This window comes from Hypanus sabinus, chromosome 3, assembly GCF_030144855.1.
Source record: "Hypanus sabinus isolate sHypSab1 chromosome 3, sHypSab1.hap1, whole genome shotgun sequence".
Lineage (NCBI taxonomy): Eukaryota > Metazoa > Chordata > Chondrichthyes > Myliobatiformes > Dasyatidae > Hypanus > Hypanus sabinus.
Window position 1 is genome coordinate 115,589,838 of NC_082708.1, and position 72,089 is coordinate 115,661,926.

Here is a 72,089-nt window from a genome sequence, read left to right on the forward strand (position 1 = left end):
TGGTCCCCTAGGGAATGGCGCAAGTCCTGTTTCATCTTTCAATTAGACCGTTAGACCATAAAACATGGAAGCAGAATTGGGCTATTTGGCCCATTGAGTCTGTGCTGCCATTTCATCATGGCTGTTCCAATTTCCCTCTCAGCCCTAAAATTCTGCCAACCCCCAACCCCATATCCCTTCATGCCCTGACCAATCAAGAATCTATCATCATCTACCTTAAATGCACATAAAGACTTGGCCTCCACAGCTGTCCGTGGCAATAAATTCAACAGATTCACCACTCTGTGGCTAAAGAAATTTCTTCTCATCTCTCTAAAAGGATGCCCCTCTATTCTAAGGCTGTGTCCTCTGTTCTTAGACTCTCCCACCATAGGAAACATTTTCTCCACATCCACTCTATCAAGGCCTTTTCTATTTGATAGGTTTCAATTGGGCTACCCCTCGTTCTTCTGAATTCCAGTGTAAAAAAGCCCAGAGCCATCATATGACAAGCCTTTCAATCCTGGAAACATTTTCATCAATCTCCTTTGAATCCTTGCCAGTTTCAGCACATCCTTTTCAAGATAAGGGGCCTAAAACTGTTCACAATACTCTGAGTGAGGCCTCACTAGCGCTTTATAAAGTCTCAACATTACATCCCTTTGTGCCTCAGCTTTTTATATTTTGTCTATTTAGAAAACAGACAGCCCTTTCATTTCTTCTACTAAAGTGCATGATCATACTCATCCCCGATACTGTATTCCATCTGCCATTTCTTTGCCCATTCTCCTAATCTGTCTAAGTCCCTCTGAAGCATCTCTACTTCCTCAAAACTGCCTGCCTCTCCACCTATCTTTGTATTGTCTACAAACTTTGCAACAAAAGCATCAATTCAGTCATCTAAATCATTGACATATAACATAAAAAGAATTGGTCCCAACGCAGACCCTTGTGGAACACCACTAGTCACTGGCAGCCAACCAGAAAAGGCTCCATTTACTCCCACTCTTTGCCTCCTGTCAATCAGCCACTGCTTTATCCATGCTAGAATCTTTCCTGTAATACCATGGGCTCATAGCTTGTTAATCAGCCTCATGTGTGGCACCTTGTCAAAGACCTTCTGAAAATCCAAATACACAACAACAACCGATTCTCCTTTGTCTATCCCGCTTATTATTTCTTCAACAAATTCCAACAGATTTATCAGGCAAGATTTTTCCTTGAGAAAAGCATGTTGACTACAGCCTATTTTATCATGTGCCTCCATGTAACCCGAACCCTCATCCTTATCAATTGACTCCAACATCTTCCCAACCACTGAGATCTGATTAACTGGCCAATAATTTCCTTTCTTCTGCCTTTTCACTGCATATATATATACTACTGTAATATAATTTGGAATTTTTTTTGGCCAATATCAGGCTCTTACATTTGATATCTGAATTGGCATTGGTGCTACTTGGCCACTTTATTAGGTACACCTAAATTCCTGTTCATTAATACAAGTATCTAATCAGCCAATCATGTGGGTGCAACTGAATGTATAAAAACATGCAGGCAGGGTCAAGAGGTTCAGTTGCTGTTCAAACCAAACATCAGAATGGGGAAGAAGTGTGATCTAAGTGACCTTGACATGGAAAATATTGTTGGTGCCAGATGGGGTGGTTTGAGTATCTAAGAAACTGCTGATCTCCTAGGATTTTCACATACAACAGTCTCTAGAGTTTACAGAGAATGGTGGTAAAAACAAAAAAAAAGTCTAGTGAGCAGCAGGACTGTGAGTGAAAACACCTTGTTAATGACAGAGGTCAGAGAATGGCCAAATTCGTGCAAGATGACAGGAAGGCGACAGTAACTCAAACTACCATTACAACAGCGGTGTTCAAAAGAGCAACTCTGAATGCACAACATGTTGGGCCTTAAAATTGTTGGGCCACAACAGAAAAAGGTCACAAACATACACTCAGCGGCCTCATAATTAGGTACAGGAACACAAATCAAACAAAGACTGACATCAAATCACTGCGTCTTGGATTCCCAAACACAGATTCTCCATCCAAGCCATGTGGCAATGTTGCTTGCAACAAGAAGTTTTCAAACTATATAATTAGTGGTTGAGGCTTAAAGTCTGATTATGTATAAAATATGTTTTTTCATGTTGTCAGCTATACCATCATCTCGCTATAGGCTGAAAACCAAAAGCACCATGGAGGTCGCAATGCTGGTGTTTTTTTTTGGTGGGGGATGGGCATACTCAAATCATAGCTTTAGTGTCTTGCCATTCCGGGGGTACTTGTAATAGGTTTATATGATTCTGAAGCCTACAAACTAGTTTCATGCATCAAATGAAACAAAAATGTTTGTCAATTTTGTATGTATGGGATAGGTATTAAAGCTGTTTATATTGTTGCTTGCTAGGGAGCCTGACTGTGATTAGCTGAGTTTGGCAGCTAAATGATTACATACCATATTTACTCCACTGCGGTAGACCAAGTCCTTTCTGCTTGGTTGTTTTTTGCCCTCTGGGTCCTTTTTCCAACTGCTTCCAAACATATGATGCTGCTGATTATTTTGGATGGTGTGCCTTTGACACACAGATGGTTAAGTACACAGTAGTCTGTGCCGAGCAAAAGAGCATACAGTACTTGGAGACAAAAGAATAACAGATTTTGTTACTGTCACTACAAATGAGGTATTTTCATTACGTAATATATCTCACTCTCCAAAAAGTATCAGTTACCTCAGACATTTTGTCTTTATTTATTTCAACTGGAAAGGTGGACGTAATATAATCCATGAAATTGTCTGCTTTCATTAGTACAAGGACATTTAGTGACTCCTGATATATTGTTTTCTCCATCTATTGCAGCAATAATACATTTGTCTTTTCTCAAGACATTAAGAGTGACTTTGCCAATTTCACACAGTCGTCACTGGCTTCAAAGTCAATGAGGCCACAGTGCCTTTTTATGAGGCAACACACAAACTTTCAGATTGGTTTCCATTTCATGCAGTTCCTCCCTTTATTGACATGACTCTAATAAAAATAACTTGTTCTTCAGCTGTAGACAAAGCCACTGTGAGCCACCATGAGCTGTGCATGAGCACTCCAATTTTTCAGCTCCCTTGCTGCAAGATGCCCAGACCTCTACTTTGCCTTTCCAGGCCAAGGGTGGCTGAAATTGTGAGTGCAGTACAAAGGCCAATTCAGTTATTTAACTTCCAACTCTGCGAGGTGGTGCTCCAACATAAGTGCCACAGTGACACTTCGCAAACAAAGGCTATATTATTCAGATACGGTTTTCCTTTGGCTCTGTCAAATCGCTGAGCAGTGGAGAGGAAAGCTGAGTTAACTGTCTTGTACCAACCTTGAATGCACACTTTGTAGCTTGTTAGCCCATTGTGACCACATGAGCAGTCAACACCCAATGCTCCTTAAACCCTCACAATTCTCCCTGTGAAGGGACTGAAGTCCTGAATCCTGTGGTTCTTGCTTCATGTGCTTTAGGTCTTCCTTCCACCAAGTGGATTACTCCATGTACAAGTGACTCCAGGTCTTACACCTACCCTGAACTCCATATCCCCCCAGCTCTGACTCCTTCCAAGATCTAAAATTTATCTTTAATAAAACTTAATTCAATTGACTGAATTGAGGTCTCTATATTCATTCAAATTGTAATACATGCTAATCTGCCTAGTGCATGGTGAGAGTTAGAAGGCCACTTGAAAGTGTAGAAAACCCAATTGTGAATTCAAAACTGGAACTACAAATTTACAATGTTCTGGAGCTCTAGAAAAATGCTCGGCTGATGAACTGTAAGTGTGGAATTAAGTATTCTTTAACTGTGAAGAACTTCAAGAATGGTATAAACAATTATAAGACCATAAGATAAAGGAGCAGAATTAGGCCAGTTGGCCCATCGAGACTGCTCTGCCATTTCATCATGGCTGATCCAATTTTCCTCTCAGCCCCAATCTCTTGCCTTCTCCCTGTATCCCCTCAAGCCCCGACTAATCAAGAATTTATCAATGTCTGCTTTAAATATACATAAAGTCTTGGCCTCCACAGCTGCCTGTGGCAAAGAATTCCACAGATTCATCACTCTCCGGCAAAAAAAAATCCTCCTCATCTCTGTTCTAAAAGGACATCCCTCTATTCTGAGACTGTGCAGTCTGGTTTTAGAACTCTCCCAACTCAGGAACATCCTCTCCACAACCACATTATCAAGGCCCTTCACCATTTGATAGGTTTCAATTAGGTCACCCCTCATTCTTCTGAATTCTAGTGAATACAGGCCCAGAGCCATCAAATGTTCTTCATACAACAAGCCATTAAATCCTGGAATCATTTCATGAAACTTCTTTGAACCTTCAACAGTTTCAACACATCCTTTCTAAGATAAGAGGCCCAAAACTGCTCACAATACTCCAAGTGAGGCCTCACCATTACTTTATAAAGTCTCGACATTACGTCCTTGTTTTTATATTCCAGTCCTTTTGAAATGAATGTTAACTTCGCATTTGCCTTCTTCACCACAGACTCAACCTGCAAATTAACCTTTAGAGAATCCTGCACAAGGACTCCCAAGTCCCTTTGTGCCTCACTTTTTTGTATTTTCTCTCCATTTAGAAAATAATCTACCCTTTCATATCTTCTATCAAGGTGTATGATGATCCTTCTGAAAATCCAAGTACACTACATCAAGCAATTCTACTTTGTCCATCCTGCTTCCTTTTTCCTCAAAGAATTCCGATAGGTTTGTCAGGCCAGATCTTCCCTTGAGGAAACCATGCTGACTATGGTCTATTTTATCGTGTGCCTGTAAGTACCCTGTGACCTCATCCTTAATAATTGACTCCAACTTCTTCCCAGCCACTGAGGTCAAACTAACTGGCCTATAGTTTCCTTCCCTCTGTCTCTTTTTTCTTCTTGTAGAGTGACATTTGCAATTTTCCAGTCTCCTAGAAACATTCCAGAATCTAGTGGTTCTTGAAGGATCATTCCTAATGCCTCCACAATCTCTTCAGCTACTTCGTTAAGAACCCTGGGGTGTACACCATCTCGTCCAGGTGCCTTACCTAACCTCAGACCTTTACCTTTCAGTTTCCCAAGAACATTCTCTCTAGTAATGGTAACTTCATGCATTTCATGACCCGTGACACCTGGAACTTCCACCATACTGCTACTGTCTTCCACAGTGAAGACAACTTGTAGGCAATCTAGAAAACTCCCTCCTGGAATCCAGTACCAACCTGATTTTCCCAATCTACCTGCATGTTGGAATCCCCCGTGACTATAGTAACATTGCCCTTTTGGCATGTATTTTCTATCCCGCATTGTAGTTTGTCGACCACATCCTTACTACCATTTAGAGGTCTGTATACAATTCCCGTCAGGGTCTTTTTACCTAAGACAGAAATAATAGCAGGACTGATGAAGTCTGAAAGTGACTGCACATACATTGTAAAATACTAGTGACTCTCCATGCCTACCTGCCACTCTGCATTCTGGTCATTACAAAACTTCACCCTCTGAAATTCATAAATTATCCAATATCTGAGATTGTCGAATAAAATATCCTGTTGTAAAAACAACCAATTTGGTCTATTCTTATTTTTTTCAATCAGCAATTCTTGACACATTCACACGTAAATAATGCTTTTTTGCATGTTTGGTTCATATTGCTGTCTAGCAATGTTTTTTTCTTCCCCAAGAGCTCTCTGAATTATTTACTCTCAAAAAGTCTGAATCATGGCCAGCAAGTTTAAGTGTGTTGTAAATCTAAATGACCGCTGTTATTCATTGTTAGTTATATTATTAAACTATCCAACCTATAAAGGTAAGCAGTATAAATGACCGTGCACGCTGGAGGTTGAACGGTGATAAGCATCTGTAGTCACTTTGGTCTCCCAACACCGCTGCTAGCCACATAAGAGATTTACTTTGGAAACTGGCAAGGCTGCCATGAACCAGCAGTTGCATTACTATCATTACTGTTGAGAGAAAAACATCCCTTAGAACTACATACATCTTCATTTACTAAAATGGGAATCAAAGGGAAACAGGCCTTGTGTTTACAAAAAATTATGAGACGTAGGGTTTTCTAAGAATGTAGCTCCCCCCACCCCATTATGCAGGGGTTGCCTGTTGTGTGTGGGGTATACTGTTCCGGCAGTATCTTAAAAGAAATAGACAAACGGGATGCACTGGAGTGGAATAGAGTTTACCAGCTCATCAAGCATTTAACCATAACTGTTCCAGTGAAACCCATTCAGCTGTAGCAAATAATTTGGGCAAATGTTATCAGTAAATATCAGTAAATAGTATAACAATAAATATCAGTCTGTAGTCTGGATGCATTATGCACGCTCTGGCAATGTTTAAAACAAGGCTCTTGGAAGAAAGAAAAAGAGATTCTTAAAAGGAAAAATAGGAAGTATGAAACAAAATCATAAGCACTTTACAATGTTAGTAAATACAGTTAAGATGGCACCGATCTACAATGTCTGTCAGTGTTGTGTCTCGGACTTAGTTACGTTATTTTTGGGTTTATATGGAAGGTTTTGGGGACAGTGTAGGGAGTTAGGGATCATGTTTGGATTTAGAGGCAGGGTGAGGGAGAGGTAGAGGTCAGGGGCAGTAAATGAAGAATTGATCGATCCGACAACATGAAGGAATAAAAATCTTTGAGTTATGTCGCAATATACAGACATGTGAATTTATAAGTCTAATGGCTTGTAGAAAGAAGCTGTCCCATAGCCTATTGGTCCTGGTTTTAATACTGCAGTGCCGAATGCCAGACAGAAGCAGCTGAAACAGTTTATATTTGGGGTGACTGGTATCCCTGATGATTTTTCAGGCTTTCTTTTTGCACCTGCTGCTATAAACATCCTCAATGGAGGGAAGTTCACATCCACAGATGTGCTGGGCTCTCCAAACCACTCTTTGTAGTGCCCAGTGGTCAAGGTTGCTGCAGTTCCTATGCCAGGCGGTGATACAGCCAGTCAGGATGCTCTCAATGGTGCTCCTGTAGAAGGTCTTGTGGAAGGTTCATGCTGAACTTCTTCAGTCACCTGAGGTGGAAGAGACACCGTTGTGCTTTTTTTGGCCACACAGCGGTACGTATAGTCCAGGTGAGGTCTTCGGTAAGGGTCAAGAGGCATGAGACAGCGTTCAGGTCAAGATGTCACTGAGCTGTAATGTCCATAGTTGTTATAGCTCAGACAGAGTTGTTCTCTTTTAGGTAACGATGATTCGGGGGACAGAGTGGAGAGTTAGGAGTCAGATTAGAGTTTAGGGACAGGAATGAGCGTGAATGAAGAATTAGGGACAGGAACCAATTTTTGGAGTCCAAGTTCGAGTGCGCAGCAGTCAAAGTGCTGCAAACCTAGAGGTCGGTTCAGCAGGTACTAAGGAGAGCAAAAATCCTCGTGTTCATGAGGACCGAGTAAAAAGTCCAAACAGGCAGACGCCACAAAAGCCGATGACACCCCAGGTCATGGAATCAGAGGCCAGAGCGAGTCGGTAAGTCACTCTGCGGTCGAAGGCCAGCCATCCTGGATGGTGGGTCGGCAGGTGCTGAGGAGATGAGCGATGGCTAGGTCTTTGAGTCCCAGGTCAGAGATCCATATGGATGGGAGTTACAAAAGCTGTTGATCCCCCAGGTCACCAGAGTCGGAAGTCCGCACGAGTCTGGAAGTCGTGACCCAAAGTTCAAACTTGTACTTGGCGAGTCCTATGGTTGAAGCCAGAAGGTCAAATCTGTGATCGGCAAATCATGGGGTTGATACCCAGAGGTTGGCAAAGTCTGGAGGGAAAAGCCAAAGGTTGAAGTCCAGAGTGTGGTGACTCCGGAGCTAGAAAGACCAAAGATTGAAGTTGGTGTGGCTAGAGGTTGAGGCTAAAGGTCAAATCTGTGATTCTGGGTCAGAACTACAGTTGGAGGCTTTGAGTCTGAGTCTTGAGTGCCTGGGGCCAAGGACTATTAGACCAGAAGCAGCCTGTCATGCGGTTGGAGGCCTGTCTGTGTGTGTGAGGGGTTGGGATGGTGGGATAGGGCTTGCTTTCCTGTCTTGTTTTATTCTGTTGTTTTTATTCCTACTGTTTGTATTGGTCAGCTGAAGATCATGAGCATTCTATGTCCAGGCCATACTCTCTTCTCACTGCTGCCATCAGGAAGGAAGTACAAGAGACTCAGGACTCAGACCACTAGGTACAGGAACAGTTACTACCCCTCAAGCATCTGGCTTTTTAACCAAAGGGGATAACTTCACTCAACTTCACTCAAATGCCTCATCAATAAAATGTTCCTACAAATAATGGGCTCACTTTCAAATATTCTTTACCTCATGTTCTCGATATTTATTGCTTATTTATTTATTATTATTATTTCTTTTTTTATCTATTTGCACAGTTTGTTGTCTTCTGCACTCTGGTTGAACACCTTAGTTGAGTGGTCTTTCATTACTTCTATTATAGATATCATTCCATAGATTTATTGAGTATGCCCACAAGAAAATTAATCTCAAGGTTGTATATGGTGAGACAGATATTTGGATAGTAAATTTCCTTTGAACTTTGAAACTAAATGTGAAATTGTCAGATCTGTATGTAGAGAGTGACACAAATGAGAGAAAGAGAGTTGGGTCTGATAGATGGAAAAACTTGGGATGTTGAGCAAACCACAGACTGACTGTGACCATCAGTATTTAAGTAAGGAGGCTAACAAAATAAAGAGGAGGGTGGATGGAATAAAGCAGTTGACTTATAAACAAGAGGGTCAATTTGTGTTTAATTTATTGTCTGTTCTGCAGGAAGTCTACTCATTAGCAGTCTGCAAATATTAAACTGCATTTGTTGTATATGAAGTATCCTTTATTATAAAGCTTGATAGCTGAATGTTATCATATTAAAGTATCTCTTTCTGATTAAGCTACAGAATGTAAAATTAACACACCAACACTCTTACTTTCTGGCAGATGACACAATGATGGAAAAGACTTAACGTGAAATGAACTAAAAATACCAAGAAATTTGTGAATGGCTGAGAATGGTACAATCCCATTATTAAAATCAATTGCATTTTCTGATACATACTCAAACAATTTTGCCTCAGGTTGATCTCATAATCATAAACAATATAAATATATTGCAGATTCAAGGAGGAAAACTGGCTACTAACCACTCTGACAAAAATAATTTATGGAAGTAAAAATCAAAACTGTTTTGTTTGTTAATTGGAATGTTGTTCCTGCTTGCTTATCAAATGATTGTCTAAACACACAAAAGTCAAAATTTCATGTAGTCATTTTTTAATTTACATTCTCAAACTCTTGCAAGTTTGATGCTAAGGCTTCCATCAAACTACTACTCTCCAAGGACTAAGGCTGTTGAGTGTTACTTCATTATATTGTTTATTCACATGGCTAGGAAATGATCCACGGGGAAGAAGAAAAATACACAGATTTACTCTGCAATACATACTAAAATAATCCAAAAGTAAGCATACTAACACATACCATATTTCACATGTTGCTTACATTTTCAGAAAATCTAAGATAATGGCAAAGAGAGACCTTTGGGACCAGAATCTAGAGCCTTGGGGTTACTGGCAATCTATTGCTTGCAAGTAACAATAGCTCAGGTACAAACGTTTAGACCATGCAAGCTTTTGTTTTATACCCTCTCTCTTTCTGCTTCAAGTTTTTAACCATGCAGGCACTCTCGACAGAAGGAGACCTCTTTCTGCCGATCTCATTCTATCAGCTTCTGCTGGAGTACCCAAAGGTAACGTACCCCTATCATCTTCCTTCCTGTGGGATGCACTTGACCTAATTCCTTTTCAAAGGAAATTGATCAATTGTGGAAAAGTTTCAGCAACCTTCCCTCCTACCCATCCATCACAGAGCATGTGTAAGATCCAGAAACGATCTCCCTGCATGGCAGAAAGATTCTAGCGTTCAGCTTTGTCCAAACATTTTACAATGGATCTCATTTGTAGCATCTATAGAGGCAAGGTATCATTTGTTTTCTTATTTGATCATTAGAATACTGTGTTAAGAACAAAAAAAAACTCATAACACAACCTTGGTGTGGAATTTGAGATGTCACTGATTGAGTAGAAGAATATGCCCCATTGCTTGGTAATGTAATTGGTAAATAGTTAATTCTAGGAGAAGTTGATGAGGATATGGATAAAAATTGAATTAGTGTAAATAGGAGCTCGATGTTTAGCACCGGCTCAATGGGAAGACAGCCCTGTTTATATGTTGCATGTCTCTATGATTTTAATAGACTTCTCTCAGAAGGTACAGAGCAGTGAAGATGAAAGACAGGAGAGCATTGAGGTGTTTAAGGTGTGGAAGTGGACTCAGCCGTTCACTAAATATTTGGAAAGTGTAGCATTTCTGCAATCCTATAATAGTATGTTAAATGGCCAATAAATAATAAAAGATAAGTGATACTACTGCTGGCACCAGAGTTGGAGACATAAGAAAAGTTGTTGTGTCTGTTGACAGTACACATTACTACTGTGACATCATGTGAGGATGCAGTGCAGGCCTCAAAGACACCATTCAATCCAACATAGAGAGAATATTTAGGGCACCATTCCAGTATTGGTAATGGTCGGTGGCATGTATTTCTGGAGCTTAATTCTCGGGCAGGCAGACCCATTCAGCGTAGTGGTAGTGTTGTCTTCTCCATCAAGGCTGGTCATGTAGTCCTTTGTAGTGGCATTGGCAGAAATCCAGCAGGTCACGTGAGTAACAAAGGAAAGTGGCAGGGCATTACATATGTAGAAGAGGTGAGAGACCTGGCCACAGCTTCTATTGGAGCCGTCCTGTCTCAGTACACCTTCATAATCCCACTGAGACCTAGCTATCATCCTCAATGAAACAGCTAACAATTCCTAGCTCCCTCAATTAGTCATCGACTAAAGGTCTTGCTTGTCACACTAATGTCACCCATTACACACTTAAGGATTCAAACTTCAAGGAACTGGAGCTCAAAGTTTAATATTAAGTTCACTTTGCCTAGTCAATCAAATGGCATCTCAAAGTGGAATGCATCCAAATTAATAAACTCCTTGGTCTAAAAAAAGCTAGAGAACAGCATTCAGAAGAATAATATTGTGAGGATATACCGAAGTGGAAAGGCTTGATTTTCCCATTGTAAAACAGACGGAGCAGCAACCAATGAGAGAGCTTTAAAGTTGCAAAGTGATTCCTTGGCTTAGTTCTAAAGGGCATTTGCCTTTGCAAGGAAAACCATAAGCCGTTAATAAAGACAGCGAACAATAAATCAAATAGGAAATTTGGGAGTGTGCCTGAGGAATCTTTAGAAAGAAGATCTTACTACATTGAGTTGCTGAGAACAAATTGCATAGATGCCGAACCATCAGGGGTTCAAACAAGCAGATGCTGCATTGTCAGAAATTTATTAAAATCTCATTTATATAATAAACAAAGGCATAAACTGCCTTCCTGACATAGGCAGTGATTGAATCTAGGAGATACTTAAAATGGAAACTGTCATCCTATTATTTGAGGCAACAAGAAAGATATTAATCAAATTAGATCATGTTTGTGGTCAAATTTGACAAGAATCTATAATCTGGAAAAATACTGGAAAGCTGACAGACCTTGCAGTTTTAAGAATGAACGCATTGGTTTTAATAATGGAGACTTGGGAATGGGAGATGAAATACAGTGGAGCAACACAATGCCACTAATGATCACAATGCAAGACATTTTTAAAAAGCCTTGCTTTACTAGATTACAGCTGCTGAGGATGCTTGGGGAGTTACTGTGTAAGGGGACTGTTGTTGCGTACATTTGAGCCATGGGATTCGAACCCTCCCTGGGGGCATGTACACTAGACCCTGCAAGCACCACACCACGTAACCTAGGTTCACCGCCCGAGACAAATGATTGATGAAGCACAGTGCTGCTCACGCTCCATCACAGGAGGTATGCTTGAAACAGCTTACTGATCCTCTTCAGTTTTCCGTCGTATAGGTTAGCATCCGTTGAAATGCACCGATGCTATTTCTACAGGAATGTTTGCCCTTCTGGCCACCCCTTTGGACGAATTATGGCTGTGATGCATTTAAGGAAACCAGGCTGGATCCTGTCAAAGGGAATTGTGGGACACATTATATAAAATCGGAGGAAAAGTCCATCATGTTAAGAGCTGCCTAAACTCCTGTGCAGTACGGAGAAGAGCAATTGATCTATATGCTTGGAAAATGCCATCCCAACCCATTTTACTCTTAAAACTGGAGGAACTGTCAACTTACCAATTTGTTTGCAGATTACATATTCCTGTTAAATTTAACTGCAAACTGATACGAAATAATGAACTTCTTTGGTGGTGTCTCACAATGTAGGATAACAGTTTCAGTTTCAAAATTTCCCCAGATTCAATCAATGGATGGGGAATTTCATGTTGCCCCTATTGCGATGCAGGGACCAAATGATTATCTGAGAGAGGATGCAGATGAAAGAAGGTTGTATGCCACAGAAGATGGCACAGTGGTGCCAGCTGAAAGAAATGCCTAGAGAAGCTGTAAATCAGAAGAGAGGGATGGAAGTTGAAACAGCAAAGGGTAACAGGGTATTCTGGAAATTTGAAACTTAAGTTTGGGACAGCTAGCATCTAAAATTGATGAATTCACATGCTGAGTGCTGAAGACTGTCTCATGCCAAGTGAGAAGATGGGATACTTTTCCTCAAAGTTATGTGGAACAGATTTGGAGGCCGAAGAAAGAAAAGTCAGAGTGTGATGGATGGCAAATTAAAGACAAATAGAAGCCCTTTCAGAATGAACAGAGTTGTTCCACAAAACAGTCACAAAATCTACAATGTAAATATTGTTCTTAAATTATCCTCTTGGAATTTATCATTAGAGACAGCAGAATACATAGCTTAAACCACTTGGGAAATGTTGACCCTGTGCAGTATCACCCAGGATTTTGAACTGGTATGGCAGAGAATGTCATCTAAAGTGTTCAGAAATATTGCAGAGAAAAACTTGCAGATGCTTGAAATCCAAAGCAACACACACAAAATGCTGGAGGAGCTCAGCAGGCCAGTTAGTATCTATGGAAATGAGTGCAGTCGATGTTTCAGGCTGAGAAATTGATTCATTCAGCAAAGGGTTTCGTAGTCCATCATTTTCCTTCCTTGTGCTTTGGATACAGTGGAAGGGCTTTGGGAACTCAGGCCATGGACCATTCAACAGAATGTGCAACATTTACCCTGCCCTTGTAGCCTTGTGGTAGTTCCAGTTAAGTTTCAGGATATGGATGATGCTCCTACCTCTGTCCAAAACTACGATAAAGGTCAAAAGACGTGGTCACCATCTCCAAAATGCTCACTCACCAAGAAGTATGTCACCTGACCAGGTTCATTGCCTGCTCCCAGATCCAGTATGGCCTCGCCTCCAGTCGGCCAGTCCACATATTCTGTCAGAAACCTTCCCTGGACACACCTAGTGAATTACATTCCATTGAAGCCCTTTTTCACCGTGGACGTGCTAAAAAATATTAGGGAAGTTCAAGCCACCTATAACAAACCTGCAATTTTTGCACCTTTCCAAAATCTGTTTCCCAATCTGCTCCTGGATATCTCTGTTGCTTTTGGGGATCTAGAGAATACTCCCAATAAGTCCATAAGACAATAAGATATAGGAGCAGAATTAGGCCATTTGGCCCATCAAGTCTACTCTGCCATTTCATTATGGCTGACCCTTTTTCCCTCTGTTACGAAACCCCGTAACTGGGTCACTTACCAGCAAAGATAGAGAGGTCCGTTGAAGTCTGATGGTACTATTTTTAAAAGTATTTATTGATAAAGGGGCACAAAAAATAAGAGTAATGCAAACATACAGAGAACATACATTGTCAATACTAAATCTAAAGTGCGGGTATAATAATAACCAATAAGAAATAGCTCTATCGTTATCTAGAGGATAATGTATTGTCCGATGGAAATATAACAGTCACTGTTAGTTCGTTCAAGCTGCAGCGTTTTGGGTTTAAGAGAGAGACGGTTTAAAACTTGCCCAGGTCTTTTATGATGCCAATCCGTTGAATCAGGGGAGTGGGTTTCCCCGTTGTTAGCTAAAAGCAGTTTTCCGTGGTTCCAGCCACCAATTCCAGCAACGGAACTGAATGCACGTGGCCTCCTTCAGATGACTTCCTGCTGTTACTTGGTCGCTTAACGTTTCTTCTGGTGCATCTGAGGGGCTGTTCCTACAGACCCTCTTTTATCCTGACTCGCAGGGTCGTAGATGTCAATCAGGTTGGGGGTGATGCAATCTCTCCCTCAACCAGCCCACTTTGCCTGAGGGCGTTCACGTAGCCAAGTCTCCAATCCACACTTCGCCTCAGGAGACAATGGCCATGTCCCGTAGCTTTACATCGCCGGGGAAACGAGACATTCTGCACGTCCCTCTCTCATTTCCTGGGCCCCTTGACCCACCCCAACAGTGATCTTGTGATTCTCACAAAGGAGGGGGCTACGGACGTAACCCCTCTCAGTCCCAATCTCCTGCCTACAGCCCCCCCACCCCATCCGTTCATGTCCTGATCAATCAAAAACCTATCAACCTCTGCCTTAAATATACATAAAGACTAGTCCACCACAGCTGCCTGTGGCAATGAATTCCACAGATTCACTTCTCTCTGGCTAAAGAAATTCCTCCTCATCTCCTTTTTAAAAGGATGTCCCTCTATTCAGAGACAGTGTTCCATGGTCTTAGACATTCACACCATAGAAAATATCCTCTCCACATCTAGTATATCAGGGCCTTTCACCATTCAGTAGGTTTCAATTAGGTCACCCCTCATTCTTCTGAATTCCAGTGAATACAGGCCCAGAGCCATCAAACGCTCTTCATATGACAAGCCATTCAATCCTGGAATCATTTTTGTGAACCTCCTTTTAAACCTTCTCCAGCTTCAACACATCCTTTCTAAGATAAGGCCCCAAATCTGCTCACAATACTCCAAGTGAGGCCTCACCAATACTTTATGAAGTCTCAACATTACATCCTTGCTTTTATATTCCAGTCCTCTTCAAATAAATGCTAACATCACATTTACATTCCTCACCTCAGACTCGAGCTGCAAATTAACCTTTAGGGAATCCTCCTCAAGGACTCCCAAGTCCCTTTGCACCTCAGATTTTTGTATTTTCTCCCATTTAGAAAATAGTCAACTCTTTAATTTCTTCTGCCAAAGTGCATGACCATACACTTCCCAACACTCTATTCCATCTGCTACTTCATTGCCCATTCTCCTAATCTGTCTAAGTCCTTCTGGAGCCTCTTTATTTCTTCAAAGCTACCTGCCCCTCCAGCTATCTTCATATTGTCTGCAAACTTTGCAACAAAGTCATCAATTCCATCATCCAAATCACTGACTACAACATAAAAAGCATTATTGCTCCCTTTTTGTTCTTTGCCACCCACAGTGACTTAGTAGACAATCCTTCAAGGATGTCCTCCCTTTCTGCACCTGTAATCCTATTCCTGATTAGCAATGCCACCTTTTTTATCCCCTTCTCTGTCCCTTTTCAAACACTTAATCCCAGAACATTCAGCAGCTATTCCTGCCCTTGTGACAGCCACAATGTCAGAGTTCTATGTAATGACCCAAGCTCTAAGCCCTTGCTCCTGATACTTTTCCCATTCACTGACTGTAGTTATGCACAGTACATTGCCATCTCTCCACAGTCTCTCTATATAACTTGCAAGCTATATCTATCAAAATGCTCTCTCTGCCACGGAAGTTGTTGAGATGCTGATATGTGTTATTTTCACTCACCAATACACAGGCTGGAAAATCCATTTTAGTTTGCTGAAGCCATTTAGATTCAGTTCCAATGCAACAAAATAAACACTGCAGCTGCAGCTACTCGCTTGTAAATTTACCTGCCCCACCTGAAGATGAAGTTATGTAGTTGTGTAATTATTTTGCTCAATTACGTTTATCTACTATTATATCAATTGATGTGAGTTATTTAACAAGCCTTGTAAACATTTATCCACACTATGTTTATACATGTTTTTGTCTTTCTTCCAATTCCAAGGCAACAATTTATTTACCTTCCATGATTTCTTATGTGTTTGTTCTGCTTGTGTCTGCTTGTTGCCCTATTACCAATCTTGAAGGTGCTATTTGATTCTATTGTTGTTTCTCTCTGTGCCTCATGGCGCATTGGGTGGCAACCTTGCCATTTCTTTAACATTTCTCTGTTTTTTATGAGCTCTGACCACATAATTCTGTAAGACTGTGAATGTTCGGCTGTGACACTCTCCGTCACAGTTGTAGTAGAGGGGCTCCTGAAATGCTCAACCATGCCTTTAACACATTTAGACTTGGCTGTTCCTGTACTCTCCTTACCAGCTTCCCTTGGTCTATTTTCTATGGAGTTGAGTTACTCAAAGCTCGGCTGTACCCATGGTAACGTGCATTTGGACTTGCTAACCTTCATTAGGCATGATGACCAACATCGGGCTTGCTGATTTCCAGTGGCTTCCAGAAAAGTTCACCAGGCCAGGCAGCATCTACAGAGAAGAATCAACAGCCCTGATGAAGGGTCTCGGCCTGAAACTATCACTGTTCACTTTTTTCCATGGATGCCGCATGGCCTGCAGACCTTTGCTCGAAGCATTTGAAGGGCAGCAAGCCTGTTGCAGTTCATCACACCTAACGAAGGTTAGCAAGTCCATATAGAAGTTAGCTTTGAAAGCCTGGCCTGCTGACTCCCTCCAGTATTTTGTGTGTCTTGTTTTGGGTTCCCAGCAACTGCAGGTTTTCTCCTGTTTGTGAAATAAAGTTCTGGTTTTAAAATTTTAATTTCATTGAAATCCTTCCATTCTTGCCCCTCACCCATTCTACAATCTCCAGATTTATGAAACTCCAGACCTAGAGATCCTCTACGCTCATTCCATCATGGTCTATTGATCATCCATGAACATTATCATTCCATCACTGGTGACTATGCTTCTAACTCCAATGGCCCTAAATCCAGAATTCCCTGCTGAAACCTCTCTAACCTCAATCCCCTCATCTTTACAATGGTTCAGCTATGCTGATAATCCAAATGTAATCACATGTCAGATATTGTTTAATAACTGTCCTGTGAACTACTTTGAATATTTAGCTCCACCAAAGGAAAGTTGCTGTTGTAGAAATTTAACCTTGAGCTTATCTCCAAATGCCATATACTACCTGCCTTATTGTAAGCCTTATTTTCAGCTTGACTCCCTGCATTACAAAAAAAATTAAAGTCTACCATCCAGGCTTTAAGCCAGCTCATATGTTTTACATCACCCTCACACACAAGGCATTACTACAGTCTTCAGTCCCGCATATTGAAGTGCTCTTTCTCACTCTCTCTGTCTCTTTATCTCCTTCTCTCTCCCCATCTCTCTCTCACTCAGTCACTTACTCTTGCTTTCACTCTCTCTCCCCCTCCCACCTCTCTCTCTCTCTCTCTCTCTCTCTCACACACACACACACAAACTTAATTTATCAACCAAAGTAGCAATGTCACCCTAGTTAACTCATGTAATTCCCACTCTCACATTTTACTCCATCTTGTAGAAGAAGGATGCAACAAGAATGAGTGGAGGGGGCAAATGTGAGATTTATCCCCCATGGAGAAGACAGTTGTGGAAATAATAGGAAGCTCCATCACTGAGACTTTAGTCATTGGCTATGCTAGACCATTCACATTTCAAATTTTACCCAAATGTGAGAAAGTTTAAAAACACATACAATGCAACTATACAGCAGACAGAAAAGATAACCCAGCAATGAATTTGCAAGGAGTCATAATGCCACTAGTTAGCACTGCTGTGGACAGTGGGGCAGAATTGACCTTTGTTTCACTTAGAGTGGTTGCACTGAGAGCCTGGCTGAAATACAACATTGATAGGACTAGAGTCAAATCGGAATTATTACCACTGATTAATGACATGACGAGTCTGTTTGGTAAACTTCTGGAAGCCATTAGCCACTCTCCAAATTCCTTAATCATGATTCCATCTAGCACACGCTACAAGATAGGTAGATGAATTTTGAACTCTCGTTTTAATATTAAGGAGACCATGAAAGGTTTTAAATAGGCACCACTCAACAACCAATTTCCCTCAAATTGGAACATGTTTAACATGATCAATTGTGAAATAACTCTATTCTGGCTGAATCCCACTCTAAAACTTGCCTGCAGATAAGTCTGTGGAAGCACCATAACACATTGTTAGCTTACTATCACAGAAGATTGACCAATTCTCTGTTTGCTTTGCAACAAGGCTATTCTATTTTCATTGCTTCTGGCTTTGTGTTGCTATGGTGATGAGAAACACATTTGTGTGATTCTATTATTTGTTTATCCTGCTTTCAGTGGTTGAAAGACTGGCGTCATTGTTTGTGATGACGTGCCAACGTATGCATCTGTCAATTGATTCAGAGCAAAATCTTAGCATTTGGAAAGTCATGCCAATTAAAAAGGAAAGAAGTGCAAATAAACAATTAGCTTAACGTCAACCTGTGAGGTATAGGAAAAATTTATTTCTTCCAATTCACTAACAATGAAGTATTTTCTTCAAAACAGATCTTCAGTTGATATATTCCATTCCTCAACCCTTCCTCAGTTTATAACTATTTTAAGTCATCATTCCTACTGGAGCATAGGCCACCATTAGCAGCTCACCAGAGTCTTCTATCCTGGCCAATCTTTCAAGTTGTCCCCAGGTATATCTTATCATGCATCTTCTAGGTGAAGATCTTTCCTCTTCCAGGGATGAGGTCTTTGGAGCTTCTGTTAGAATTCCAGTAGCTCTGGGTTTTTATGGGATGGGGGTTGCTAGCCACAGCCAGACTTGGGACCATCCGTAGTAGAATTTAGTTTCTAAGACACTCAGAAAAAGCCAATGATGAGTCTTATTAAATCTGCCAATTTAGAAAAGGCCAATTATGTTTCTCTCTGAATTCTCCCAATTTCCCTGTGGAGATATTCTTCAGATCCCCTCTGGAGCTTGTTTCTATTGTTGGGAGAATCCTTCAAATCACTTTTTAACCTATTTGACCTCAATGTATTCAAGTCAGTACAGGTTGAAGCAACTTTTCATGCAATCCCCAAAATAATGTCTGTGTCAATGCTGAGTATGCTGCACACCCATAATGTTTTAATACACAGTTTGCAACTATTTCCTGTTCAAAACCACACATCACTGACCTGCTCCAGTGATGACTGACAAAAAGGCTTCAACTATTGAAGACTCTTCACTTAGCTACTGTGTCATGATGAAATGGATGGAAGGGTAAGTTTACAGTGGAAGTATCCGGCCTATAGACGCAGATTTGCATATCCTTGTGGATATGCTAGAGTGAAGGAGATATATCTGCCTGGTATGGGAAATGTATCTCCCTTAATCACAGGACTCTGCAGAGAGTGTTGCAGACAGCCCAGTGCATCTGTAATTGTGAACTTCCCGTGATTCAGAACATTTACAAGGACGGGTGTGTAAAATGGGCCCAAAGGATCATTGCGGACCAAAGCCATCCCAACCACAATCTATTCCAGCTGCTACCATCTGGGAAGCGGTACCGCTGTATAAAAACCAAGACCAACATGCTCCAGGACAGCTTCTTCCACCAGACCGATGTACTCGCACTGATTTGAGTGTACTCTATATTACATTGACTGTTCTATTTATTATAAATTACTATGATTGCACGTTGCACATCTAGACGGAGACGTAATGCAAAGATTTTTACTCCTCACGTATGTGAAGGAAGTCAGAAACAAAGTCAATTCAATTCAATATCCGTGCAGCAGGGATCAAGGAGAGTGCTGAAAGCCGAAATGCTGCAGTGATCCAGCCCACACCTGGGAGTAGTGCTGCATGACCTCATGAGGAAGGTCAAAGTTTGTGCTCTGACACTGAGAACTGTATCTCACAAATGCTGAACACACACAATGTAAACCCATGCATCTCACACGTCAGCTCCCAATCACACACCCTCATACACAAATATTAATAGACAAACACACACACACATACAGAGACTTTAGTAAATACACAAAAGAGTGGATATAGCTTTGTCCATTACAGGAAATGTCCTCCCCACCACTGAGCACACCTACAGTGAGCATTGCCTCAAGACTCAAGACTCTGCTGGGAAGAACAGGGCCCCAGTCCTCGGGGTCGCGTTGCCAATGGCCGTTGGCGGGGCCGTCTTAATACGCTCGGCAGAGGATGGTGCTCAGAGAAGCTGTGCCAGAAGGAATGGTCATCGGCTCGGAGTCTGCTGCGGTCAGGTTGCTTTCAGTGTGTGCTGCGTCTGCGAGGCTGAGTCAGGCGGCGCTGTGGAAGTCCATAGCGGGGGTATTCCCTTCTGCCGCCGGTGTGGGATGGCGAGTTTGTCGGGACCCTGGGGACTTGTGGAAACTGTGTGGTGATTTCTTTTGAACTTACAGTCCTTTAACATCTTTGGACTATTTTTACTGTGCCCATAGTCTGTTTTTTATCAATTGTGTTATTGTTTGCACTGTTGTAACTATGTGGTTTTGTGCAGATCTTGTAGCTTTAGTTTTTGGTCTTGTTTTATCTGGTGGATTTGGAGCTCCTTTCTGGGGAACACGCTAAGATGGTAGCGCGATATTAATAAACAGCAGCCTCTCCGGACTCTGGATTGGGGATTGCCAAATGTTATGCGGATTTTCTGGTGTAGTCTGTTTTGTCATATGCTTTTGTGATATCATTCTGGAGGAACATTGTCTCATTTTTTAACTGCATTGCATTTGTGCTTTCTAAATGACAATAAACTGAATCTGAATCTGAAGAAAGCATCATCTATCATCAAGGACACTCACCATTTATACCATTCTCCCTTCACGCTACTGCCACTGGGAAGGAGGTACAGGAGCCTTAGGTCCCACACCACTAGGTTCAAAAAGCAGTTCTTACCCTTCAACCATCAGACTCCCAAACCAGCATAACTCCACTCACCTCAGCACTGAAGTGATTTCACAACCTATTGACTCACTCTCAAGGACTTTATAGTTCATGTTCTCAGTATTATTTATTTATTTACTGCTCAATTATTATTGATTCTTTTGATTTCTTTGTTCTATTGTGAATGCCTGCAAGAAAATGAAACACACACACACACACACACAAACACACGCACGTGCACACACGCACATATGCACACACACGCGCACACACGTGCACACACACACCTACCTATGCTCCCATAAACCTTCTTAGCAAATCACACATCATATTTACATGAAAACCTATCATGACAATTGAGTTATACTAATTCTGTCATAACAGCACTTTAGCGTCTTCCCCATGTTCTTGTGGAAAAAGAGTGTCAGCAACTGTTGCCTACCCTAAAGTACAGGAGAGGACACTTTCAGCCCCTTATCACTCATTTCACAGAGCTTGCTAGAGCTGAGCCTATGACTGGAGCTAACTTGTGTCAATCTCTACAGTAGCTTTAACATGCCTTTTCTCTTACAGTTAAATAGAATCCTCTTTTGCATAAATGCATGTGTGCTGGGCACACTAGCTATCAGGGCCAACCACTCACCATTGCCATTCTGGTGTACAATCTGTGGATTTACCGGCAAGCAGCAACCCGCCAGTCCCTTCGCTCCCATGCCAGCTCATGGAGAAGCAGGGTGAGGAAGGCGAGAAATAGAAGGAGGTAATGAAGGAAGAATGCATTGTAATGCACCCAGCACCACAGAGATACCAGCTCAGGTATTGGCTTTACAAGTTTCAAGCAGATAGGTGAGAAGCACCTGTTTCATATAGAGAGGCACCTGGGCTATAGTTGGGCCAGGGGGATAGAGGGCCACTTATCAGACATACCCTGAATGACTCAGGTAGGGTCTATGAGAGGAAATATGATACACAAGAAATGCCGGAGTAACTCTGCAAGTCAGGCAGCATCTATGAAGAGAAGTACACAGTTGATGCTTTGGGCCAAGACCATTCATCAGGACTTGATGAGTTCCTCAAGTATTTTGTGTGTGTTGCTCAAGATTTCCAATGAAGCACTTGGCACATTGCCCAGTTTGCCTTACAGTGTACAGAAAATATTAAGGAGCATGAAAACATCTCATGGAAAACTTCATACATGTCACATACAGAAATCTTGGTATCACTCAGAAGAGAAATCTAGCTCATCACTTTGTAAGAGCCCAAGGGTTTTCCACTGATGCCGAGGAGCTTGACAGCTTACCCGTCCTTGTGCTGTCAACATTCCTCTGCCCTCACTAGTGGTTCTCTGGCACAGCTCACACATAGCTCCAACCAGCAGCTTCTCTGGGCTGCAGTCCTCAACACAAGACATTGTCATTACAATCAGCTCCTACTCACCCATGGTTATTCCTCACTGAAAGAAAACAACCTTCAACAGCTCGGATGCGGCCACAGAGAGGACTCACGAAAGGATCACTTTATAGAACTGATACAAAATATTAAGGCAGTAGGGCTGGCAAACTATGTTGGAAGGCCATTGCAAAAGAAAATATTTAAAGTGCACAACATTTGAAACTGCCTCCACTGATAACCCTGGTTGTTCATTACAGACCTTAAGTACTCAAAAAGCAAATAAAAATGCTGTTGTCACTTCTGATTGTTTGGCTTGTCATATTTATTCTATATCCCTGGTTCCCAAACCCTCAAGCAATGGGAACAGTTTCTCTCTGTTTAATCTGTCCATATGCTTTATAAATGTAAGCAATTTATCACATCCTCTCAAAATCCTCCTTTGCTCTAAGGAGAAGAACCCCAGCTTCTCCATTCTGTCCACATAATTAAAGTCCCTCATCTCTGGTACAATTCTAGAACATCTCCTCTGTCCCTTGTCTTTAGCCTTTATATAAATCTTAATATTTACTACATAGAATTGGACACAATACGCCAGCTATGCCCGAACAAGTGTTTTGTAAAGATTTATCATGACTTCTTTGCTCTAATGCACTTTGCTCTATAAATAAAACTCTGGATCCTAAGTACCTTATAAACCACATTCTCCACTGCCTTGCTACTTTCAACAAACTATACACGAATATATCAAAACTCTCTTATAGTATTATCCACTGATTCATATTGCCTCTTTTCATACTTTCCACAAAATGTAACTGCTGCAATTCTCTCTTTGCATGAGCTCTCTCAACAGGGTTCCACTTCCTAATTTAACTCAACTGTCCTCATCATCTACACTTTCCTCCTGAATAAAGCCTTTCAAGACATAGAGACGTAGAAAAGTCTGTCCATGCCCCTCACATCTGTGTGTACCTATCCAAACTTCTCTTAAACATTGAAATCAAAATCGCACCCACCACTTGTACTGGTAGCTCATGGCCTCTAGTTGTCATCTCACCCAACCTCAGTCGAAAAAGTCTGCTTGCATCGACCTCTCATAATTTTGCATAGTTCTACCAAGTCTCTCCTTCATCTTCTACACCCCAGAGAATAAAGTACTAACCTATTCAATCTTTCCTTATAACTCAGATCTTCCAGTCCTGGCAACATTCTTGTAAAATTTCTCTGTACGTGTTCAATCTTATTTACGTCTTTCCTGTAGGTAGGTGACCAAAAACTGCACTAAATACTCCAAGTGAGGCCTCACCAGCATTTTATACAACTTCAACATGATAGCCCAACTGCTGTACTCAGTATTTTGATCTAGGAAGACCAATGTGCCAAAAGGTTTCTTTTTGATCCTATCTACCTGTGATCCACTTTCAATGAATTATGGACCTGTATTCCCAGGTCCCTTTGTTCTACCACACTCTTCGGTGCCATACTCCCCATTGTGTAAGACCTACCCTGGTTGGTCCTACTGAAGTGTAACATGTCACACTTGTCAAGAATTAAATTCTATCTGCCATTTTTCAGCCCATTTTTCAAGTTGGTCCGGATCCCTCTGCAAGCTTTGATAGTCTTCCTTGTTGTCCACTACAACCCGAGTCTTGGTGTCATCCCTAAATTTGCTGAGCCAGTTAAACACATTATTACCCAGATCATTGATATAGATGGCTAATAACAATGAACCCAGCACTAATGGCTACAATATCATAATTCCATATGTTGATCCAAGCTCTGAGCTCATCTGCCTTTCCTACAATACTTCATGCATTGAAATGTATACAACTTAAAACATTGGTCCCTCCGTGCTCTATCTTTTGATTCCTGGCTTTGTCTGAGGTCTTAACAACATCCGTCTCCACAACCACTCAACTATCTGTTCTGTCACTCTGATTCCCATCCCCAACAACTCTAGTTTAAACCACCCCCATCCTCAAGCAATACTATCAAACCTTCCTGTTAGCATATTAGTCCGCCCTCCAGGTTAGTTGCAAACCACCTCTTGTGTACAGGTCTCACCTTCCCTGGAAGAGGCCCCAATGATGCATAGTTCAGAAGCCTTTCCAAACCCCCCCCCCCCCATCCCAGACCAACTCCTTAGCCACATTTTAAACAGTTTGAGCTTCCTATTTCTGCACGTGGCATGGGTAGCAGCCCTGAGATCACAACCCTGGAGGTCCTGTCCTTTGACTTAGCACCGAACTCACTTTGCCGAAAGTTGTCCCTATCTGAACGACAACCTCTGTCAGCTCACCCTCCCACATAAGAATGCTGAGGACTAGATCCAAGATGTCCCTGACCCTGACACCCGGAAGGCAACATATCATCCAGGAATCTCATTCTGGCCCACAGAACCTCCTTTCTGATCACATAAATAACGAATCCCCTATCAGCACCGCTCGCCTCTTCTCCCCCTTTTCCCATCTGAACCACGGAGCCAGACTCAGTGCCAGAGACCTGACCACTGTGACTCTCCTCTGCTAGGTCATCTCCCCCATCAATAGTATCTAAAGTGGTATACAGTACTGTGGTTGACGGGGTGGCCCTAGGGCTGTTCTGCACTGGCTGTTTAACCCCTTTCACCCAACTGACTGTCACCCACTTTCCTATGTCCTGCACCTTGGTGGAGCTACCTCTCTATATGGCTTGTCTATCACGCCCTCAGCCTCCCAATTGAGCCAGGGTTTAGCCAGTTCCAGCTCCATCTCCTTAGCATGGAGTGTTAGAAACTGCAGCTGAAGTCATCAAGGACACTTGAGGTCTCCTGCCTTCCCAGATCCCACAAGAGGAGCCTTCAACTATCCCCCCTGAATTCCATACTGTTCTAACTGTGCAATTATTAAGAAGAAAACAATAAATAATTTGGAGAAACATCTACCTCCAAACATCTACCTTTTGCTTTCTCTCATTCAAGCCTCTCCTCGTTGAAGAGCTAAAGCCTCAAATCCCTACCCTCATACGATCCACTCCAAAAATGGCTGCTCCAGCAAAGGTGGCTCCACTTGCACCTGCCTTATTTTTATTTGCCCTTGCTGATGAATCCCAATCTCTTATTAGCCACTATTCAAACACCAGAACACCCTGTGAAGCAATGTTTCTTAATGGGCACTCACCGACCTGTGTAAATCACCTCTTCTCTCGCTCCCAATCTCTGGTTTTCTACCATTGCCAATTTAATCACATCCATTAATATTATTATCAAGATACACTAAATTTCAACTCACTAATAACCAATAAGTAAAAAGGAAAAAAGGTGGTGCACTGGATATTGGGTGAGAAAGGTGATCATGTGAGAAGAGGGACCAACAATCAGAAGGGGATCAGTGGTCAAAGGAATCAATGGCCAAGATTTGGATGATCAATAGTTCAAGAAGTTTAGTCCTCTGAGATTCCAGGTCCTTGGGACCAGAAGATGGTTATGAATTATCAGGGATATGAAACTAGGTCTGCTAATAGATTGCAAAGACAGACTGGAGCAGAGGAGGTATCTGTTACAAGTATATATAGAATTAGAAGAATAAATATTTCAAGACAATAATAAAAAGTATTATTTTCTGTGTCATTGCATCTGACAAGTGTGGTATTCAGATACAGCAAACTTAGAGAGCAGAAAATCATAAACACAAGAGATTCAGCAGATGTTGAAAATTCAGAGTAACACACACAAAATGCTGGAGGAACTCAGCAGGTCAGACAGCATCTATGGAGAGGAATAAATAAAGTTCAAAGTTCAAAGTAAATTTAATATCAAAATACATATATGTCACCGTTTACAACCCTGAGATTCATTTTCTTGCAGGCATACTCAATAAATCCAGAATAGAGCAACACATATAATAGAATCAATGAAAGACTACAGCAACTTGGGCATTCAACCAGCATGCGAAAGACAACAACCTGTGCAAAAAAATCAAAAAATAATAATAAATTAAAAAGCAATAAATATTGAGGACATGAGATGAAGAGTCCTTGAAAGTGAGTCCATAGGTTGTGGGAACATTTCAATGATGGGGAAAGTGAAGTTGAGTGATGTTAGCCTTTTTGGTTCAAGAAGTCCAATGGTTGAGAGGTAATAACTGTTCCTGAACATGATGGTGTGAGTCCTGAGGCTCCTGTACCTTCTTCCTGATGGTAGCAGTGAGACCGGGGTGGTTGGAGTCCCTGGTGATGGATGTTGCATGACAGTAAATGTTTCAGGGCAAGACCCTTCATCAGGACTGGAAAGGAATGGGGAAGAGGCCAGACTAAGAAGGTGAGAAGGGAAGAACTACTTCAGCTCAAATAGGCAGGCCCCAATGTAAGGCAGTGAGATTTCTTCCCCAGATTATATGAGAAGATAATGTTGCAACCACAAGTACGTTTAAACAGAAAACTACACTTTGAGGCCACATGCAGATGTTCAAGAACAGCAATTTCTTCCTCAAAGGATCCACAACATTTGATTTAAAGAGATTATTTGGTAACTTTTCATATTACAAATCTGTTGGAACTTCCACTGGAAGCTTTCTACCAGACACTATTTTCACTGAGTTCTTCTCTTTCACTTGATTTATTTACCTTCATGTGAAGATTTATTATTCACAAGTTAATGATGTCCAGCAAATAAATTAAATTCTAAATTTGTGAGAAAATGCCATTAGTTTGTAAAACTACATCTATCGACCTTGAACGATATCAAGTGTTTTTCACATGTTCTCATTTAAGCTCTACATTCAAAGGATATACACAATGCTTGATAATGTTTAATTTCAGAATTATCAACCTTTCTTAAGTTTAAATGGTTTACTTAAAGAGCAAACCACCTGCCTCATATTACCTAAAGTCACATGGAGGAGTCCAGTGTGTATTCTGGAGTCCAAAAATATTTTTTTAATAAGCACAGGAACTACTTGTGAGAAAAGATAAAGGCACAAGGGAGTAAACTCAGTTTTGAGATATTTCAAACTGGGAAACTCTCTCAGCCTTGAAAAGATTGAAAAATGATTTAAAAAAAAACATGATCCAGTCTCACAGGCCAGAATGGATGGTAATTAAAGCTCAGTCAAGAAACTTTGGTGATATCGCAGGTCATTTCTAATTATCTGATTTCAGGGCTATGTCAATGCACTCATTAAAACATCTCCAGCAAATCCACACTTCAATGAATGTTCTGCCAAAGTATTGTCTATTACTACCATATGGTCAAAACCAGCATCACTCTCATCGGAATTCAGCTTGTGAGACTCCTGCTGTTTGGGGCTTCGCAGGAATGAGAATATAGTTTGACAGTCTCAGGGAGTCACTCTGTTTGGACATCGCTAAGTATCAGGTGCAATTTACTTCTGAAGGACAAGAATATTAAAGACGCCAGTGGCAAAATGTAGGAAAAGGTAGTGAAGAACATGCAAATATTAAGAGTTGAAAGGAAAAGCCATGTTCTAATAGGTGGTTTTCCAGGAGTGTCGAAGGAGAAGACTAATTCATAGAAGATGGAAAGGTATAGAAAGAAATGTAGAAACTGTGACCTAATTAAAGATGAAAGGGGGAGAGAACATTCTTCAGCTCAGAGTCAGAGAAAAGGAAATGTGGCAGTAGAGAATTGTAAGAGTTAAGGACATTCCACTAACATAGAAATTAACAAACTTGGAAACAACTAGGAATATAAAATGAAAACAAAATGCTGAAAATACTCAATACGTTAGCCAGCATCTGTGAAGAGATAAACTGGGCTAACATTTGAAGTTAATGATCTTTCATCAAAATTGGAAAAGGCTTGAAATGCAATGAGTTTCAAGTGGCAGAGGAGATGAACAAAAGGGAAGATCTATGGTAAAGTGACAACAAGAGAGAATGAATGACACAGAGTTGTACCAGTTGAAAGTGGATGATAAAGATATATAGAATATTGAGCATAGCAGCATAGTACAGGCTATTTGGCCCATGATGTTGTTCCAACCTTTTAATCTACTCTAAGATGAACCTAACCCATCCCTTCCTCATAGTCCTCCATTTTTCTTTCATTCATGTACCTAGAATCATAGAACATAGAAAACCTTCAGCACAATACAGGCCCTTTGGCTCTCGATGCGGTACTTACTTTGGAAATTACCTAGTGTTACCCATAGCCCTCTATTTTTCTACATTCCATGTACCTATCCAGGATTCTCTTAAAAGGCCCTATTGTATCCACCTCCACCACCGTAGCCAGCAGCCCATTCCACACACTCACCCCCTCTGTGTAAAAAACTTACCCCTGACATCTCCTCTGTACCTGCTTCTAAGCATCTTAAAACTGTGCCCTCTCGTGCTAGCCATTTCAGCCCTGGGGAAAAGCCTCTGACTATCCACACGATCAATGCCTCTCATTATCTTATACACCTCTATGCTGTAATCTCTGACAGCCCTCCACACTATACACAACATCTCCAACCTTTGTGTCATCAGCAAACTTACTAACCCATCCCTCCACTTCCTCATCCAGGTCATTTATAAAAATCACAAAGAGTAGGGGTCCCATAACAGATCCCTGAGGCACACCACTAGTCACCGACCTTCATGCAGAATATGATCCATCTACAACCACTCTTTGCCTTCTGTGAGCAAGCCAGTTCTGGATCCACAAAGCATGCTAAAATCTATATATACTGTACTACATCCACTGCTCTTACTTCATTATGATATCGCAATGCAGGTCAGATAGGAATATTTGGTCAAGGACTTGTAAGATATAGACAATAAAGATTTGTTAGAGACATTGTTTATGGAAATAATAGGATGAGAAGAAGACAGAAGAGTGTAATGAAATAATCATGTCTAGTGACCAGAAAATAATCAGAGAATAAAGCAAAACAAGTTAAAATTTGTAAGCTGGAAGCAGGAGTTCTCTGTGATAAGTTCATCATTAGTTCTTCGTAAAGCTCTTCTTTAAGTCAAACAGTGCAAGATGGACCTTTTGAATTTCTAATTGGCAGGTACAATTTTCATCCAAAACTGAATATTAGGGAATCAGCCTTACGGTGCAAATTCTATGGATGTTGTGCTATGGACATTCAGCAATGACATACAGATATTTTTTTCCCATTTATGTAGCAGCTTTCACAAATATTTAGTTGTGAAGTATCATCACTGTTACAGTGAAGGAAACAGAACAAAACAGCACATGCTGTTTTGACACAAAGGTTGGGGACGTTGTGAATAGTGTGGAGGGCTGTCAGAGGTTACAGCGGGACATCGATAGGATGAAAAACTGGGCTGAGAAATGGCAGATGGAGTTCAAACCAGATAAGTATGAAGTGGTTCATTTCAGTAGGTCAAATATGAGGGCAGAATTTAGTATTAATAGTAAGACTCTTGGCAGTGTAGAGAATCAGAGGAATCTTGGGGTTCGAGTCCACAGGACACTCAAAGCAGCTGCGCAGGTGGACTCTGTGGCTAAGAAGGCGTATGGTGTATTGGCCTTCATCAATTATGACAGTAAGTTTGTAGGTGACATGAAGGTCATTGGAGTTGCGGTTAGTGTAGAAGGTAGCCGTAGGAGACAACAGGACATTGATAGGATGCCGAGCTGAGTTGAGAAGTGGTAGATGGAGTTCAATCCAGAGAAGTGTGAACTGATTCACTTTGGAAGGTTAAATTTGTAGGCAGAATAATGGTATGATTATTTGCAGTGTGGAGTAACAGAAGGATCTTGGCGTTAATGCCTTTAGATCTCTCAACAATGCTGGACAAGTTTATCAGGTGGTTAAGAATGTGTATGGTGTGTTGGCCTTCATTAGGTAGGGGCTTGAGTTCAAGAGCCAAAAGGCTCTATACAGCTCTATAAACACTGGTTAGATCAACACTTAGAATATTGGGCTCAGCTCATCTGTTTATAGGAAGGATGTCAAATCTTTCGAGAAGATGAAGAAGGGATTTATCAGGATGCTGCCTGCATTAGAGAACATGTTTTATAAGAACAGGTTAAGTGAGCTAGGCCTTTTCTCTTTGGAGTGAAGGAGGATGAGAGGTGACTTGATAGAGCTGTACAAGATGATAAGAGGCATAGAGGGGACAGCCAAAGACTTCTTCCCAGAGCATAAATCACTAATGCCAGTGGGGATAATATTAAAGTGACTGGAGAAAAGTACGGGGAGGATGTCGAAGATATACTGTTAACCCTTTACACAGAGAGTAGGGATTGCACTGAAGTCCCTGCCAGGATGAGTGATGGAGGCAGATACATATATTAGAAGCATGGATGATAGAAAAATGGAGGGCTGTGTAGGAGGGAAGGGGTAGGTTGATGTTAGAGTAGTTTGAACAGTTGGAAAAAGATTGTGCATTGTAGGAACTGCACTTTGCAACCAAAATTTATTTGATGTCAGAGGCAGTGTACAATGGTTTGACATAGTTATATAGTTAGTTTAGTGCTACAGACTAAGGATGAATTTCTAAGCAGTGCAGTTTCAGTGACATTCAAAAGGCCAGGGTGATAATCCAGACATTTCTGGTTACTATTGCTGTAACTTCTAACTGTTTCTGGGATATCAGAGCCTGTCAGGACTTCTGGCATGCTTGGGAATCATTTGGTTTGTTGGGTAATTGACAAGGGTAAAAAAAAAGAAGTTAGCTTTAAGCAGAGCAGACAATCTGGGAGCGACCATTGTTGGAGTGGACAGAGTTAGAGAGGGGAGCCTGAAGATTTGGCTGAGGAGGCTTCAGTGAGAAGGGGCAGAGGCTAAGATAGGCTTCTGGTAAGTTTCTTTTTTGCTTACTTATTGTTCAGTTAGATCAGTGGGAATGATAGTAAGGACAATAGCTCCTCTTCTGCAATGTGAGACAGGGCAGGTGACAGAACTGTGTGTAGTGGAACACTTTGGATGTAGAAATCATAATTCCATTAATTTCAAGATAATTATGAAGTAAAATAGGACAGGTCCTCAGGTTGAGATCCCAAATTGGAGAAAGGCCTATTTTGATATCATCAGAAAAGATCTAGCAGGTATGGATTGTGATCGATTTCTTTCCAGCAAAGGGTTGATTCGTAAGTGGGGGCCTGCAGAAGTGAAATATCAAGAGTATAAAGTTTTTATTTCCTGTTACAATAAAAAGCAATGATAACAAGTACAAGCAACTTTGGTTTTAGAGAGCTATTGAGGCACTAGGTAAGGAGCAGAAGGGGATTCATACCCAGCTGGTATGAACAGCAAGGAACAAATCAGGGGCTTGTGGAGTATAGAAAACCATTTAAGAGGGAAGTCAGGAAGGCTAAAAGAAAGTAAGAGGTTGCTCTGCCAGACAAGGCGAAAGAGAATCTCAGGAGTTTCTACAAATACATTAAGAGCAAAATGATAGCAAGGGACAGAATTGGTATACTTAAAGACCAAAACAGTTGCATGCATGGAGCTGGAAGAGATGGGAGAGATTTTAAATGGAATTTTTCCATCTATTAACCATATAACAATCACAGCACGGAAACAGGCCATCTTGGCCCTCCTAGTCCATGCCGAACCCTTAATCTCACCTAGTCCCACCTACCCGCACTCAGCCCATAACCCTCCACTCCTTTCCTGTCCATATACCTATCCAATTTTACCTTAAATGACACAACTGAACTGGCCTCTACTACTTCTACAGGAAGCTCATTCCACACAGCTATCACTCTTTGAGTAAAGAAATACCCCCTCGTGTTTCCCTTAAACTTCTGCCCCCTAACTCTCAAATCATGTCCTCTAGTTTGAATCTCCCCTACTCTCAATGGAAACAGCCTGTTCACGTCAACTCTATCTATCCCTCTCAAAATTTTAAATACCTCGATCAAATCCCCCCCTCAACCTTCTACGCTCCAATGAATAGAGACCTAACTTGTTCAACCTTTCTCTGTAACTTAATTGCTGAAACCCAGGTAACATCCTAGTAAATCGTCTCTGCACTCTCTCTAATTTATTGATATCTTTCCTATAATTCGGTGACCAGAACTGCACACAATATTCCAAATTTGGCCTTACCAATGCCTTGTACAACTTTAGCATTACATCCCAACTTCTGTACTCAATGCTTTGATTTATAAAGGCCAGCATTCCAAAAGCCCTCTTCACCACCCTATCTACATGAGACTCCACTTTCAGGGAACTATGCATAGTTATTCCTAGATCTCTCTGTTCCTCTGCATTCCTCAATGCCCTACCATTTACTCTGTATGTTCTATTTGGATTATTCCTGCCAAAATGTAGAACCTCACACTTCTCAGCATTAAACTCCATCTGCCAACGTTCAGCCCATTCTTCTAACCGGCATAAATCTCCCTGCAAGCTTTGAAAATCCACCTCATTATCCACAACACCTCCTACCTTAGTATCATCGGCATACTTACTAATCCAATTTACCACCCCATCATCCAGATCATTTATGTATATTACAAACAACATTGGGCCCAAAACAGATCCCTGAGGCACCCCGCTAGTCACTGGCCTCCATCCCGATAAACAATTATCCACCACTACTCTCTGGCATCTCCCATCTAGCCACTGTTGAATCCATTTTATTACTCCAGCATTAATACCTAACGACTGAACCTTCTTAACTAACCTTCCATGTGGAACTTTGTCAAAGGCTTTGCTGAAGTCCATATAGACTACATCCACTGCCTTACCCTCGTCAACATTCCTCGTAACTTCTTCAAAAAATTCAATAAGGTTTGTCAAACATGACCTTCCATGCACAAATCCATGCTGGCTACTTCTAATCAGATCCCGTCTATCCAGATAATTATAAATACTATCTCTATGAATACTTTCCATTAATTTACCCACCACTGATGTCAAACTGACAGGTCTATAATTGCTAGGCTTCCTTCTAGAACCCTTTTTAAACAATGGAACCACATGAGCAATACGCCAATCCTCCGGCACAATCCCCGTTTCTAATGACATATTAAAGATCTCCGTCAGAGCTCCTGCTATTTCTACACAAACTTCCCTCAAGGTCCTGGGGAATATCCTGTCAGGATCCGGAGATTTATCCACTTTTAAATTTCTTAAAAGCACCAGTACCTCCACCTCTTTAATTGTCATAGGTTCCATAACTTCCTTACTTGTTTCCCACACCTTAGAGAATTCAATATCCTTCTCCTTAGTGAATACCGAAGAGAAGAAATCATTCAAAATCTCTCCCATCTCTTTCGGTTCTACACTTAGCTGACCACTCTGATTCTCTAAGGGGCCAATTTTATCCCTCACTATCCTCTTGCTTTTAATATAACTGTAGAAACCTTTTGGATTTACTTTCACCTTATTTGCCAAACCAACCTCGTATCTTCTTTTAGCTTTTCTAATCTCTTTCTTAAGATTCCTTTTACATTCTTTATATTCCTCAAGCAATTCCTTTACTCCATGCTGCCTATATCTATTGTAGACATCCCTCTTTTTCTGAACCAAATTTCTAATATCCCTTGAAAACCATGGTGCTCTCAAACCTTTAACCTTTCCTTTCACCCTAACAGGAACATAAAGATTCTGTACCCTCATAATTTCACCCTTAGATGACCTCCATTTCCCTATTACATCCTTCCCATAAAACAACTTGACCCAATCCACTCTCTCTAAATCCCTTCGCATCCCCTCAAAGTGAGCCTTTCTCCAATCAAAAATCTCAACTCTAGGTCCAGTCCTGTCCTTCTCCATAATTATATTGAAGCTAATGCTATTGTGATCACTGGACCCGAAGTGCTCCCCAACACATACATCTGTCAGCTGACCTATTGCATTCCCTAACAGGAGATCCAACACTGCCCCATCTCTAGTCGGTACTTCTATGTATTGTTGCAAAAAACTATCCTGCACACATTTCACAAACTCTAAACCATCCAGCCCTTTTACAGAATGAGCTTCCCAGTCTACGTGTGGAAAATTAAAATCTCCCACAATCACCACCTTGTGTTTACTACAAATATCTGCTATCTCCTTACACATTTGCTCTTCCAACTCACGCGCCCCATTAGGTGGCCTATAATACACTCCTATCAGTGTTACTGCACCTTTCCCATTCTTCAATTCCACCCAAATGGCTTCCCTAGAGGAGCTCTCTAATCTATCCTTCCAAAGCACCGCCATAAGATTTTCTCGGACAAGCAATGCAACACCTCCTCCTCTGGCCCCTCCTACTCTATCACACCTGAAGCAACTAAATCCAGGAATATTTAGTTGCCAATCACACCCTTCCTGCAACCATGTTTCACTAATAGTTACAACATCATAATTCCAGGTATCAATCCACGCTTTAAGCTCATCCACCTTTCTTACAATGCTCCTAGCATTAAAATAGATACATTTAAGATACTCTCCATCTCCTCCTCTCTTTCCATCCCTAACAATGCATTCAAATTTATTATCCTTTTTCTTTCTTCTCCCCTACATCTTCGGGCTGAGTGCATCCCTTCTCCATCACCTGCCTTTCCTCCCTCACACACTGTCTATTTACTTGCTCCACTGGTGAACTAACTTCCTCTCCCATAGTCTCCTCAAATAGTCTCCTGCCCCCCCATCTTACTAGTTTAAAGTCCGCCCTGTAGCCCTAGCAAACCTCCCCGCTAGGATATTGGTCCCCCCACGATTCAAGTGTAACCCGTCCTTCTTGAACAGGTCACTCCTGCCCCAGAAGAGGTCCCAATGATCCATTTACTTTATTTTCTATTTACTTGGAAGATGGACACAGATTCTGTAGAAATGAGGCAAAACAATTGTAACATCATGGACTGTATCTACATTACTGAAGAGGCAATACTTGCTATCTTGAGGCAAATTAGTGTGGATAAGTTGCCAAGGCCTGACAAGGTATTCCCTCGGACTTCGCACAATCACTAGCAGACTGGTGGATAGCTAATGTTGGTCTGTTCTTTAAGAATAAACCAAGAAATCATAAAGCCATGAGGCTGACATTAGTATTAGGTAAATTATCGAAAGGTTTTCAAAGGGACAGGATATATATCTTTTAGGTAAGCTGTGGCCTGATTAGGGATAATCAACATGATTTTGTGCCTGGTAGATAGTGTCTAACCAATCTTTTAGAGTCTTTCAAGGGATTACCAGGGAAGTTGATAAAGGAAAGGCAATAAACATAGTCTACATGGACTTTTGCAAGGTGTTTGACCATATGGGAGGCTGGTTAAGAAGGTTCAGTCACTTGGCATTCAAGAAGAGGTAATAAATTGGCTTTCCACAAGAAGTTAGAGTGGATGGTTACCTCTCTGAGTGGAGGTCCGTGACTAGTGATGTACCACAGGGATTGGTGCTGGGTCCATTTTTGTTTTTCATCTATATCAATGATCTGGATGATGTGGTAAACTGGGTCAGCAAATTTGTGGATGACACCAAGATTGGGGGTGTGGTGGACAGCAAGGAAGACAAACTAGGGTATGTCTTACACAGTGAATGATCGGGCACTGAGGAGTGTGGTAGAACAGGGACATCTAGGAATACAGATCCAAAATTGCTTGAGAGTGGTGTCACAGGTAGATTGGGTTGTAAAGGGAGCTATTGGCACATTGGATTTCATAAACCACAGTATTGTGTATAGGAGTTGGGATGTTATGGTGTAGTTCTATAAGACTTTAGTGAAGCCAAATTTGGGGTATTGTGTGCAGTTTTAGTCACTTATCTACAAGAAAGATATAAAAAAGTTAGAAAGAGTACAGAAAAAAATTACAAGGATGGTGCCGGGTCTGGAGGATCTGAGTTATAAGGAAAGATCGAATAGGTTAGGACTTTATTTCTTAGAAAGTAGAAGATTGAGAGGAGATTTGATATACAAAGTCATGAAGGGTATAGAAGGGGTAAATGCAAGCAAGCTTTTTCCACTGAAGTTGGATGTTAATACAACTAGAGATCATGGGTTAGAATGAAAGGTGAAATGTTTAAGGGGGACCTGAGGGGGAACTTCTTCACTCAGAGTTTGGTGCAAGTGTGGAATGCGCTGCTGGGAGAAATGGTAGGTATGTTTTCAATTGCAAAAGTTATGAGAAGTTTAGGTAAGTACATGAATGGGAGGAGTGTGGAGGGCAATGGGTCAAGGTGAGGCTCGATGGGTTTGTTTGGCATGGACTAGACGGGCCTGCTTCTGGGCTGTAGCACTCTGTGACTCTCTGTGGTACGATGAAAGCCTGATGGTGCTGATCAAAAGAAACTGGTGAATATAGCACTGAATAAGGAATTGACAGATATTGGAGAAGTTGAAATTGAGTTACCCGGTTGTTTGAAGGATTAAGCATGAGCTGTAGGCAAGGATCCAACAGCTGTGGCTTTGATCAGGAGAAGCATAGTTCCTGAGGAAAGGAAAACACTTACACCATCAATAAAGGTGATGAAGCAATGGTCTAGAAATTTTTTCGTGCAGTTCAATTTTTTGTTAATGAGCTGAGCAAAGGAATTTAAAATGTGATTGCTAAATGCAACCAGGTACACTGTATACAGTTCTCATGGGGCTCCTAATTGGCTGTGTTTAACAACCTTCCATATGGAACCACATGACAGTGTCAAATGTCACTCAATGCATATTTTAACATCACTTATTTAAAATGCTCTTGCAGATGCATGACCTATGAATCATGTGAAGCAGTCATTCAGAGCCGGGCCTTCACAGGACAGATGAGCCTTGCTTCAGCACAACGTAAGCGACAGCAGCGAGGGGAAGTGTGTGCCTATTAAAAAGAGTGTGTGGGTTCTATTTTTTCATGATTTCCCAGCTGCTCCCAATCCCTCTTTCAGGGGGTCTTCTTTGTCTCTCCCTCCACCAGACACTGGCCTAATGGTTAAACTTCCCACAGCAGTGGACGTGGAGTGAGCATTTCGTACCTTTAATTGTGCATGGGCTCAGTTCATTGCACACAAAGCTTCAGGATGCACCAGCGGCTCTTGCAAACCATCTGCACAATTACCCTACAAGCACATATCCCCTTTCTCCCAGCAGATCACTCGGTTAATATACCTGGCGGTAGATCACTGTACATGCGGGCCAAAGGAACAGAAGCTGTGTCCCACAACAGAGAAAACTTTGAGGGGCATGAAGAGAGAAACTTCTCATGAGAGAGTATAAGAGTAAGACACAGTTTCAGATCCAGCAATGGAAAATGGGGTGGTGGGGGAGGGGGAGGAGAGGATCAAAAATTAAAGGCATAAACCGTAGAGAAAGCTTCCTGGTAAGTCTCATTTTCTGTCTGAACACTTTTGATGTTATTGGAACAGACAGGAGAATGGAAGTTAGGCTGGTGGTCCAGTACTTATCCTTCCATTCCTGCTGAAAATCCAGAAATACATTGGACATGGTCCAGCTGCACCTGACGATGGATGGCAAGATTGATTCTGCATCAGTGTGCAGCCATTGGACGTGAGGGAGTGAGAAAGGAGCAGTGATACAATATGTCATGAACCCTGTGGGCCTCTGCAACGTGCTGTAGAGAGTTGGGTTTCTAGGTTCCCTGAGCACCTGTACTTAGTAGTTGTCATTTTAACAAGAGTTATTAAGCCCTTGGGCTTTCTGTTTACTCTACTCAAGTTAATTGTGACAGGTATGGGATTTCCGTTTTCTACGATTATTTAATGCGGACTCATATTCAGTGTTCATCGCGGAGTCCTTATGTGGACAATGATTGGTCTCGCAGCGTTGCTCGGTCATTGCACTGATGTTCCATTGGAATTCCTATGCATAGCTTCTTGCTTCCATCCCTACATAGGAGTCTGTTGTTTCACCTACACCGGGGTTCAGTTATTACCAGAGTTCTCCCTGCTACCATTCCACCCGAGAATGACAATTGTGTCGCGAAAGAGGCATATCGCGTAACCAATGAACTTATTGTCAGCTGCAGGAGGATTTTTGAAAATAAAGGCTAGACAATTGTGAGTCTGAAAATATTAACTCAGGCAAGGATTTTTTTTCCCTGTTGCACAGAAAAGGCAGTGGAGACAAAAGTGCATGAAGTTATTGCAGCAGTAAAGGAAATGGAGGAAATGATCAGCTATACAGCATTCCTGAGGGTGATCAAGGCCATGGAAATTGGGTAGATTGGGTGATATCAAGGTGGAAAGGCAGATAGGAAAGTTTATCTGATGGGATAGCTTTAGCTGGATAACAGAAACACTGAGCTAAAGATTGAATGATGGCTCAGAGGAGCTGCTAGGAGAGGCAGGGGAGATGACTGTTCAGGCAGAAATGTTGTGGTCTTTTGATACCAATAAAAGTCTTACTTTGGTTTCTCTTCCCATTCTTCTCAGAATGCTTCTGGAACTTCCATCCAAAATCTTTATTTCCAACCTGCTGGGAGGTCTTAGCACATGAACACTATCACACAGAATGAACTGCTTTCCCTTGCTGCTATGCCATGATGTTTAGTCTGTTTTAACGCTTTTCCTCCACTTTGCCTTCCAAATTGGGCTGAACGAGACAAATCCACACCCTAAGTCTGTATATTAGCATTTCCACAGGCGTGTGTCCTGTTCGTAAAGAGCTGCTGTTGTATAATTACAAGAACTGCAGCAGGCTGGCTTTTCCTTATGATTTATTTAATTGAACTTCCTTGGCATAGTTCTTCAATGTCTCCTTCACCATGCACGCTTGCCTTCCCACTTCCTCGTGTGAAGCTGGGAAGAGAGCGGGGTAAGGCAGCAAAATTGTGATTCATTACCCCTTGGAAATTATTCAAATTGTAATGCCCTAAACTGTGATAAAATCAGAAATTGCTGGAAACACTCAGTAGGTGAATCGGTATCTGCAGAAAAAGGAACTATCAGAACACCATAACATTTCTAAAAAAAGCGCTATGCCATTCCTGGTTGTTATCCTCTTCTTCACCATGAACATACACAAATCGCTTTGCAGTGCATTGTGTTGGCACTTGACTTGTTATGCATTTGGTCCTGCTGTCAGAAAAAGCCCATACTTGAATCCTCCATACTATATGTATTACTCACAAAGCTCCTTTAATTGTAATATTAATGTTTTCATTTTTTTCATTCCTCTTTCAATCTTTCACTCACTCTCTTCCCATTTATTTTTTCCCTAATTTATCAATTACCTATTTAATTGATAGCCTTCTGTTCTGACCATTTTCAAGTACTTGATGCCTCACGCATGCACAAATTCTCAGGGCTTTGCTAGAATATCTTGTCAGCTTTAATGTTCTTGCCATTAGCATCATACTAAAGTTCTGATCTTGATGGAACAGTCAGTGGCAGTGTCTATATTCATAGTAATATCTTGATTATTAATGAAATTGTTTTGATTGCTAACCACGGTGGTGGATATGCTGTGTAAAATGGGCTCTTTGTATTGTTCATCTTCCTTGATGTTGTATGAGTTTCCATGTGGTTTTCTGCCACAACTGATTCCCTTCCATTTGAATACTGTTTCACTGTTGTTACTTTGATTCATCACAACTACTGTGCTTGGCCCTGCTTGGAGATGTTATAAAGTATGGCCTTGCTTCCCACGTTCACTCCTCTGAACTGGCCCACCTGAATTCAAAGTTTCCCATTGCTAAGGTGGCATGGATGACTGCCAGACCCACTTTACTTTTATATTATTCTTCCTGACATGAACTACTCTTGATATTGAAGATCCCAGCATTGTTTTTTTTTGCATTGGTCCATTTAAATTTACACTGACATTCAATGCCTAATGAAAATCCATTGCATTTTTAGAGGTCACTTCCATAGTTGCATGGCCATTTAGAATTTAGGTCTAATGGGATTATTAACATAAACCAGATATCTTCAACAGTTAGTCCACACACATACTTAACTGGTAGCACATAGTCCAAACACATGCCCTAGTTGTAATGCTGCAATAATTTTTTTAGAATCCCTGTATAGTTACCAATCATCACTCCTGCCCTCCGACCGCGCCTTTCAAATGTATAATTTTCTATGGTCTCCAATGGCAATGGTTGGAGTCGGCTTGCTGCCTCTGTATTATATTGTAAAATGGTATATCAGTTCCCCTAGGGCACACAAGTAAGTTTCCCACTGTGGTGAACTACATATACCTGTCTGGACATGCCCCCCCACTGACTGCTCCTGTGGCTCCTCCCACAGACCCCTGTATAAAGGCGATTGGAGGCACTGCTACTCCCTCAGTCTCCAGGATGTTGTGTGGTGGTCTCTTGCTGCTAATCGTGGTCTCTTGCAGCTAATAAAAGCCTATCGTTCGTCTCCCATCTCTGAGAGTTATTGATGGTGCATCACCCACACAACACAAATGTTAGATCCTATTTCTAAAGATGGGATCACTCCCTTGCATCTCTTTCAGCATCATTCTCCTTCAATCGTGTATTGCCCCAAACGATATCTAAATCTATTTGAATAAAAAGGCTCCCATTCTTTGTGGTACCTGGTGAGATTTTTACCATAAACACGAGGAAATCTGAAGATGCTGGAAATCCAAGTTGCACACACAAGCTGCTGCAGGCCAGGCAGACCCATGGAAAAGAGTAAACAGTCGATGTTTTGGTCCTGATGAAGGGTCTCAGCCCGAAACATCAACTGTTTACTTCTTTGCATAGATAGTGCCTAGTCTGCTATGTTCCTTCAGCATTTAGAGTGACATTATCACCATAACCAGTCTGCGCTATCCATTTTGTACAGTTAGCAGACTTGCCTTTACTTACTCACACAAACATTGTAGAGCTGTTTGACATGCTTGGATTCATCTGCCTTGGCTATTTCAGAGCCTCACAGACTCACCCAACTGATACAGTTATGGAGTTACTCATCCCTTGATCACTATGGTTCTTGTAATGGCTATGATTCTTTCCCACCAGTCCTCACTGCCAGTACAAAACATGTACAAATCAATGAGTTCATCAGTGCTGAGTAAGTCCACTACAAACTCAATGACTTGAGATTCAATGAACTCAGAGAAGGCATGTGTAGTTTAAACATGAACACCTCTGGAAATGTTCATATACATTGTTCCAGCCCTGAGTTGAGTTAGTTCGCTAATGCAATCTTTAAAGGGAAGACAAGCCTTTATTGTTCACAACCAATGTTGCACATCCTACAATACGCCTGGAAAAGGGATCACAAAGTTGAAAATAATGTGTTCAGGCCCGGAAGAATAGCAAATGTGTGTCCCAGGCTGAGCACACAGGCTTCAGCTAGCAAAGGCATGTCATAGATTTGGGAAACGTGCTTTTTGTATAAACAAGTGCCCTGAACCGGTTGGAGCACACATTTATGTAGCCTGCATATAAATTTAACCATGAAAATACATTATCTAATTAACTATCAGCCTGCTTCCATAAAAAGATCTCTGATTCTCAATTTCTCTAAGTACCAAGTACACCATAAACTAAGGGTCACAAATTCAGCACGAGTTCCTTATATTGGCAAGCCTGGCTCTCTGTCTCCATTGGATACTGTACCTCTAGCAATGGGCAATGAACATCATGCTGTTCCTCACTATGACTGCTCCATATTGGTTTATGAACCATCCAGACATGTAAATGTTTTTGCAAAAGGAGTGTGACAAAACAGAGAGAGATTTATTAATTAATTTTCTTCAGGCACTACAAACAATTACACTGGCTGTCTTATTTGAGGAATTACAAAACTTTTACTAAGTATTTTGGCATGCACATTAGAGAAGGCTTTGTTGACATTACTGCGCTGATATAATTTATTCCTAAGTAAAGCAGACACCAGACATTATTTATATCACCAGAATGAGCTGATGGGGAGCTCTGTGGTGATGACATAATGTCGTTACTTTAGAGGTCAGACTGTTGAGCTATCGTCCTGTTAAATAATGAACAGTCCTGGTATCTTTTTGATGTTTGACATTTTTTTATAATGATGCCACAGGGTTTTTGAAATTCTCAGGATTGATGAAGACATTTCCACATGAAAGGTTGCTTCTCCATTACCTGGACAATTCAACCAACATAGTTCACCACACAATGGTCTCATGCCACAATTATCTACCACCAGACCAAGAAGAATGTGTTGTTGAGTCATTCTGATTTATGGTCACTGTTCCACAGAGTACAATTTTCGATTACCTTGCAACTACAATTCTTTTCTTCTCTTTGCTAATGCTGCCTGACCTGTTAAATTTTTCCAAAATTCTCGGCTTTTATTTCAGCTGGAAACCATCTGTACCATTTTGCTTTTTGTATATGTTACTCCTGATTTAGTGATTTAATTTAATTGAAACAGTATCGTAAAATTCTGTTACTGATAAATGAGAATCAGAATCAGGTTTAGTATCACCGACTAATGTCTTGAAATTTCCTGAATTTTGGATGGCAGAAGGGAAGAAGCTGTTCCTGGGTTGTCGAGTGTGTGTCTTCACACTACTGTGCCTCCTTCCTTTTTTTGTAATTTATTTTTTTATTGAAGTTCATCAAACAAATATTTCCATAAGATGCATTTCAGACATTGTACATATACATCATGTAATCATATATATCACAAATCTCCACAAAGTATTTATATGAGGTATACATTTATAGAAAAGAGTGGAAAGAAAAAAACAAGCAAAAGGAAAGAACTATGTACAAATGGGGAGTGATTTTTTTTTACTACAGATTCATTGAGTTGTGAGAATAAAATCAGACCTATGAGGCACTATAATAAGTATTTCTCAAGATAGGTATATCTTGGGTATAGGGGATAGGTATATCTTGGATAGGTATATCAAGATAGGTATATAGGTATATTTGCTTTTGCTTCCATTTAGTTTCTCAACATTTTTAAAGTTAGCCAAACCTTATGGCTCTTCTGAAGGGGGTGAGGACTGTCTTTGGGAAACTCCCGGTCTCTTCCTGATATGTTTCTCTCAGCTTCCTCCCGTCTCCTGCCTTCTCGATTCTCATACTATTTCCCAAACCGAGCGAGACAATTCCTCAGTCAGGCTTTCTTTCGTTTTGGTCATGCTGACAGACAAACCTCTGGCCTTCATGTCTGTAGTCGCCTCTTCCACTGTCTGGTACAACTGCGTCCCGTTGTCATAAAACATAATTGAGCATGGCTTTCTATCCTGGGTAGGTTTTGGAACAAGCGCGCGGTGGGCTCTTTCAACTTCCAGCTTCATAGCCGGGGGAAGCTCCAGCGCGTCCCGCAGTAACTTTCTGACAAACTCCACTCCTTCGGAAACATTGTAGATTCTAATATTTTTCCACTGTGATCTTCCCTCCAGATCAAGCAGTTTACCTTCTTGGTGATGTATGATTTTTATTTTCTTGCTCAGAATCCATTCCACATTTTGAACGCGATCTTCCACCTTCTCAATGTGAGTCTCTGCCGACACACATTGAGTCTATTTTTTGATTAACGCTGGCGAGCTCTGCCTTAATATCACAGAGCTGCTGCTTTATATCTTTCTGGACCTCCATTATTTCTTTCAGAAATTTGAAGACATTCGCCGCCTCGACTGAATGAGGCCCAGCAGCCACCTCGCTCTCACGCGGTTGGGTAGGAGAGCCGCTCGCTGCCCTCCTCTCAGATGCAGGCTCCGCAGTGTCACTTTTTTAATTTCCGTTCTTTTTCCCCATTCTTCCCCTCTTTTCAGTTCAAATATTTTTCGATAAATACTATATTTGACGGGTTAACGGGGTTTAATACGTGTTTTTCCAGAGGAGCTAGTGACTTAAGCTGCCATTCTCAACGATGACGTCACAGGAAAAAAACCTGTGCCTCCTTCTTGATGGTAGCAATGAGAGAACAGGGCATGACCTGGGTGATGGGTGTCCTTAATGATGGACGCTGCCTTTTTAAGGTATCGCACCTTGAAGATGTCTTGGATACTACAACGGCTAGTGCTCATGTTGGAGCTGGCGGCTTACAGCTCTCTGCAGTTTACCATGATCCTGTGCAGTAGTCCCACCTCCCACCAGACAGAGATGCAGCCAGCCAGAGTGCTGTCCGCAGTATATCGGTAGAAACTTTCAAGCATGTTTGGAGACATACCAAATCTTCTCAAACTCCTAATAAAATACAGGATTATTTGTGTGTCAGCCAATTCAATTTCAATGAAAAATAAAATGTAATGTAAGATTGGGGAATAATGGCATTCATTGATAAGTACCAAATTTCCCTTCTTGTCTTCAGGACCTTCAAAACACAACGGTGCTCACATGCATCCATTAGGATCCAATGACGTGCAAAGCATGACCGGATGCAATCTGCAGAACACATGCAATCCCCAGGTCAGTGTGTCTTTGAAGGGATAACCTGTAATGGGAACCTACTACAGGTAGGTCCTTATGTAGGTACCTATCCAGTTCTTCACACAACACATTTCCAGCAAAGTCCGGAGGGCGAAGCTGAGGTTTGAAGTGAGTCCAGTAGCAGAAGCTTGAAGGTCGACCACCAAAGAGAGAGACATGTAGGAATTGCAAGGATGCAAAGTAGTCAGAAGAGGCTCACTGGGCTCAGAGGTCTGTGTGAGTCCAGAAGATGAGGCTCGAAGGTCAAACCCATGGTCAGTGAATCCTGGGGAGAAGTCTGAAGTTGGAAGCCTGAGGCCTGTGAATCTGGGGTCCTGGAGATGGCCTGTCCTGGGCTTGGACACACGTCTGCGAGTGTGAGTGAGTAGGAGGTGGGAGGGATGGGAAAGAGGTTTGGTTTGCTCTGCTGTATTTTTTTGCGTTTTTGGTGCTATTGCTTGTCTTGTTCTGCAGAATACTGTGGGCAGAAAATATCGGTGTGGAAATGTATGGCGATATTTGCAAGCTGTTCCCAGCACATACTTGGGCGTGCTGGTTATTAACACAAGTGACACATTTCACTATCTCTTTCAATAGACATTGGCAAATAAACCCGAATCTGAGTCAGAATCGGAATCTGCATCTCATCAGAGTGAGCTTTACTCCATCCCCCACTCCACCTCACAACCCTCACTAGCACCAACGCCAGGTATTCCCACCAGCTGTTCCACAACAGGCTACAAATACCCTTCCCAACTCCTCACTGTCTTTGCCAACTACACAACCGAGCCCTTCCCCCAATAGGTTTCAATAGGTACATCTAATGTCAGGGAAGTGTATACAATATACACCTGAAGTTCTTTTTATTACTGATCTCCACCACATTGATACCCCACAGACAACCCTTACCCTGACCCTTTTGCTTGTTCGTTGACATCTCCTAGCCTTATGACAACTGACCTTTCCCCTCAGTTGCCTGATCTGGGCCTTGAACATAACTGATGAAGAGCACTTGAATGAAAGGAATTTCCCAGCAAAACACCTATTGACAGTTGCACACAGAACACTGTGTTTAACATTCCTAAACAATCACCTTCCAGCTTGCAGGCCTTTGCATCGGAAGCAGGGAGTCATGCTGAAGTTGGTGATATCGATGTCTAAGTACTCTACAATCCATACAAAGAATTATTTCTCATGGAGAATAATTTTAGGCTTGTCCTAAGTATTTATTTTACCAACATAATGTAAATAATGACACTGCTACATTCCTAATTATTATAGATATATTGGTTGTCAACAGAATTGTTAGAATATTTTACTGTATGCTTTGCATTCATCCTGAACTGGTGGAAATAAACTCTGGTGTAAATCAAGCTGAAAGAATGAAGAATGAAGAAATTATTTTTCAAACTTGTTAACACTGAGGGAAGATAAAGATCATGCAGTGTCTTCTCGTGGTCATATACAATTATGTATATCAATTATGTCCAATTAAACAAATTATACATCATATTAATTTATGGAATTCTACATGAAATGTTGGCCTATCCTACAATGGAGATGCAATGTTTAAATGGAGGCAAAACCAAGCTCAGCAGGAAAATACCGAAGAAATTTCTACTCTTTATTTAAATGGAAATCCCACCAACCTTCAAAGTAAATTTATTACCAAAGTGCATGCATGCCGTATGGTAACCTGAGATTCATTTTCTTGTGGGCATTCACAGAGGAACAAAGAAACGCAATAGAATCAGTGAAAAGCTACGCACAAAGATTGACATGCAACCACCAGGCAAAATAAGCCAAACTGCGCAAATACAAGAAAAGAACAAGTAATATTTGGAACATGACTAGTAGAGTCCTTGAAAGTGAGTTCATAGATTGCAGAATCACTTCAGTAAAGAGGTGAGTAGAGTTATCTACACTGGTACAGGATCCTGATGATCAAAATGTAATCAGAATCAGAATCAGGTTTATTATCACCGGCACGTGACGTTTTGTTAACTTACCAGCAGCAGTTCAATGCAATACATAATATGGAAAAAAACACAAATAGAATAATAATAAATAAATCAATCAATTATAGTATCCATATATTGATAAGATGAAAATTGTGCAAAACAACCATAAATGCTATATATTAAAAAAAGTAAGGTAGTGCCCAAGGGTTCAATGTCCATTTAGGAATCGGATGGCGAAGGGGGAGAAGCTGTTCCAGAATCACTGAATGTGTACCTTCAGACTTCCGTACCTCCTACCTGATAGTAACAGTGAGAAAAGGGCATGCCCTGGGTGTTGGAGGTCCTTAATAATAGACACTGCCTTTCTGAGATACCGCTCCCCAAAGATGTCCTGGGTACTTTGTAGGCCAGTGCCCAAGATGGAGCTGACTAGATTTATAACCTTCTGCAGCTTCTTTCAGTCCTGAGCAGTCCCCCCCCCCCACCCATACCAGACAGTGATGCAGCCTGTCAGAATGATCTCCACAGTACAACTGTTGAAGTTTTTGAGTGTATTTGTTGACATACCAAATCTCTTCAAACTCCTAATAAAGTATAGCCACTGTCTTGCTTTCATTATAACTGCATCAATGTGTTAGGACCAGGTTAGATCCTCAGAGATCTTGACACCCAGGAACTTGAAGCTGCTCACTCTCTCCACTTCTGATCCCTCTATGAGGATTGGTATGTGTTCCTTCATCTTACCCTTCCTGAAGTCCACAATCAGCTCTTTCGTCTTACCGATGTTGAGTGCCAAATTGTTGCTACGACACCATTCCACTAGTGGGCACTTCTGTACGCCCTCTCGTCAGCACCTGAGATTCTACCAACAATGGTTGTATCATCAGTAAATTTATAGATGGTATTTGAGCTATGCCTAGCCACACAGTCATGGGTATACAGAGAGTAGGGCATTGGGCTAAGCTCACACTCCTGAGGTGCATCAGTGTTGATTGTAGCGAGGAGGAGATGTTATCACCAGATTGCAGTCTTCCAGTTAGGAAGTCGCGTATCCAATGTTATCAACCCCAGTTTCAACACCTAGGGCGGTACGCGATGTACTGGGAATCTGTGTGTTATGTACCCCAGTATCAATTCTTGGGATGGTACGTGATGTACTGGAAACCTGTGACTTTGTTTCTGTGAGTGTCACGCAATGACCTGCCCCAATAGTATAAAAGGAGCAGCGCAGATGGCTCTGTAGAGTCGAGAATGGTTTCAATCATGGAGAGACACCAGTGAGTGGGATCGCTAGTTTAAACTCTTCAAGTAGCCCAAAGGGGTGAGTTGAGATCGATCCAGAGTATTGATAATTGACTCTCACGGTGGCTGCAGCTGGAGATAGTTGCAGAGAAGAGGGGAGAGAAAAGGTTTGAAACAGAAGAAACCTAGTGACAAAGAGATCACTGTTTGGACTCTCTCCAAGTAGCCCGTAAGGGTGAGTTTGATTCTATTCGAATACAAAAGTGTGATTATCACATAGTTAATCCACAGGAGAGGGTTCTGTGGTGAGTGAAAACCTTTGTGAATACCATGTGTGTGTTTACCCTTTGTCTGGGAGTGGTAGCTCACTGAAGAAGGCACTCCTGTGGCAAATCACTGTTGGAGTTACTTTGTATGTCATGGAACTGGATAATCCAAATGTGGATTTTTGGCAGCTTGGCACCCACTTTGGTAAAGCATGCAGATCACTCATCAGGCGCTCCAGACCAGTTCAGAAACAGGTGAAAACCTGGCCAGCAGAAGCCATCTCTGCTCTTCAAGACTGCTTTGAGAACACTGACTGGCACATGTTCAGGGAGGCTGCAACCGATGGCAACTCTACCAACTTAGAGGAGTACACAGCATCAGTGACCAGCTACATCAGCAAGTGCATTGATGATGTTACTCTGTCCAAGACCATCACTATACACGCTAACCAGAAGCAATGGATGACCGCGGAAGTGCATGCGCTGCTAAGCACCCATGACTCCGCCTTCAGAGTAGGCAACAAGGCAGCCCTAACAACAGCAAGGGCCAAACTATCCCAGGCCATCAGAGGGGCAAAGCGTGCAAACACCCAGCGAATCCATAGCCACTTCCAGGACAGCGGCGACACGCGGAGCATGTGGAAGGGCATCCAGGACATCACCAATTACAGGACAACATCACCTGACTGTGCGGGTGATGCCTCCCTCCCAAATGCACTGAATAACTTCTACGCTCATTTTGAGGTGGAAAATGATGTGGTGACGAGGAAGTCCACCCCTCCTCCAAATGACCAGGTGCTGTGTCTCACCATGGCCGATGTGAGAAGAACCCTGTGCAGGGTCAACCCACAGAAGGCTGCTGGACCAGACAACATTCCTGGTAGAGTGCTCAGAGGATGTACAGACCAGCTAACAGATGTTCTCACTGACATCTTCAACAATTCCCTGAGCAGCGCCACGGTCCCAACGTTCTTCAAGGCCGTCACCATTGTCCCCGTGCCGAAGAAGTCTTCACTGTCCTGCCTAAATGGCTACCGTCCCGTTGCACTTACATCCATCATCATGAAGTGTTTCGAGAGGCTCGTCATGAGGCACATCAAAACCCTGCTGCCCCCCTCACTGGACCCCCTGCAGTTTGCGTACCATCCCAACCATTCAACAGATGACGCCATTACCATCACCCTCCACCTGGCCCTAACCCACCTGGACAAAAAAGACACATACGTTCGAATGCTGTTCATAGACTTCAGTTCAGCATTCAACACAATCATCCCTCAGAAACTGATTGGAAAGCTGAGCCTACTGGGCCTGAACACCTCCCTCTGCAACTGGATCCTAGACTTCCTGAATGGGAGATCTCAGTCAGTCCAGATCGGGAGCAACATCTCCAAAACCATCACACTGAGCACGGGGGCTCCCCAGGGCTCCGTGCTCAGTCCACTGCTGTTCACTCTGCTGACTCACGACTGTGCTGTAACACACAGCTCAAACCACATCGTCAAGTTCGCTGATGACACGACCGTGGTGGGTCTCATCAGCAAGAACGACGAGTCAGCTTACAGAGAGGAGGTGCAACGGCTAACAGACTGGTGCAGAGCCAACAACCTGTCTCTGAATGTGAACAAAACAAAAGAGATGGTTGTTGACTTCAGGAGGGCACGGAGCGACCACTTCCCGCTGAAAATCGATGGCTCCTCAGTAGAGATCATTAAGAGCACCAAGTTTCTTGGTGTTCACCTGGTGGAGAATCTCATCTGGTCCCTTAACACCAACTCCATAGCAAAGAAAGCCCAGCAGCATCTCTACTTTCTGTGAAGGCTGAGGAAAGTCCATCTCCCAACCCCCATCCTCATCACATTCTACAGGGGTTGTATTGAGAGCATCCTGAGCTGCTGTATCACTGCCTGGTTCAGAAATTGCACCATCCCGGATTGCAAGATCCTGTAGCAGATAGTGAGGTCAGCTGAAGGGATCATCGGGATCCCTCTTCCCGACATTACGGACATTTACACTACACACTGTATCCGCAAAGGAAACAGCATTATGAAGGACCCCATGCTCCCCTCAAACAAACTCTTCTCCCTCCTGCCGTCTGGGAAAAGGCACTGAAGCATTTGGACTCTCACAACCAGTCTATGTAACAGTTTCTTCCCCCAAGCTATCAGACTCCTCAATACCCAGAGCCTGGACTGACATCTTACTGTCCTATTGGCTTGTTTATTATTTATTGTAATGCCTGCACTGTTTTGTGTACTTTATGCAGTCCTGGGTAGGTCTGTAGTCTAGAGTAGTTTTTTCTGTGTTGTTTTTTTACATAGTTCAGTCTAGTTTTTGTACTGTGTCATGTAACACCATGGTCCTGAAAAAACGTCTCTATTTTACTTTGTACTGTATCAGCAGTTATGGTCGAAATGACAATAAAAAGTGACTTAACTTGACTTCACCCCTGCAAGGACTTGGGTGTGTGATGACCGGTCCTGGAAAAGGGACAACTCCTGTCAGTTACGTAGTGAAATTCTCATTTCCGGGGTACTGTGTGTCTGTCGAAACGCCTTCAGAAAACTATGGTGGCTGCTTCTGGTGTATCTCTGCGAGACCCACTTGTTCGCTGTATTTTGAATCTCCGTCTTCAAGATCGTCTTTTCGCTACACTTCAAATCTAAAAGTCTCTCCTTTCAATTACCCCGTGAATCCTTGAAACTTCCTGAACTGACATTCTGAGACTGTGCTCCAGTAAGACTCTGTTAAGAATTGTTTCTAAGTTTGACCATTTGGGAGCTATAGATACATAGCACTATTAACTTTGTTTTAAGTTAGTCGCTTGTTTAATTTTCTATGTTTCTGCTTGAGTGTTAGTAAATTCTGTTGTTTTCCAATAATTCCCTGACTCCATTCCACATCTGTTATTGTTGGTTCCATGTAACACCAATGACAGAGGGAGGTACAGAGGTCCAGTTTCTGCAGCTTCTCAATCAGGATTGTGGGAATGATGGTGTTAAATGCTGAGCTATAGTCAACATATCTGACATAGGTGTTTGTATTGTTCAGGCAGCACAATAAGCAACAAGCCTGAATGGTGAAGATCTTTGATGATGATGAGCATCTATAGAGGTTTATGAACTTGTTAGATGACATGCCATATCTGTGCAAACTTCCGAGAAGGTGAAGGCACTCTTGCCTTCTCTTTAATGACACTTAATGGAACTGGTCCCAGAACAGGTCCTCTGAAGTGACTATGTCAAGGAGTTGGAAGTTACTGAGCCTCTCCACCTCCAATCCTGTAATGAGGACTGGCTCAGGGAACTCTGGTTTCCCCTCCTGTGGTCAGTAACCAGCTCTTTGATTTTGTTGATGTTGAGTGAGAAGTTGATGTCGTGGTGCCATTAAACGAGATTTTCAACTTCCTCTTTTATGCCAATTCATTGCCACCTTTGATTTGATCAGTATCAGTGGTATCATCAGCAAACTTAAGTATAGCATTGGAGCTGTACGTAGCCTCACAGTCATAGGTGTAAAGCGAGTAATTCAAGGGATGAAGCACACAGCCTTGTGCTGGTAGTGATTGTGGAGGAGGCCAAACCAAACAGACTAAGATCAGCAAATGAGGAAATTGAAGATCCAGTTGTACACAAAGGTATCACGTCCTATTCTTAGAGCACTGAGGAGATGATAGTGTTGAATGCTGAGCTGTAGTCAATGAAGAGAATCCTGATGTGTGCACCTTCACTGTCCAGATGTTCCAGGGCTGAGCAAAGAACCAATGAAATGGCATCTGCTGTGGGCCAGATGTCGCAGTAGACAAATTTGAGTGTATACAAGTCACTCCTCAGGCAGGAATTGATATGTTTAATGACCAGCCTCTCAAAGCATTTCATTACAGCAGATGTAAGTGCTACTAAATGATAGTCATTGAGGCAGGTTACCACATTCTTCTTGGGCACTGGTATGATTGAACCTTATAGAAAATGTCATAGTAATAGGAGAGGCCTGAGAATATTTTTATCCAATATCTCACCGGGAAATTTCTGTAGCAGCTAAATGTCCAGTACATGTTCTTAGTCTATACCCATGACTCTGGGGCAAGGCACAACTCAAATGCCATCTACAAATTTGCTGACAACACAGAAAAAAAGCAGCATTCAATGTCAAGTACTCCCATCACCCAGGACATGCCCTCTTCTCATTGTTACTAACAGGAAGGAGATACAGAAGCCTGAAATCACACACTCAATGGTTCAGGAACAGCTTCTTCAAATATGCCGTCTGATTTCTTAATGGACATTGAGCCAAGGAACAATACTTAGTTATTTAAAATTTATTAATTTAACTATTTAATATACAGTATATTTACTCACTGTAATACACATTTTTCTCCATTATTACGTATTGCATTGTACTGCTGCTGCAAAGGCAATGAATGTCACGACATATGCCAATGATATTAAACCAGATTCTGATTCTGATTCACGAAGATTGGGAAAATACGGTATGGTGTAGACTATGCCAAAAATGTGTTAGTTTTAGAATCTGATGAAGAGGATCAGAAGTTGGATAGGAGAATGAGAAAACACCCAAGTATTACGAGTGCACCCCTGTGAATAATAAAACGGAACCAAGCAAACAGTCTTTCTGTAGAGCCAGACAGAAAATAAAATTGGGAATTAATACAACTGGGAGGGTTTTTTGTGGGATCCCTAGAATGCAGATGTAAATACATTCTGCTTTCTCAACAATTCAGCGAAGACAATTCATATTTAAATATTTAATTCTATTTGTGATGCAGGCATAATACTCATGTTATGACTGATCTTCAAAACTTACTCTCTAACTCAGGTGTTTTTTCCAATGCATCTAAATTATTTGTTAATGTAGCTTCAGAAATAACATAAACAAATGCAGCTTTAAAGAATATTAAACAGCAGAAGTATTAGGATAGGTGCTCATGATTCTCAAAAATCATTAACACAATAATCAATTCCAATTCCAATAAAAACATGGCAAAATGGGGACATAAAGGGCTTACAAAAGGTACAAGTTGGTGTACAGTGGCTCTAGTTCTTATAATTAAAATATTTTATAGAATTATTTCAATATGAATGTTCATTACTGTAACGTTTAAAATTGGAAAGTTGAATTCTGCACATGACCATATTTAAGGGTTAATAGGAATGTTTATCTTGTTAGTCTTTTATTCTGCTGTGGTTGATGGAATGAAGTGCTCTGTGTTATATTTATTCTTTAAACAATGTGAGATTGGCCTTGTTTTTATTAGTCTAATCAGTTTTAAATAATGTCTGCAATTAGATTAGTCAAGTCGGGTGAATTTTGGAAAACAATTTGATGAAGGGGAAAAGAACAAATGCAATTGCTTGTCTTTTCTCTGAATATATATGGAGTTTACAAATATGCATTTCTATAATTTGTATTTAATTTTGGCTGCTAGCATTGTTTTCTTTTCATTCATTATTCCTGCATTAATTTGCCTCACTCCCTCATCCACAGGCTAATATAAAATTGTTCCTTGTATTATAATATCTTGTTTACTCTGTGGTGGTACCACTTTCCTTTAGCTTGAATCATCTTCTCTGCTGTTGGAACCCATGTGCAGGACTTTATCATCATTTTAACCTACTATTCCAAGAAGTCCTTATTTTGCTTTGAATTTTTCATTCTCCAGAAACGAACATGGAAAACTCAGCTTTCTATATGCTAATGTGCATCAAGCCTTGTTTGTCTAGTTTCCCTGTCCTTGTCAGCTCATTGTAAAGCAAAACCTTAATACTGAATTTGTCTTTGAATTGCTCCCTATTTTTGTGATGCCCTATAATCCTGCAACCATACTTGTACTTGATTTCAATGATTCCATCCTGCATTCTGGTGGAAATCCTAAACTTACACCCTGCCAATTGCAAGTACGTTCCCACCTGTTCTCCAACACTAGACTTTTCTACAGGGAGATTGCCAGTAGGGCAATGTAGTTGGGAGAAATGTACATAATTTACAACCACCAACATTGAGTTGGGGTTTTGCTTTAAGAGTTTGGTCTGATGCAATGATGTTATTACGTAAAAGGTTTTTGGTGCGCTTTTCTTCTGTAGGTTTTGGAGTTCAATAAAATATGTTACAGGTTTTGTTTCATTTGCGGAAACCTACAGCCTCTTGGAATCTTCACACATGAAATATTTGTTTAAAGTTTACGTAAGCAAACTTGGTGCTCTCATTGACGATCTCAGGTGAATCTTTCGTGTACTTCCTTGGTGCCATGATTAGTATCTAGCAAAACACCCATGATTATTACAATAGTTGGTGCTTTAGTCTCCGCTTTACTCCTCTGATTCCTACAACTACTGATTCCCTTGAATTATGGGAATATATGGATCTCAGTCTTGGAAATACTCAACGGCTTAGTATCTACTGTAGCGGAGTGGATCATTCCAAAGATTCCCTATCCTCTTCAGCCTCATGTTTCTACATTTTCTGAACAACCACTCAGCTCCTGCTTTCTTTAAGGTCTTTTCGAATCTGATGTGTTTCAATAAGATCTTATCCTTCAAAGCACAGAATACAAGTCCATGCAGTTCCATCATTGGATTTGTTTCTCTCTGTGCCTCGTGGCACATCGGGCAGCAACTTTGCTGTTTCTTTAGCACATAGCTGTGGCTTTTATGAGTCCGAGTTGCTAGCTCAACACTCAACCCAGCAAGGATGGTGAAAGGGGCCTGCTCCATTGTTGTTTTTGTTCCTCTCCGTGCTCTGTGGCACATCGGGAGGCAACCTTGCTGTTTGTTTAGCATTTCTCTGTCTTTTTATGAGGCCGAGTTGCTAGCTCAACACTCAACCCAGCAAGGATGGAGAACGTGAAAGGAGCCTGCTCCATTGTCGTTTTTGTTCCTCTCCGTGCTCTGTGGCACATCAGGTGGCAACCTTGTTTGTTTAGCATTTCTCTGTCTTCTTATGAGGCCAAGTTGCTAGCTCAACACTCAACCCAGCATGGATAGAAAATGTGCTGCCTGCTCAATTGTTTTTCCCAGAATGGACCAGGCTTGAAATAAAATTAACAAACATTTGCTGCACTCTCTTCAGGTCATTCGTGTTATATTCTCACCCTCGGAGGGTAATATTTTCCTCCAGTTGCTTTGGATCTCTAGCCCCTGACCTTCCTTACCCACCTGACTTCACCTATTACCTTCCAGCTGGCTTCCTTCCCCTCCCCCACCTTTTTTATTCTGACATCGTCCCCCTTCCTTCTCAGTCCTGATGAAGGGTCAGCCTAAAACATCAACTGTTTGTTCATTTCCATAGATGCTGCCTGACCTGCTGTGTTCCTCCAGCATTTTGTGTGTTGCTTTGGATTTCCAGCATCTGCAGATTTCCTCGTGTTTATAACTTTGGATTATGCTGTGACATCCCAAGAGCTAAAATGGGTTTCTCTGCATATCATCCATTGTGTTTGCCCACTTACAGTCCCATTAGTCCTAAGCAGTAAAATTTTACAAAAATCCACAATTTTTTTGATTTATTGTACATAGCATGAAAATGATCTGTTACTGAAAAAGGTGAAGTTTTCTGTACGATTTTGAATACTTTGTTTATGTTTATTAGTTGACAAAATTAAGCCAATCTGGACACAGCCTTGTAAGTTCAGTTACATTATTAATCCATTTTGCACGTCTAAAAATTGATTAACTTTCTCTACTAACCTTTCCTAATCATTTACATGGGATTGTTTCCTATATAACAGTGGTCCCCAACCATGGGGCTGTGGTCCGGTACCGGGCCACAAGGGAACGATATGATTTGTCGATATGAAACAATATGAGTCAACTGCACCGTCCCTCATTCCCTGTCATGCCCACTGTTGAACTTGAACCTATGTGAGGTCATTACACATGCCAAGTCATTACCCACGCTTGGTCATCAGTCACCTAAACGTAGTGATACCCTAGCGCCAGGGATCACTGGTTGGCCTCGGGTAACCTGCTGCCTCGCACGGCCGGCGGGAAGTGCCATTGGTACTGACCTGGAGCACAGACAGATGGGCGCAACTTTTAGCGCTACCTACAAGGAGGGTGGGTATGCACCCTGTCGTACTCCTCACTCTGCCGGCCGCTCTCTCTGGACTGAGACCGCCGCGGCCCCGGCACAGAGATCTCTGGCCCATACCTTATCCTCTCACTGGTGTGTTGCAGTGAATTTATATGTTCATATGAGGAAAATATGTGCTAATATCCAAACAAAATGTTATGATGCTATTGACTTATAAGTGAGTTATAATTGACTTATCACTATATTCATGCAAGGAAAATATGTGCTGTGTTTTTAATATTAAATTTGTTAGATAAACCCTTTTAGAAATGAAATTAAGCCACTTATAAGCGACTATAGTTGACTTATCACCTATATTCCGGTCATGATTAACAACCTCCCTCCCCCCCGTCAGCCACTCTGCAAGAATATTGTCAATATTAAACCGGTCCACTGTGCTGTGACCCCCGCTATGTAAGATCATCAGAATTAAATCTAGTCAAACATTGCAGAGAATTTTTAATGTGCTTTTTTTTCCCTTAGGGCCAAACAAATAAGAAACATCTGTTTATTGATCAGAAAGTATCCATATAATTAAAATGCTTTCAATTTTCAGGGTAGAAAGAAATAAAGCAGTAAATATTTACATAAAATAGCTTTCACAAGCAGTAAGTCCAGTTTAACTTTTGCCCAGAAAGGCATCCTGATTCATTAACCATGGTTGAAACTCTAAAGATCCACCAGGGATTGAACAGAATGGATTGAAGCATGAAGGCCATCCTGAGACTCAAAGGGCAGAATGGCCTCCCGCTTACGTGGTAATGATTGCACAATTCTATGACTCTATGCTTCTTTAAGACTATCCCAACAAACAGATAGGAACTGCTTAATACATAATGGGTTAATTCAGAGCTAATACAGGAGAAATTCAAGCAGAGCGCAGATTTTAAATCCCCACCGTTACTTTTGGCCAGTACCTGCGACTGATTGTTCCTGCAAGCTAAAACTGAATACCTCCATTTATTTTTTATACAAAGCTTTAAAAAAATGAATATATCAACATATCAACTAAGAAATATGGTCCTCTCAAATTTGTTTCATTTTTAATAACAGTGTTGAGTATTGAGTGACGATAGTCTTGCACTGGTGATGCCTATCATTATGTGATGTGCAATCTGAAACATTTTAGGGACTGATCTCTAGTAAATAAACCTATTTAGTCCCCACACAAGCAATGTTTTCAGCCACGGCTGGGCCATAGCAGACATTTTTGTGGTGAAAGCATTAAACCCACGTGCAGTTTTCTTTCTGTGGTTGTAGGGGGTAGTGCTCTTCTCCCATCAGTTGAATAAATCATAATGTTTCCAGACCACACAAGAAGTTTGCAGGCAAGCCACATGCACAGCCGCCTCCTGTCATTTCTATCAGAATACAGGAAAAAGGAAAACAAAAAAAAAAATCGGAGAACTGGTTGAGTAAAACCACTGGAATTTTGCCTTTAATTTCCACAATGAGTGAATAGAATTATATTTTATGCTATTGCAGTTGTATAATCGATTCAACTCTTCATAAAAATTGCATGCATTGCCCACTTTAACACATTAAGCCAACTGCAGTCTGGATTTTGATTCAGTCGGGTTAAGTAAAGGAATCCAAAGCTAAGTGGAACAATTCAAATGATTCTTAATGAAGTGTCACCACTACTGTGCTGAAATACGAGTAACTGGACATTAATTAAATAGAACCAAAGGACCTCTCTCATTTGTTAGGTCAAATGATTCATGCTGCCAGTGGCAGTAATGAGTTTGTGAGGTCTGGAAGTCTGACAAATTCTGTACAGTTAGTTCCAATCTATCAGGAAATGAGATAAGAGGCAGAAATTCAAAATTGCCACCAACATGCAAATCTTATCATTCGCCACTGTTGGCCAGAGCTTATGTCATTAACGGAGAAGCAAACTGTATAGGCTTGAAAAAGAATGTTAGAGCTCCTGGCACGTGAAACGGAAGGTCTCATATATTTCGGAACACATCTGCAGGAGAGTTGTTTTAATGATGTCAACTAGCTGACTGTGAAAGAGAGACAGGGAAAGTGAAGCTGAATTAGACTTTTACTAAATTCATTGTTTTTCCAGCTCATAACTGGATTACAGATGCAGCACTCCCATTGCACTTGCACAGACTGTGTGCCGTACTCTCAGCTGATTCCAGCACGAGACAACAAAGTCATGGAAAAATCAAGAGAAAGTATACTGTTGAGTTATAACAATCACTCTGGAACCCATTAGCAACTCTAAATTTCATATGTGTGGAGGATTCCGCTTATTGGCACCAAATTTTGTAAAGGTCCACGGGCAAAGACCTCACATTTCTGCATGACAAATATAATTATTGTTACAGACCATTTAACAAAACAACTATAGAAATAAAGGAGCTTGTTTTGATTTTGCTCAGTATGAGACAATTACATTTAGCCATCCTCCCTACAACTAGCTTAAACAGCAGATGTATTCCATGGGTTTGGAGGAAGCTGTTATTCCTTCACTAGCTTTAGTGAAACCACAACAAAACATCCATTTTCCCAGTCAGTGGTATAAGTCTGTTGGCTCACTTCTGCTTCTAAGGGATGCGATGTTCTCTCCAGAGCAGGAAAAAAACCTCAACCCATCCCATTAGTACGTGTCAGCCATTACTCAAAGGCCAGCCATAATCCTGTAGAGTGATCATCAGTGTATCATCCTGAATATTAACATTCAATTGGCTTAGTGACAGCCTGCATCTGTATAACATCTTTTCTGTAAAAATATTCGTTGGGCGCTTTGCAACTATGCAAAACATGAAGGATGGTAAACCAGGACGATGAGGGAGTTACCGAAAGAGTGAAAGGAATGAGGGCCGGAGACGGAAAAGGAGGAACAAGGGGCTAAATAGAAGGAAGAGCTTGGGAATGGAACTGAGAAGAGACTGGGTGCCTTGCTGGGCCAGGATGTCACAGGGCTAAACTGAGAAGAGAGCATCAATAGACGGAAAAGAGAAGAGTGCAGAGATGGAAAGCAACTGACAAGAGATTAAACTGAGAAGGGAAAATCAAGAAATTCACCTGGAAGGAATTATCTAGGAGCTGTGCTGGGAAGAGAAAGACAAACAGATGTGCAAGAATGGGAATTGACAATGTGATGCACCAGGAGGGGATGATCTTAGGAATCTCCCAGGAAGAAAATGAATGCTAAGAGGGTAAGACAAGAAGCAAGTGTCAAGGGTTTGAATACGGACGAGAGCCTGAAAGGGATGAGCAGGGAGGACGTAACAAAGGGATGAGCCCACTAGAGAAGGTTGGTGGAAAGTTTTGATTGGGAAGGTCAGTGGGCTAGGTAAAAGGGGAAATGTTAAGAGCCAAGCCAGGTACGGAGAGAGACAGTGGACTGAGCCAAGAAGTGAAACATCAAAGACCTGAGCCCAGAAGGGAAGTTGGTACTTCAGGAAGGGGAGGTTGGGGAAACACACACTAATCATCATTGAGGAGTCAGCAGAGAAAGTGGTCAACAGCTTTAAGTTTCTGGGCATCAACATTTCAGAGAATCTACCATAGGCTCAATATGCTAATGCATCACACAGAAGGTGTGCCATTAGGAGATTAAGGAGAATAGTGAACTCACCAAATACTCTTAGATTTCAGCAGAAGTAGAGTGAAGAACATTTGAGTGACTGCATCTCCTCCTGGCATGGAAGCTCCAATGCACAGGAGGTTACAGAGGGGTGCAGGTTTGGCTAGCTCTATCACAACCTTCCCAACCAGCTAGAGCATTGCCAAGAGGTGGTGGCACACATAGGGAAGGTCCATCACTGAGGAACTTCATTGTTCTTCACAGAAGACGTAAGGGAACCTAAAGATCCATACCTAACAAACTAGGAACAGCTTCTTCCCCTCTGGTATCAGATTTCTGAATGATCCACGGAATCCTTATTTTTGCCTTATTTAGCTAATCTTGTAATTCATAGCAAATTATGTCTTTGCACTCACAGTAGTGGGGCCACAAAACAAAAGATTTCACATCAGATGAGCCAGGTGCTGAGCTGGGATGAGAATGTGACAGGAATGTTCCACGAGGTACAGGCCAGCAGGCTTGACCTGGACAACAGAATAACAGGTCTGGGCTGAGATAGGAATAGCAAAACTGGAAGGCAACGAGGAGGAACTCCACCATACAATGACACAAGGCACACACTCAACAATTCCCGAATAGCCTCTCCCACTGGGCCATCCGATTTCCGAATGCACATTGAACTAATAACCACTACTGACAATCAGTATTTTATTATTTCAAACTTTGCATGACTTATTTAATAAAATGTCAATGCACTGAGCTGGGAAGCGAAAGTGCAGTTACTGTACAAGACAGAGACAATTCTTGGGTTTTGCTGCCAAAGAGGAGACTACACATCGAGCTTGGCAGGAAAAGGCAAGAGACTGAAGTCAGGACTGAGCGGTAAAAAGAGTGACAAGAGGTGAATCCAAAAAGGAAGTGATAAACGGGATAGCAGGGAAAGGAAAGTCATAGAGTCGGGAAAGGAACATCACACAGCTTCAAAAGGAAGGTCACAGAGCTGGGAATCGACGTCACACAACTGGGAAAAGAATGTCCTCCATCTGGAAAAGGAATTTCATGCAGCTGGCAAAGGAATGTCAATCAAACTGTGAAAACAACATTGCACAGATAGGGAAGAAATATCGTGAAACTGCAAAAAGAATGTTATAGAGTTGGGAGAGAAATGTGACACAGCAGAGAAAGGAAAAACACACACCTGGGAAAGGAACATCACACAAATGGTAAAGGAATTTCATAAAGCTGGGAAAGGAAAATCCCACAACTAGACAAGAAATGACACACACCTGGGAAAGGAACGTCACACAGCCGGGAAAGGAATCTCACACAGCTGGGAAATGAAATTCACACAGCTGGGAAAAGTACGTCCTACATCTGGAAAAGGAATTTCACACAGCTGGGTAAGGAATGTCGGACAGTTGGGAAAGGAATCTCACACAGCTCAGAGAGAAATTTCACACATCTAGGAAAGGAACGTCACACAGCTGGACAACGAATTTCAGACACCTGGGAAAGGAATGTCACAGAGCTGGGAAAGGAATGTCACAGCTGTGAAAGGAACATCACACAACTGGACAAGAAATGACAAACAGCTGGGAAACAAATGTCACACAGCTGGGAAAGGAATGTCACACAGCTGGGAAAAGAACGTCCCACAGCTGGGAAAGGAATGTCACACAACTGGGAAAGGAATGGCACACAGTTGGGAAATGAATGACACACAACTCGGAGAGTAATTTTACAAATCTGGGAAAGGAACAACATGCAGCTGGGAAAGGAATGTCACACAGCTGGGAAAGGAATGGCACACAGTTGGGAAAGGAATGACACACAACTCGGAGAGTAAATTTACAAATCTGGGAAAGGAACAACATGCACCTGGGAAAGGAATTTCACACAGATGGGAAAGGAATGTCACAAAGCTGGGATAGGAATGTCTACAACTGGGAAAGGAATGTCTACATCTGGAAAATGAATCTCACACAGCTGGAAAAGGGATGTCACACAGCTGGGAAAGGAATGTCACACAGCTGGGAATGGAATGTCACACAGCTGGGAAAGGAATGTCACACAGTTGGGAAAGGAATCTCACACAGCTGGGAAAGGAATGACACACAGCTGGGAAAGGAATGTCACACAGTTGGGAAATGAATGACACACAACTCGGAGAATAATTTTACAAATCTGGGAAAGGGACATAATGCAGCTGGGAAAGGAATGTCACACAGCTGGGAAAGGAATCTCTACAACTGGGAAAGGAATCTCACACAGCTGGGAAAGGTATGTACTACATCTGGAAAAGGAATTTTATACAGCTGGGTAAGGAATATCGCACAGTTGGGTAAGGAATCTCACACAGCTCAGAGAGGAATTTCACACATCTGGGAAAGGAACGTCACAAAGCTGAACAAGGAATTTCAGACACCTGGGAAAGGAATGTCACAGCTGTGAAAGGAACATCACGCAACTGGACAAGAAATGACAAACAGCTGGGAAACAAACATCACACGTCTGGGAAAGGAACGTCACACAGCCAGGAAAAGAATATCCCACAGCCAGGAAAAGAACATCGCACAGTTGGGAAAGCATTGTCTACATCTGAAAAAGGAATCTCACACAGCTGGGAAAGGTACGTCCTACATCTGGAAAAGTAATGTCACACAGCTGGGAAAGGAATCTCACACAGCTGGGAAAGGATCCTCCCACAAGTGGGGAGGGAATGTCAGACAGATGGAAAGGAATCCTACTGCTGGGAAAGGAACAACCCACAGCTGAACAAGGAATTAAAGACACCTGGAATAGGAATGTCACACAGCTGGGAAAGTAACTTCACACAGCTGGGAAAGGATTCTCTACATCTAGAAATGGAATCTTACACAGTTGGGAAATGAATGACACACAACTCGGAGAGTAATTTTACAAATCTGGGAAAGGAACAAAATGCAGCTGGGAAAGGAATGTCACAAAGCTGGGAAAGGATTCTCTACATCTAGAAAAGGAATCTCACACAACTGGGAAAGGAATGTCACACAGCTGGGAAAGGAATGTCACACAGCTGGGAAAGGAATGTCACACAGCTGGGAAAGGATTCTCTACATCTAGAAAAGGAATCTCACACAGCTGGGAAAGGAATGTCACACAGCTGGGAAAGGATTCTCTACATCTAGAAAAGGAATCTCACGCAGCTGGAAAAGGAATCTCACACAGCTGGGAAAGGAAAGTCACACAGCTGGGAAAGGAATGTCACACAGCTGGGAAAGGAATGTCACACAGTTGGGAAATGAATGACACACAACTTGGAGAGTGATTTTACAAATCTGGGAAAGGAACATCATGGAGCTGGGAAAGGAATGTCACAAAGCTGGGAAAGTAACATCACACAGCTGGGAAAGGAATGTCTACATCTAGAAAAGGAATCTCACACAGCTGAGAAAGGAATGTCACACAGCTGGAAAAGGAATGGAACACAGTTGGGAAATGAATGACGCACAACTTGGAGAGTGATTTTACAAATCTGGGAAAGCAAAATCATGGAGCTGGGAAAGTAACATCACACAGCTGGGAAAGGAATGTCTACATCTGGAAAATGAATCTCACACAACTGGGAAAGGAATTTCACACAGCTGGGAAAGGATCAACATGCAGCTGGGAAAGGAATGTCACAAAGCTGGGAAAGGTACGTCCTACATCTGGAAAAGGAATCTCACACAGCTGGGTAAGGAATATCGCACAGTTGGGAAAGGAATCTCACACAGCTCAGAGAGGAATTTCACACATCCGGGAAAGGGACGTCACACAGCTGAACAAGGAATTTCAGAACCTGGGAATGGAATGTCACAGCTGTGAAAGGAACATCACGCAACTGGACAAGAAATGACAAACAGCTGGGAAACAAACGTCACATGTCTGGGAAAGGAACGTCACACAGCCGGGAAAAGAATGTCACACAGCTGGGAAAGGATTGTCTACATCTGGAAAAGGAATCTCACACAGCTGGGAAAGGAAAGTCACACAGCTGGGAAAGGAATGTCACACAGCTGGGAAAGGAATGTCACACAGTTGGGAAATGAATGACACACAACTTGGAGAGTGATTTTACAAATCTGGGAAAGGAACATCATGGAGCTGGGAAAGGAATGTTACAAAGCTGGGAAAGTAACATCACACAGCTGGGAAAGGAATGTCTACATCTGGAAAATGAATCTCACACAGCTGGGAAAGGATTCTCTACATCTAGAAAAGGAATCTCACACAGCTGGGAAAGGATTCTCTACATCTAGAAAAGGAATCTCACACAGCTGAGAAAGGAATGTCACACATCTGGAAAAGGAATGGAACACAGTTGGGAAATGAATGACGCACAACTTGGAGAGTGATTTTACAAATCTGGGAAAGCAACATCATGGAGCTGGGAAAGTAACATCACACAGCTGGGAAAGGAATGTCTACATCTGGAAAATGAATCTCACACAACTGGGAAAGGAATTTCACACAGCTGGGAAAGGATCAACATGCAGCTGGGAAAGGAATGTCACAAAGCTGGGAAAGGTACGTCCTACATCTGGAAAAGGAATCTCACACAGCTGGGTAAGGAATATCGCACAGTTGGGAAAGGAATCTCACACAGCTCAGAGAGGAATTTCACACATCCGGGAAAGGGACGTCACACAGCTGAACAAGGAATTTCAGAACCTGGGAATGGAATGTCACAGCTGTGAAAGGAACATCACGCAACTGGACAAGAAATGACAAACAGCTGGGAAACAAACGTCACATGTCTGGGAAAGGAACGTCACACAGCCGGGAAAAGAATGTCACACAGCTGGGAAAGGATTGTCTACATCTGGAAAAGGAATTTGCCACAGCTGGGAAAGGATCGTCACACAGCTGGGAAAGGAATGTCTACATCTGGAAAATGAATCTCACACAGCTGGGAAAGGAACAGCACACAGCTGGGAAAGGAACATCACACAGCTGGGAAAGGAATGTCACACAGCTGGGAAAGGTACGTCCTACATCTGGAAAAGGAATTTCAGACACCTGGGAAAGGAATCTCACACAGCTGGGAAAGGATTCTCTACATCTAGAAAAGGAATCTCACACAGCTGGGAAAGGATTCTCTACATCTAGAAAAGGAATCTCACACAGCTGAGAAAGAAATGTCACACAGCTGGAAAAGGAATGGAACACAGTTGGGAAATGAATGACGCACAACTTGGAGAGTGATTTTACAAATCTGGGAAAGTAACATCACACAGCTGGGAAAGGAATGTCTACATCTGGAAAATGAATCTCACACAACTGGGAAAGGAATTTCACACAGCTGGGAAAGGATCAACATGCAGCTGGGAAAGGAATGTCACAAAGCTGGGAAAGGTACGTCCTACATCTGGAAAAGGAATCTCACACAGCTGGGTAAGGAATATCGCACAGTTGGGAAAGGAATCTCACACAGCTCAGAGAGGAATTTCACACATCCGGGAAAGGAACGTCACACAGCTGAACAAGGAATTTCAGAACCTGGGAATGGAATGTCACAGCTGTGAAAGGAACATCACGCAACTGGACAAGAAATGACAAACAGCTGGGAAACAAACGTCACATGTCTGGGAAAGGAACGTCACACAGCCGGGAAAAGAATGTCACACAGCTGGGAAAGGATTGTCTACATCTGGAAAAGGAATTTGCCACAGCTGGGAAAGGATCGTCACACAGCTGGGAAAGGAATGTCTACATCTGGAAAATGAATCTCACACAGCTGGGAAAGGAACAGCACACAGCTGGGAAAGGAACATCACACAGCTGGGAAAGGAATGTCACACAGCTGGGAAAGGATTCTCTACATCTAGAAAAGGAATCTCACACAGCTGAGAAAGGAATGTCACACAGCTGGAAAAGGAATGGAACACAGTTGGGAAATGAATGACGCACAACTTGGAGAGTGATTTTACAAATCTGGGAAAGCAACATCATGGAGCTGGGAAAGTAACATCACACAGCTGGGAAAGGAATGTCTACATCTGGAAAATGAATCTCACACAACTGGGAAAGGAATTTCACACAGCTGGGAAAGGATCAACATGCAGCTGGGAAAGGAATGTCACAAAGCTGGGAAAGGTACGTCCTACATCTGGAAAAGGAATCTCACACAGCTGGGTAAGGAATATCGCACAGTTGGGAAAGGAATCTCACACAGCTCAGAGAGGAATTTCACACATCCGGGAAAGGAACGTCACACAGCTGAACAAGGAATTTCAGAACCTGGGAATGGAATGTCACAGCTGTGAAAGGAACATCACGCAACTGGACAAGAAATGACAAACAGCTGGGAAACAAACGTCACATGTCTGGGAAAGGAACGTCACACTGCCGGGAAAAGAATGTCACACAGCTGGGAAAGGATTGTCTACATCTGGAAAAGGAATCTCACACAGCTGGGAAAGGTACGTCCTACATCTGGAAAAGGAATTTCCCACAGCTGGGAAAGGATCGTCACACAGATGGGAAAGTAATGTCACACAGCTGGGAAAGGAATCTCACGCAGCTGGGAAAGGATCCTCCCAGAAGTGGGGAGGGAATGTCAGACAGATGGAAAGGAATCCGACTGCTGGGAAAGGAACAACACACAGCTGAACAAGGAATTTCAGACACCTGGAATAGAAATGTCACACAGCTGGGAAAGAAATCTGACACAGATGGGAAAGGAAAGTCAGACAGCTGGGAAAGTAACGTCACACAGCTGGGAAAGGATTCTCTACATCTAGAAAAGGAATCTCACACAGCTGGGAAAGGAATGTCACACAGCTGGGAAAGGAATGTCACAAAGCTGGAAAAGGAGTGGCACACAGTTGGGAAAGGAATGACACACAACTCGGAGAGTAAATTTACAAATCTGGGAAAGGAACAACATGCACCTGGGAAAGGAATTTCACACAGATGGGAAAGGAATGTCACAAAGCTGGGATAGGAATGTCTACAACTGGGAAAGGAATGTCACACAGCTGGGAAAGGAATGTCTACATCTGGAAAATGAATCTCACACAGCTGGAAAAGGGATGTCACACAGCTGGGAAAGGAATGTCACACAGCTGGGAATGGAATGTCACACAGCTGGGAAAGGAATGTCACACAGTTGGGAAAGGAATCTCACACTGCTGGGAAAGGAATGACACACAGCTGGGAAAGGAATGTCACACAGTTGGGAAATGAATGACACACAACTCGGAGAATAATTTTACAAATCTGGGAAAGGAACAACATGCAGCTGGGAAAGGAATTTCACACAGATGGGAAAGGAATGTCACATAGCTGGGAAGGGAACGTCACACAGCTGGGAAACTAACATCACACAGCCAGGAAAGGAATGTCTATATCTGGAAAATGAATCTCACACAGCTGGGAAACGAATTTCACACAGCTGGGGGAAGGAATATCGCACAGTTGGGAAAGGAATCTCACACAGCTCAGAGAGGAATTTCACACATCTGGGAAAGGAAAGTCACACAGCTGGACAAGGAATTTCAGACACCTGGGAAAGGAATGTCACAGCTGTGAAAGGAACATCACACAACTGGACAAGAAATGACAAACAGCTGAGAAACAAACATCACACTTCTGGGAAAGGAACGTCACACACCCGGGAAAAGAATATCCCACAGCCAGGAAAAGAACATCACACAGCTGGGAAAGCATTGTCTACATCTGGAAAAGGAATCTCACACAGCTGGGAAAGGAACAGCACACAGCTGGGAAAGGAACATCACACAGCTGGGAAAGCATTGTCTACATCTGGAAAAGTAATGTCACACAGCTGGGAAAGGAATCTCACACAGCTGGGAAAGGATCCTCCCACAAGAGGGGAGGGAATGTCAGACAGATGAAAAGGAATCCTGCTGCTGGGAAAGGAACAACCCACAGCTGAACAAGGAATTTGAGACACCTGGAATAGGAATGTCACACAGCTGGGAAAGTAACTTCACACAGCTGGGAAAGGATTCTCTACATCTAGAAATGGAATCTTACACAGTTGGGAAATGAATGACACACAACTCGGAGAGTAATTTTACAAATCTGGGAAAGGAACAACATGCAGTGGGGAAAGGAATGTCACAAAGCTGGGAAAGGATTCTCTACATCTAGAAAAGGGATCTCACACAGCTGGGAAAGGAATGTCACACAGCTGGGAAAGGAATGTCACACAGCTGGGAAAGGAATCTCACGCAGCTGGAAAAGGAATCTCACACAGCTGGGAAAGGAATGTCACACAGCTGGGAAAGGAATGTCACACAGTTGGGAAATGAATGACACACAACTTGGAGAGTGATTTTACAAATCTGGGAAAGGAACATCATGGAGCTGGGAAAGGAATGTCACAAAGCTGGGAAAGTAACATCACACAGCTGGGAAAGGAATGTCTACATCTGGAAAATGAATCTCACACAGCTGGGAAAGGAACAGCACACAGCTGGGAAAGGAACATCACACAGCTGGGAAAGGAATGTCACACAGCTGGGAAAGGTATATCCTACATCTGGAAAAGGAATTTCAGACACCTGGGAAAGGAATCTCACACAGCTGGGAAAGGATTCTCTACATCTAGAAAAGGAATCTCACACAGCTGGGAAAGGATTCTCTACATCTAGAAAAGGAATCTCACACAGCTGAGAAAGGAATGTCACACAGCTGGAAAAGGAATGGCACACAGTTGGGAAATGAATGACGCACAACTTGGAGAGTGATTTTACAAATCTGGGAAAGCAGCATCATGGAGCTGGGAAAGGAATGTCACAAAGCTGGGAAAGTAACATCACACAGCTGGGAAAGGAATGTCTACATCTGGAAAATGAATCTCACACAGCTGGGAAAGGAACATCACACAGCTGGGAAAGGAATGTCACACAGCTGGGAAAGGTACGTCCTACATCTGGAAAAGGAATTTCAGACACCTGGGAAAGGAATCTCACACAGCTGGAAAAGGATTCTCTACGTCTAGAAAAGGAATCTCACACAGCTGAGAAAGGAATGTCACACAGCTGGAAAAGGAATGGAACACAGTTGGGAAATGAATGACGCACAACTTGGAGAGTGATTTTACAAATCTGGGAAAGCAACATCATGGAGCTGGGAAAGTAACATCACACAGCTGGGAAAGGAATGTCTACATCTGGAAAATGAATCTCACACAACTGGGAAAGGAATTTCACACAGCTGGGAAAGGATCAACATGCAGCTGGGAAAGGAATGTCACAAAGCTGGGAAAGGTACGTCCTACATCTGGAAAAGGAATCTCACACAGCTGGGTAAGGAATATCGCACAGTTGGGAAAGGAATCTCACACAGCTCAGAGAGGAATTTCACACATCCGGGAAAGGAACGTCACACAGCTGAACAAGGAATTTCAGAACCTGGGAATGGAATGTCACAGCTCTGAAAGGAACATCACGCAACTGGACAAGAAATGACAAACAGCTGGGAAACAAACGTCACATGTCTGGGAAAGGAACGTCACACAGCCGGGAAAAGAATGTCACACAGCTGGGAAAGGATTGTCTACATCTGGAAAAGGAATCTCACACAGCTGGGAAAGGTACGTCCTACATCTGGAAAAGGAATTTACCACAGCTGGGAAAGGATCGTCACACAGCTGGGAAAGGAATGTCTACATCTGGAAAATGAATCTCACACAGCTGGGAAAGGAACAGCACACAGCTGGGAAAGGAACATCACACAGCTGGGAAAGGAATGTCACACAGCTGGGAAAGGTACGTCCTACATCTGGAAACGGAATTTCAGACCCCTGGGAAAGGAATCTCACACAGCTGGGAAAGGATTCTCTACATCTAGAAAAGGAATCTCACACAGCTGGGAAAGGATTCTCTACATCTAGAAAAGGAATCTCACACAGCTGAGAAAGAAATGTCACACAGCTGGAAAAGGAATGGAACACAGTTGGGAAATGAATGACGCACAACTTGGAGAGTGATTTTACAAATCTGGGAAAGTAACATCACACAGCTGGGAAAGGAATGTCTACATCTGGAAAATGAATCTCACACAACTGGGAAAGGAATTTCACACAGCTGGGAAAGGATCAACATGCAGCTGGGAAAGGAATGTCACAAAGCTGGGAAAGGTACGTCCTACATCTGGAAAAGGAATCTCACACAGCTGGGTAAGGAATATCGCACAGTTGGGAAAGGAATCTCACACAGCTCAGAGAGGAATTTCACACATCCGGGAAAGGAACGTCACACAGCTGAACAAGGAATTTCAGAACCTGGGAATGGAATGTCACAGCTGTGAAAGGAACATCACGCAACTGGACAAGAAATGACAAACAGCTGGGAAACAAACGTCACATGTCTGGGAAAGGAACGTCACACAGCCGGGAAAAGAATGTCACACAGCTGGGAAAGGATTGTCTACATCTGGAAAAGGAATTTGCCACAGCTGGGAAAGGATCGTCACACAGCTGGGAAAGGAATGTCTACATCTGGAAAATGAATCTCACACAGCTGGGAAAGGAACAGCACACAGCTGGGAAAGGAACATCACACAGCTGGGAAAGGAATGTCACACAGCTGGGAAAGGATTCTCTACATCTAGAAAAGGAATCTCACACAGCTGAGAAAGGAATGTCACACAGCTGGAAAAGGAATGGAACACAGTTGGGAAATGAATGACGCACAACTTGGAGAGTGATTTTACAAATCTGGGAAAGCAACATCATGGAGCTGGGAAAGTAACATCACACAGCTGGGAAAGGAATGTCTACATCTGGAAAATGAATCTCACACAACTGGGAAAGGAATTTCACACAGCTGGGAAAGGATCAACATGCAGCTGGGAAAGGAATGTCACAAAGCTGGGAAAGGTACGTCCTACATCTGGAAAAGGAATCTCACACAGCTGGGTAAGGAATATCGCACAGTTGGGAAAGGAATCTCACACAGCTCAGAGAGGAATTTCACACATCCGGGAAAGGAACGTCACACAGCTGAACAAGGAATTTCAGAACCTGGGAATGGAATGTCACAGCTGTGAAAGGAACATCACGCAACTGGACAAGAAATGACAAACAGCTGGGAAACAAACGTCACATGTCTGGGAAAGGAACGTCACACTGCCGGGAAAAGAATGTCACACAGCTGGGAAAGGATTGTCTACATCTGGAAAAGGAATCTCACACAGCTGGGAAAGGTACGTCCTACATCTGGAAAAGGAATTTCCCACAGCTGGGAAAGGATCGTCACACAGATGGGAAAGTAATGTCACACAGCTGGGAAAGGAATCTCACGCAGCTGGGAAAGGATCCTCCCAGAAGTGGGGAGGGAATGTCAGACAGATGGAAAGGAATCCGACTGCTGGGAAAGGAACAACACACAGCTGAACAAGGAATTTCAGACACCTGGAATAGAAATGTCACACAGCTGGGAAAGAAATCTGACACAGATGGGAAAGGAAAGTCAGACAGCTGGGAAAGTAACGTCACACAGCTGGGAAAGGATTCTCTACATCTAGAAAAGGAATCTCACACAGCTGGGAAAGGAATGTCACACAGCTGGGAAAGGAATGTCACAAAGCTGGAAAAGGAGTGGCACACAGTTGGGAAAGGAATGACACACAACTCGGAGAGTAAATTTACAAATCTGGGAAAGGAACAACATGCACCTGGGAAAGGAATTTCACACAGATGGGAAAGGAATGTCACAAAGCTGGGATAGGAATGTCTACAACTGGGAAAGGAATGTCACACAGCTGGGAAAGGAATGTCTACATCTGGAAAATGAATCTCACACAGCTGGAAAAGGGATGTCACACAGCTGGGAAAGGAATGTCACACAGCTGGGAATGGAATGTCACACAGCTGGGAAAGGAATGTCACACAGTTGGGAAAGGAATCTCACACTGCTGGGAAAGGAATGACACACAGCTGGGAAAGGAATGTCACACAGTTGGGAAATGAATGACACACAACTCGGAGAATAATTTTACAAATCTGGGAAAGGAACAACATGCAGCTGGGAAAGGAATTTCACACAGATGGGAAAGGAATGTCACATAGCTGGGAAGGGAACGTCACACAGCTGGGAAACTAACATCACACAGCCAGGAAAGGAATGTCTATATCTGGAAAATGAATCTCACACAGCTGGGAAACGAATTTCACACAGCTGGGGGAAGGAATATCGCACAGTTGGGAAAGGAATCTCACACAGCTCAGAGAGGAATTTCACACATCTGGGAAAGGAAAGTCACACAGCTGGACAAGGAATTTCAGACACCTGGGAAAGGAATGTCACAGCTGTGAAAGGAACATCACACAACTGGACAAGAAATGACAAACAGCTGAGAAACAAACATCACACTTCTGGGAAAGGAACGTCACACACCCGGGAAAAGAATATCCCACAGCCAGGAAAAGAACATCACACAGCTGGGAAAGCATTGTCTA